We start from the raw sequence: 72089 nt of genomic DNA, 5'->3' as shown, positions 1-72089 counted from the left end.
CAGGAACCAATCCCAGGCAGGGTGCCAACCCACCGCAGGACACACACACCCACACACCAAGCACACACTAGGGCCCATTTAGAGTCGCCAGACCACCTAACCTGCATGTCTTTGGACTGTGGGAGGAACCGGAGCGCCCAGAGGAAACCCACTCAGACACGGGGAGAACATGCAAACTCCACGCAGGGAGGACCCGGGAAGCGAACCCAGGTCCCCAGATCTCCCAACTGCGAGGCAGCAGCGCTACCTACTGCGCCACCCTACTGAAGAAGCCCTATTTCAAAATCTTATGGGATCAAGACAGTTGCAGATGATAGCCGATCTGGTCCTTGATCACTCTGTTCCTTTCCAATACATGTTACAGCCAATAACTTTATCATAATTCTTTAATAGTACAGGTTTTTACAAATTAGGTGTCATCTAAAGCTAGTCAAAGAGAAAAATGAGGGATGGACAAGACACTACAGACCTATGGTACAGGTGATGACATTGATTATATGCTTACCTGTGGGCAGTGTGTTGTAATAATAATAAAATAATTCATTACATTTATATAGCGCTTTTTCTCAGTACTCAAAGCGCTATCCACACAGGGAGGAACTGGGAAGCGAACCCACAATCTTCTTAATGCAAAGCAGCAGCACTACCACTGTGCCACCTGTGAGGAATGTTGTGGTTCAGACTGTTAAGCAGGGACATGGTACTCATGGGCAAACAGTTAACATGATATGCTGGAAATTAATTAAGGGTTCCCCAGTGTAGATTTCTATCCCACTGACTGATTCATTTATAAAGTGCCTTGTGATAGTGCATTCTGTTTACTGCAATATAAATATCAGGCCAGCATGGTTGAAATGAGCAGCCTTAAAGGGCATGTTCTGAAGCAATGTTGGGACTTCTGTATAATGTTGAAACTTCACAGTACTGAATACTTATACTTCCTTAACTTTTCTCTAAAGGATACATAAAAAAATAAAATTTGTTTTTAATTGGCATTCCTTAAATATATTAGGAGTATTGCCATGTGTAATGAATACATTGAAATTCTGAATTGTATGTGCGAGTGTTTCAACAAAGAGGTGAGCACAGTGCAGTACAATACAGCACCTGACACTTGGGTTCAAATCCCAGCCAAGTCACTTCTTCTCCACATCCATGTGAATTTTCTCCTGATAGTTTAATTTCTCTCCATATCCAAAAACATGCAATGTTCAGTGAAATGGAAGTCTAAATTAGACCAATACAAGAGGGCACAGGAGTACACTCTATGATGTACTGTCTTCTGGTTTTTACTTTGAACCTCATGTGACCAGGATTGTCACCGACTACCTGCAACCCTGTACGTGTAATACAGGTTGAGAAAAATGATGAATGGGTGGTAATATTGGCCAGGTGATGGACTGACCTCCCTTTCATGGCTGATTCATGCCGTGTGTCCAATGCTTCAGACATAGGTTCCCCGCAACATGAAAAATGGTTAATAAATGGATGAATACTAAAGTACACAACATCTTGAGCATGAACCATACACTTTATATAGCACCTGTCTAAGTTTACATCACCTTTTTTTTAAATTTTATTGATTTTATTGAAATCACACAACATTCCATACAAATAGATCAATTTTTACAAAAATAGGATCGAAAACAAATCAACCCCCACCACTGAAAAAGAGAGCATGGCCAGCAGAGTAAAACTTAAAGCTAGTAAAAATAAGTAAATAGATGAATTAATAAGTGAATAAAGATAAATGTAGAAGAAAAAGAAAAGGGGAGAGAATCTGCTTCCTCAGTGCGTTAAAAGCTTATTCTAAAAATGTTATTGATTAGATCCTGCCAGGTTTTTTAAAATTCCTGCACAAATCCTCTAAATGAGAATTTGTTTTTTTCCAGTTTCAAATAGTTTATAACATCAGTTACCCATTGACTTAAAAGAGGAGAGTTAGGATTCTTCCAGTTGAGCAAGATAAGTCTGCGTGCCAGTAGTGCAGTAAAGGCAATTACAGTTTGTTTGCCCTTCTCCACATTAAGCCAATGCTTCAGACAAAGGCTCCCCGCAACATGAAAAATGGTTAATTAAATGGATGGATACTAAAGTGCAGAACATCTTGAGCATGAACCATACACTTTATATAGCACCTGTCTGAGTTTACATCACTTTATATTATCCAAAACAATAGGAAGTAATCCATGCCCATATTCCAAAGACATGCACGTTAGCTTAATCTATGACACATGTGAGTCTGGGTATGAGCATGTCCTGCCATACACTTCCTTTCAAAGTTGGTCCCTACCTTGTGCCTGATAGTGCTTGGATAGGCTCTGGTCCCCATCACTCTAAAAAGAACTAAGCAGGTTATATAATGGATGGACCCACTTTGGAGAACAACAACTTAATGTACCCAACAGATACAACATGTTTACATTTTATATAAGTGATGTCATGAACATAAGGAGTTTGATAAAGTTGATAGCTCTTTTCATTAGCTAATAGCCAGCTTGTCTCACATCTTGTCCAGATACATTTTAAAACTTGTTAAGGTTTCTGCTTAAAAGGGTAACAGTAAGGTTAATTAACCTATTTAGAATTACACAATGAAGTTAAATGGTGACGGATACTGCAGCCATACCACATGCACTTCAGAACAGGTCATCCACCTGAAGCTAAGCATGTTTGGGCCTGGCCAGTACTTGGATGGGAGACCATCTAGGAAAAGCCTAAGTTGCTCCTGGAGGAAGTACTGATGAGGCCAGCAGGGGGTGAGCATCCTGTGGTCTAAATGTGGATCCCAATTCCCCTGTGCAGTGATGGGGACACTGTGCTGTAAAAATGGTGCCGTCCTTCATATGGGATGTGAAACTGAGGTCATGATTCACCGTGGTCATAAAAGATCCCCTGGCATCCTTCATAAAGAGTAGGGTGTATCTTGATGTCCTGGCTAAACTGCCCACCACAGCTTAGTCATTCTGGACCCCAATCATTACCTGTCTCTAATTCTCTCTCTCTCATCACTTCACCACCTAATAGCTAATGTGTGGTAGGCGTTGGTGCAAAATGGCTGCTGTTGCATTATCCAGGTGGATGATACACATTAGTGGTGGTTGAAGTGGCTCTCTTCTCATTGAAACACTCTTGAGTAGTGAAAAAAGTGCCGCTATATAGATGTAAAGAATTATTGTCTTGTTATTTGTTATTATCTTATTATTATCTTGTGCCTAGTAAAGCATTTGTAAGGAAAACTGATATTGTACAGTTTAAGAACTGGAGACATTTGGAACCTTATCCAAAGTGCTCCATTTTTTTATTTCACAATACAGTATGGAACTTATTTGTTGAGTAAATACTAAAGAAGTACCCTTTGAGTACAGAAAAGGGGAAAGTAAAAAAGCACATTTTGTGCTGACCCTGTATTTGTGACTGACAGGAAACCTTGTACAGTAAACACATGGGAAGACAGAGTGACAGCACACTTCCTTTGACAAATTAGGGGAACTGAATTTGGTAACATTGTGAAGGCAAGTTGCATCATTATATTGTGTGACGGAGGTTTGTTCTTCAGACTTTCTTTCTAGATTCCACATTGTTTTTTGCAACACAGACACATTAATGTTTAAAGCCTAAATGTATTCCTTACTTTACCCAAGGAAGAATGCTAGTTTTACATGTCTACTTTTTTTTTTTTTTTTTGCACATGAAGAACTGGTGAACTGCAATTGGAATACAACAGAAGGTCCATAAAAAGAGGTTTAATAATTACTAGCAGTTAATTACACATACGTTTAAATAGTAATAGTAATGATGTAAATGAGAAAATCTGTAAGATCTGCAAAGTTTAAATGTTTATGATGTAAAAATATTCCATCTTCTCATTCTTGTTAGTATTAGGGTTGGGGGAGCTAAATTTAACCAATCAGGGATGGGGCATCATAGTCACTTAGGCTGGCAAGCATATTATTGTTACCTAAAAAAAACACACACAGAAAGTAGAACCTGCAGACTCCACGTAGACACTGTTTGATTCAAACTTGTTCCCCTGGAATTGTGGGGAAGAAGCACTAACTGTTACTAACTCTGCTACTATGCTGCCTTGCATGAAATTTACTTGAACAAATGAAGAGAATGTATTGTGAGGTAAAGCTATCATGCGATCTGTGCAATTTTTAGCGCATAAGAGCATAAGCAGTTTGACAGATAAGACAAGCTCATTCAGTCTATCGAAATGGTTTGATTATTAGTTAACAGCTGTGTTTTCGTAATATTTCATCCAAAGATTTTTTCAAAACTGTCAGTGTTTCTTCTTCAACTACATACTGTAAATTGGTGATTTGTTCCAGATTCCCACAGCACATAATGTAAATAACTGCTTCCTGGTTTTAGTGTTAAATGCACTCTCTCTTAATTTCCACAAGCATCCTCAAGTATGTGGTTCACAATTTAAATTGGATTGGATCACATATATCAATGCCTTTGAGAATATTGAAGACCTATTTACGTTCTCAGGCAGCCTTCTCTTTTCAGACTTAGGAGGTTTTATTTCCTTAACCTTAAGAACAGGACATGCCATTCAGTCCAGAGATGCACTTGGTTGCTGTCCTCTGCTATGTTTCTTTTGTTCAATTATTCTTCCGCTTAGGAGGTGGCTGTTGTAAGTCAAAAATGCAGTCATACTTAGCTGTCTCATTGTCTCAGTATTAGATTAATTGTAACAATTAGAATGCATAAATGCAGTGCTCAACAATATGTGTTTGTTGCATTTTTTTCACCAACATCAAATATTATTCATGTTTAAATAATTCTGATATAGATTTAAAATTAAAAGCGCAGCATGAATTATAAAATGAACTGCACTTACTGTATCATGAATGGTGTGTGCTGTAAACTGGGCACTACTTCTATTTATTTGTATGTGCTGTTGAGAAGTAAAGTTTTCAGGTTTTGTAACCATTACATTAGATGGAGCAGAGTAGGAGACAGCTGGTGACAGTGGATCACAGAACCTAGGGGTAAACAGACAGCACTGTTCGCAGTTGTTGATGTTGCTGATACTGTAGGTTCCAGGAAAAAAGAACAGGCATACTGGCCAGGATAAATGAAGGATTCATACCCAGTCAAGAGGCCACAATGGATTGACTGGGCGAACAGGCTTACCGGGAGCAGTTCATTCCCCCACATTACAGGTGGCAATGTTCTTCAAGGCTGGACCAGATTAAGACACCTGCAGGGTGACATGGGAATTGGAGTTGAGGTGTTTGGATTCTGCCAGAGTATGCTGCTGGGAGAGGACTGCCCTGGTTTCCACAGAAATACTCCAGATGACCTGGACAGGAGACTAGAAGCAGTTCCCGAGTTTAGTTTATAAAGAAAGCTCTTTGCCTAACTTTGAATCAGAGTTTGGAGGCAGTGGGCAACGCCCTTTTGGAAGAGGAATGAGGAATTGTGAATGTATCATTTTTCTTGTGATTGTAAGTGGATGGTGTTTTGTCTGTAATTGTGATGGATATTGGGATATTGCAGTGTCTGTGGTTTGGGGCTCAGTGACACCCCCTAGTGGTTACAACACAGATTCCCCATTTTCACGCTGCTCTATTATTTTTCACCTTCTCCAGTAACTCTATGGCCTTTTACTTTTCCCCACCTTGCTAGCCATTGTAAGTTGAGGGATACCTGTATCCTGGTCAGCAAAACTACAGATATGGTCTCATTAGTGCTTTATACAGTTCAAACATAACATCCCTTTGATTTATATTCTAAACGTTTTGTAATATAACCTAGATATTTATTTGCTTTAGTAATTGCTCTTGTACATAAACAGTCTTATGACCTGTAGACTCTAACTTGGGAATGCAAAGTCTAAAATTGCACAAACATAAAAAAACACTGCATTCTGAAACCTGCTTAATTCAAATAGATGGGTTTAAAAATACTATGTTACTGAACAAATAATATAAATCAATTATTCAAATAATACATTGTGCATTAAATTATTCAAAAAAGAATCAAGTCCTTTTTTGATCAGTGTGAAATATTTATGAATTGAATTCACAAATCAGTCTTCATCAAGTAGTATATTTAACTACAGTTCCTCAGAAAGAGAATAAAACATACAAAAGCCAAAAAACTGTAAGATAAACATGAAAATACTTCACACTACCACCAACTGCACCTGAATAAGATTCTTTAATACCAATTAAGAGTGAAATGGAGAAAAAAACATATGGGAACTACAGGTATTCATACAGTACTGTACATACCATTGTTGCTTACGTACCTTTATAAATATCACTTTTCAAGAGGAATCTATGCTTTTCAGTCCATTTATTTAGTTTAGACTTTGATCGAGGACTACATACAACTGATGAAAAACACAAAAAGAAATATAGGGAGAAGCTCGAATATTCTGTTGTAAGTCCCGCTAGGATGAAGCAATCTGAACCAAAAAACTATGCTATATACCTTTACGTATGTGTAATTGATTGCATTACATGCAATGCTGGAAGAGGTTTCTATTTTCTGTTTGGACACAGCACTCCTTGTTCCTGAATGTATTGGCAAGCATCTCGGGGAGGAATAGCAGCAATTTCACATTGGATGTTTTCCTTCAAATCTTGAAGGCTTGTTCCAATAGACTTTTCCTTTGAGCGTACCCCAAAGGAAGAAGTCTGGTGGTGTCAGATCTGGCGACCGTGGTGGCCAAAGCCCCTTTGAAATTACCCTGTTGCCGAAGAAGGACTCAATTTCTGCCATGCTCCTTACTGAAGTGTGACACATTTCTACATTTTGCTGGAAGTAACCTTCCATTAACTCACGATCATCCAGTTGATTCTGACATCGCTTAAACAAATTGGTGACCCAATAGGTTTGCACCATGAAGACACGCTGCTCAATACTGTACACCACCATCCTGATGAGAAGTCGAGTGGCTGAGTGAAGGGGTATGGACAGTATGGACCCAGAAGTTGCAAACGGAGGTTGTGAATTTCCCCTTAGGGATTAATAAAGTATCTATCTATCTATCTGTCTATCTATCTAAACGTCGTGACGGCTGCCTGGTACCTACCTCATTGCTCCGACGAAGGTGAAGCTCCATAAGTGATACCTTGAGATACAAGTTTAATTCCTTCCGTGACCGAGCTCGTAAGTCAAAATGCTTGTATCTCAAATCAATTTTCCCCATTGAAATGAATTGAAAAGAGATTAATTCGTGCCAGCCCCCAAAAAACCACCCCAATTTCTTGTTAAATGTTTTCAACATAAGAAAAATGTATTTATAATGAACAAATATTGTATACAAACAAAATAAAACCTAATACATAAAAGAGAATCTAAAGAAATAAACAGATGTTGGCGAAGCCGATTAGTGTATTGTAATGTTTTTTTCTTTCACTTTACTTTTAACTTAATTTTCTTCTTCACTAGTTTTTTTCTTTTTGCCACACTTTCATCACTTTCATTCTCATGGTGTTTCAATAGAAACCTATCCAAGGAGCTTTGTTTAGTCCTCCCCTTTAGAATGTTTCTGAAATGAGTTAGGCAAGTGTCATTAAATAGCACCACTGCACAATCAGTTGCAACTGGTGTTTCTTTTCAATAAAGTCAAGTGTTAGGCAAGTGTCGTTAAATAGCGCCGCTGCACGAACAGTTTTAACTTTTTCAGGGTTTCTTGTCAATAAAGTCAAGTGTTAGACAAGTGTTATTAAATAGCGCTGCTGCACAATCAGTTGCAACTGGTGTTTCTTTTCAATAAAGTCAAGTGTTAGACAAGTGTCATTAAATAGTGCTGCTGCACGATCAGTTGTAACTTTTTCAGGGTGTTTCTTTTCCTTAAAGTTCTAAACTTTTTCCCACATTGCAAACACTTCCTTTATCTCACTTTAAGAGACAACCTCCTCCACGATACCGATCTCCTGCAGAACCTCCGTTGTTGCCGCGTCTGTAGTTCTGTCAACTCCTCCATCGTCAATTCCTCGGAATGTGCGGCGACAAGCTCTTTGATGGCTTGTATTTCAAATTTTGGCTTGTAACTCAAGGCAAAAAATCGACCTAGTGACGGCTCGTATCTCAAAAAAGTCGTACGTTGGGGCACTCGTATCTCAAGGTACCATTGAACACATTGCACGTTGTTTCGTTCAGATTGATTTGTCCTAGCAAGAGTTATTACAGAATATTTGTGGCCTTTTTTGAGTGAATCTCCCTGTACTTTACTTGAATAAACAGCATAAACAAATGAAAATCGTAAACACTGAATAATGATAATTGGTAAAGCTGCACTGCTGCATTATAAAAAGTCTATTGCAAGATGCCGGTCAGCAGTGCAGGGCTAGTAGGAATGCTATATATGCAAATATTGGCATCCAGAAACTTGAAGGGGTGAAATCCTCCAGGTTAGACTGCACAAACAAGCCAGAGTTGCCAAGTCGGGGGGAAAAATCAGTGTTTCACAGGAGGGAATAATATGGTGGAATTCGTAAGGGAATTTTTTTTAATGTGAATTACTGTACTTTCCTATGGAAATAGGATTTCATACCTTCCATATTTTCTCCACACCGAAATGAGCAATGAATGTCAGCAGTAACCATCATACTGAACCTTGCAGCAGACACCTGTCATTGCTCCACCCACTGATCCTGAAACTCCTGTATAATTGGTTTGTAGTCAGAGTGGTTTGGGATATACAGCCATCTGACAGTGGCATTCTTATCCCATATTTGTTTTTTTTTTCTTCTCCTGTTAATTGTACTAACAAGGTTCAGGGTTCCAGCTTTTATTATAAGCAAATGAAGGGCCTGATATGAGCTTGGAGAGTTCTGTAAAGTTGTGCTCTTAGTTTTGCAGGTTTTGCTTAGTTTATAATCGAATCTTTTGATTATATTTAAATATAGCAATCACTATGTGTAATAACTTCCAAAGCATCAAGCTGCAGCCAGAAATTCAGCAGTAAATGGACTATAGAACAAGACTTTATAGGTAGTCTCTTTTATTTGAATGGTTACATTTGCTTTACTAAAAGTTTTTGGCCAGTAAATGAAACTGAAATTATTATTATATTATGGGATAAACACTATCTTGAGTTACTAATTTTCAAATGAAACTTTCTGTTCATAGCAGAGCACAGAATATTTAATATTTATTTTGCATATTTAAGAGTGCAATTTCTATCTATCAATCTTTCTAACTCACTTATCCAGGGGAGGGTCACAGGGCACCTGGAGCTTATTCCAGCAATCACTAGGCACAAAGCAGGAATAGTCCCTGAGCAGGGTGCCAGCACAGTGAACACAAACACACACACACTCACATCCACGTGTGCACACATACCTTGACAAATTTAACAATTCCACTCCACCTAACATGCAAATCTTTGGACTGCACCCTATGAGTAAGTCCCATGCAGAAAGTTCAACTTTAATATCTCTATATAATACATTCACAGAGTTTTTTCATTAGCATGATTGCTTATCAAGTGACATTCTTTGACTTGTTTTGGATAACAAAAGGCACCTATGATTTGTGAATGTTCTCCATGTAGACCAAAAACTTGGCACTTTGTTTTGCAAATCTCATGCAATAATGCACATGAACGTTGGAAATGATTTTTCGTAAGAGTAATTTTAAATTTTAGTTCAACTGTTGTCTGCACTAGTTATTATAATTTGCTTGTTCAAGTGTCAGTGTTTTTGAACTAGTCTCTATTTGACATGTAAAATACTAAACAATACTTGAGTTTTAGTTTTTCAGAATTGGAGGAATATACTCAAATTGAGAGGAAGTTGGCTGGCTGATGGGGGGAGGATTTTAACTGAAGTACCTAGTAACCCTGAAACAAGCAAGTGTCAGACTCCAAAATAGGATTGAGCAGTGTGGAACAGGCAATTAACTGGGAAGAAAGAAGCCGTGGAGAACTGACAGTAAGGGGGAAAACTGCTGAGCATTGGAAATCTTGGGTGGAACTTTCCAGGGGAACAGGCATGCTGCGAGGATGGAACATCGGAGCCGATTTGAGTGATTAACATTACTGTGCACTGGGAGTGGAACCACAGAGCAGTTTGCATAGACATTCGTGGCATGCTCTGGGGCCAGGGCAAAAGCGGGTTGCAGAGAAGCCTGTGTCATGCTCCAGGATAGGAACAGGTTCAATGCCTTAACCACTGTATGATACTTCCTGGCAATAACATTAGCCCTTGGTAACAAAAACAACACAACAACAAGGATTGCATAGAAATGCACTTAATAACAGAAGTTCTGAGACCCATTGTCTGGAAAAGCTGGGTAACACAGTTAGTGTATATGTGTACGCGCACACACACACACACATATATATATATATATATATGTCATATGAAAAAGTTTGGGAACCCCTCTTAATTCTTTAGATTTTTGTTTATCATTGGCTCAGCTTTCAAAGTAGCAATTTCCTTTTAATATATGACATGCCTTATGGAAACAGTAGTATTTCAGCAGTGACATTAAGTTTATTGGATTAACAGAAAATATGCAATATGCATCATAACAAAATTAGGTGCATAAATTTGGGCACCCCAACAGAGATATTACATCAATACTTAGTTGAGCCTCCTTTTGCAAATATAACAGCCTCTAGACACCTCCTATAGCCTTTGATGAGTGTCTGGATTCTGGATGGAGGTATTTTTGATCATTCTTCCATACAAAATTTCTCCAGTTCAGTTAAATTTGATGGCTGCCGAGCATGGACAGCCTGCTTCAAATCATCCAATAGATTTTCTTTGATATTCAAATCAGGGGACAGTAACGGCCATTCCAGAACATTGTACTCCCTCTGCATGAATGCCTTTGTAGATTTCGAACAGAGTCTTGGGTCATTGTCTTGTTGGAATATCCAACTCCTACGTAACTTCAACTTTGTGACTGATGCTTGAACATAATCCTGAAGAAATGTGTTATTACTGGGTTGAATTCATCCGACCCTCGACCTTAACAAGGGCCCCAGTCCCTGAACTAGCCACACAGACCCACAGCATGATGGAACCTCCACCAAATTTGACAGTAGGTAGCAGGTGTTTTTCTTGAAATGTGGTGTTCTTCTTCCGCCATGCAAAGCGCTTTTTGTTATGACCAAATAACGCCATTTTTGTCTCATCAGTCCAAAGCATTTTGTTCCAAAATGAATCTGGCTTGTCTCAATGAGCATTTGCATACAACAAGCGACTCTGTTTGTGGCGTGAGTGATGAAAGGGCTTCTTCCTCATCATCCTTCCATACAGATGTTCTTTGTGCAAATTGCGCTGAATTGTAGAACGATGTACAGATACACCATCTGCAGCAAGATGTTCTTGCAGGTCTTTGGAGGTGATCTGTGGGTTGTCTGTAACCATTCTCACAATCCTGTGCACATGCCGCTCCTGTATTTTGCTTGGCCTGCCAGACCTGCTGGGTTTAACAGTAACTGTGCCTGTGGCCTTCCATTTCCTGATTACATTCCTTACAGTTGAAACTGACAGTTTAAACCTCTGAGATAGCTTTTTGTAGCCTTCCCCTAAACCATGAGACTGAACAATGTTTGTTTTCAGATCTTTTGAGAGTTGCTTTGAGGATCCCATGCTGTCACTCTTCAGAGGGGAGTCAAAAAGAAGCACAACTTGCAATTGACCACCTTAAATACCTTTTCTTATGATTGGACACACCTGCCTATGAAGTTCAAGGCTTAACGAGCTAATCCAACCAATTTGGTGTTGCAAGTAATCAGTATTGAGCAGTTACATGCATTCAAATCAGCAAAATTACAAGGGGACCCAAATTTTTGCAGAGGCATTTTTTCACATTTGATTTAATTTCATACAACTAAATACTGTTTTACTAAAAATCTTTGTTCGGAAAACACCCCAGTACTCCGATGTTCCTAGGAAATGAAAGACATACCACTGTTATCTTTTTTGTTGAAAGTAGAGTAAATTATTATGCAGGGCCAGCTTTGAAATACACTGTATGTTTCCTGTTTTACTCCACAGTTCACAATCCTAAACTTTCACAATCAAGCTTTATTTTACAATATATAATGTGTTCATTAGTGTACAAATAACAGGTTTTTTGTTTTATTCATCACCCTAACATATACATAGTAAATAATTTGTATATAGTAAACAATTTGCTTCCTGGACTAAGGGTAAATTTAATTATAAACAGGAGTGACACTAATCATGTCCCTTCAAATTACAAATCATTTGCCTGCTTAATGCTTGCATAAAATACAAAATGTTTGAAAAGTGGCAATTTCAACTTCTCAAGTTTAAGAAACTTGTCATGAAATAATGAAATATGCCTTTAAAATACTGAGACAGATGTTCTCCAGGAGTAACATACAAATCTGCTTTGCCAATGGCCTTGTTCTCAAATCTAATAAATCCGTGCAATATAGACAAGCAAAGTCAGTGTAGTATTAGGCATAATATACTATAATAATATATAAATCATTGTAAATCAGACATATGTACCAGTAAGTTTACAAACTACAGAATCTTGTAGTCAAACACAAAAGTAATTGACTTTTATAAGGCACATTTTATAACAAGCCTCACAAAATTATTTCATAAGTATTGTGTAGTATAGTTCTTACCCATCTATCCTCCAAGACATTTATGTATTTATAAGCACATGCAGGTTAAGTGATTGTTGAAATGTGAGGTGGGGATTGGACCAAAAACCTTGTATTTACAGTTATGTTCTTAATTCATTTTATACAGGGGACTGAAATGATGCATAATTTGCCATTTTAGTACAAAAAAAGTTTCAGAAATATTTTGGTGAAAGAGCTGCATTTATCTTCACCACAAAACTGAACTTAACTGTCAGAAAACAGTATGCTTACTTTTTTTTTTTTTACTTTAATTTAAAACACAATAATGGTACTAACAATAATTCTGAGACATACAAAATGTAAACCTGTAACCAATAATGAGGCCTTCACTTTCCAGCACCATGATGTACGAGAATTTTAAATATTTGTTTAAAACTGTTGTTTGCAGTTCAGCTGTACCTATGAAATTCCAGACTTGCTCAACCACTGGGTCCTTCTATGAAATCAATTCTTAACCATTTTAAAGGCAACTGTACTATTTAAAGTTTTAAATAGCATCATGCACATTTAGGTACAGCATGGACAATTGAATTAATTTACTTGTTTTACTGTACTTTAATTTTAAAGAAGCATCTTAACATTTTCTTAATTATAGTCCACCTCCACATAATCAATTCTATTTAAGAATTTCTAGATGTCCACAATGAAATTTTAAAAGGGATACAGTACATAAAGTCTTCATTACTTTTTGGTAGTCCTGCAATAGGATTTTTTTTTCCATGGACAAAAATGGGTTAAAAAAGATATTCACAATATATGATCTTTTTGTAACCAATGGACAAACACCATTTGCTTCATTATGACTTTTTTAACATTATGTGCAACACTCAGTTCTTATAAATTAAATAGATTGTCTTCTCTATTTTTTTTTCCCATGCCAGTAACGTCCAGCCTTAATTTAACCCCGTTCACATATGACTTCAATGACGCTTTGTTCCATTGGGGAGGGATCCAGACAGCGGTGGGCACTACTCCCAACAATCTCATCCAACAGGAAGTGAACAAGATTCTCATCTGACACAAAACGCCACAAGTAGAGCTGCAGATAGTAACAGTCAACCTGTATTTGCTGCAAACCATAACGTCCAAAGGTGCGCAGCCGAACACATTCAAGGAAGGTCTTCAAACTGATCTTGATAATGCCAGTCAATACAGACACCTAAAGAAGTAACAGTGCAAAGAGTCTAAATCAGTATTTCTTAAACTGTTTTACATTCCCTTCTATCCTATAAGTGCTCATTTGCCAATGCTTTGTAAAAAAAATGACAGGGGCTTGAAAGCCAAATATGACTCTAAGAAGTCAAAAATATAAGCAAGGGAGGCAAATGGTTTTAACAGATTTTTGCATTTAAAAATCTGATGTTAAGCTACAGCTTCCCAAAAACAATTGCATGGTTTTATAGGCCAATTAAACCATTGTTACATACTGTACATACTATTAATAAGTGAAACCACCTTCAAGAATTATGATCTAAAGCTTTACATCTCCTTAGTACACCATCAGGGAGTCCAGAATCAATTATACAGTCAAAGAAATATATATAAGGTTGAGATACTACTACATGGCCCAAGTACAAAGTATAGGGGTTTGTAGCTTGGAAAATGCCTAGAAATATATTCCAAAGCTACACCCACTACTCAAATGAAACCATTTTTAAAAGGAACACTTGAACAATAAAGTAAAGATCACACCAGAAATCAGTAGGAACAGCAATATACTGGCCATAAAAATGTTTAACAAACCCTATCACATTATCCATTAATAAAAAGTAAAGTTATAGAATGTAATCTTAGAATTAAATAAATAAAATGAGTTGGAGTATTGGCTGTATTAGTTGTATTTTTATAACATACATTTTGTCTTTTTTATCCAGGCCATCTGCAAATTAATTGCGTATAGGTACTTTTAATTTTAAACAATAAAAGTCACATTTATTTTTTCATGCTGCCTTTTTGCCTAAAAAATATACAGTGCAAAATTTGGGGGTGATCACTGGAAATTTTAATGAAGTGCATGAAGTACACTATCGTTTGTAATCTCATCTCCCCAAATTTATACAGTTTTGAGTAGGCTAGTTCTAAGCTCACTCATCAAAATATTTTTTTTCTGTCATTCCTGTGTTGCAATTCACTGCAGTTAAGAGGCAATATCAAATGTTATCATTACTTCCTACCTCCTCACATGATGTTGCATTTATTTTTTTAATAACAAGTTTATCTGGATTTGCTTACATGTGATCTGAAAATCTTCTATATTTTCATAAAGACCTATAGTGTCTACTGTACAAGACAAAAAAAAAATCTAGGATTGTTTGTTTTTAAAGACTGGGGAGATTAAAACAGCATCTAATACAGAGTTTTAAAAATAAAAAAAATAAAAATATTTTGTTGTTTAAATCTTATAATCCCACATCCAGTCCTGTTCACATTGATTACTACATGTGCACTTACAAAGTGGGAAAGTTTATTTTTAGTAATCAAATTCCAAAGTAGCAAACCCCACCGCTGGACATGTTGTCAGGAACATATGATTGTTTACATTTAATTTTGCTACTTACATATAGAGGACATAAATGAACACAAATCTTTATTGTTATACCTTGTTTTGCCTATACAAATAAGCTTTCCAATAACTTCATGCATTACATTTTTAATCATATCAAACCAAAATGCTTCATTTCATACTCCACTGTATAGAGCTGGTCATGGTTATTTGCAAATTCACAGTTTATATTTATTTATGGCTCTTAAACTAGAACTCTGTGTTCCCAATTTAATGCTATTCTATAGAGCAGGATCCCCAAATTACAAAGGTGTGCAAGCAAAGTTAAATGGAAACTGTAAATTGACCTTATACGAGTGAGTAATGTGTATGTGTAACCGGCAGAGTGTCCTGAAATGGACTGGAGCCATGTCCAAGATTGTTTCTCACCTTGCACGGTGGTGCTACTGGGATAAGCAATGGCTCACTCCAACCCTGAACTGGATAAGCAGGTTTGAAAATTATTATACACTGTATATTAAAAATTGAAGCAAAGGTACAATAATAATAAAATAAAAAATATATAATAAAGATATAGAATTACCTTGTTGAACTCCACAGGACTAAAAATGTCAATCCTCTCTGAGAACAGCTTCTGGATGTTGCTTAACAGATTGGTGTCCATAGGAGCACTATACTCAAGAGAGGGGATACCGGTTAATCTACTATACTGACTAAAGTGCTTATATGAAGAATTAAGACTTATTTTGAAATTCCATATGCTGTACTTCTTTAAAAAAATAAGTTGTTTCTTTTTTTTGCTCATTTCCTAAATTTCAGTGTCTTTGGAGAGCTGGCAGAACTGAGCACAAGTTAGGAGCCAACACTGCAATTAAATTATAAAACACACACTTGGAATCACCAATACTGGACAAACATATGGATGCCAATTAATTTTAAACGGCTTGTCTTAGGAATGTGGAGGGTTAAATAGAGTACCAGGAGAAGATTCATATAGACACAGGGAAACACATAAATTCATATGAAGTGAATGGATGGAAAGTGAATTTCACTTTAAATGACATTATCTTTGTATGTAAAACATATCTTGTATTTATATTTAGATGACATTAAAAATGAGCAACACAGGCTTTTCTGCTGATGTACAGTAGTTAAACTAGTTTAGATTTTAAGTTGTGCCCTTTATATGGTATTTGCTGTTCATCTGTTTGTTTAGGCTTCCTCAAGTATCTCTTAAAAACAGCCCAATGCTATAGCTATAGTGTCAGCTCAACTAGAGTGTCTAAATTGTACCAGTGTGTATGGGTGCACTGAACCAAGGTATGGTATGATTAGTTTAGAGAATGGAAGAATGTCTGAATACAAAACATTATATTTAAATCTATAGCTAAAACTAAATGTATTATTAAGTGCCTAGAAAGATTAATAGGTTAAAAATGAAAGATTAATTAACCAGATTTTGTAGATTTTTCTCAAATTTCACTTAAATGGACAATGTCATTTTTAAGAAGTCTACTTCTTTAGGAAGGCAATAATATACAGATAATAAGTCTGGATAAGTAGACACTCTAAAAGGGACAAGGATTACCTTTATAGCACTTAGTTGTACACTGCTTCAGCCACAATATACCTACAATGTAAGCTACCTAGACAATAATCTTTTTATGATACTTATGCTATCCCAGCAAGTATAGAGCACAAAGCAGGAAGGAACCCTGGACAAGGCTCCAGTCCATTGCACTGTGAACACACACACACACACTCACACTCAACCCAAACACATACACTATGGCCAATTTAGCATGGCCAATTCACTTAACTTGTATGTCTTTGGACAGTTGGAGGAAACCCAAACAGACACTGGAAGAACCAGAGATTCCTTATTGCAAGGCAGCAACAGTACCACTGTACCACTCATGTGAATAGCAGGTAGGTTCAAGCTTTCCCATGTATTATAAAGAAAAGTTCAATGAGGTCCAAAAAATCACTTTATTAAAACACAAAAGAGGAAAGAAATGGAATGGGAAAATAACTACCTGATTCTTCTATTCAGCCTGCCATACAGGTCTCCATCCGTTGTCTACCACGTGGGGAGGTATGCACAATTGCACTATTACGTACCACTAAGCACTCCCATTTATCATCTTTCATGTCTCATTTATCCATTTCCATGATCTTGGCCTCTACTGTTCTACAGTGAGCATTTGCCAATCTCTCTTCCAGACTTTTTAGTTTTATTAAATATTATGTTAGGGACACAGTTGCCTAAACTCCAGAATCATTTCAGTGGGTCAGTGGTTACCATTTCTTCATTTAAAAGATTCCTCTTAATACCCCTTGTGTCTCTGAAGCTCTGAGTTCAATGCACCCCTTAAAAGGTCAGGTCTCTTAGGAAGCTTCTGGGTTGTCTGCTAACAGCCAAGAGGTATTACAGACTTCTTCAAATCCTGTATGGCTTATCCCTCTGTATGTACTGAGCATCTGTCTTGATGTGACATGTGTTTGCTATCATCCTGGGGAAACAGTATACACATTCTAAGTCTATAACCTGTCACTACTGCTCTGGTGTCCTTTACCTATTGCCCTTCAACTTAAAATAAAGGATGTAATTGTGGAAAAAAACAAAGAAACTTTAATTCATTTAAAAATGAACAGATGTGCAATTTATGTCTATGGATAAAAGTAAATAGCTGGTATTGCCCCTTTTGGCAGAAACAACCTCAAATAGATTTCCCACAACTCTCTACCAGACTGTGACATTTTCCCATTCTTCCGTTCAGAATACTTTGTGATGTTTAGGAGGTGTCTTGCATGTACAAACACCCCCCAGCATCTTGATGAGGTTCAAATTAGGGCTATGACTTGACCATTCCAAAACCCTCTATTTCCTTTTTTTAACCATTTCTTTGTGGATTAATGGGATGTACTTTATCCACAGTGCATCCGGAAAGTATTCACAGCGCATCACTTTTTCCACATTTTGTTATGTTACAGCCTTATTCCAAAATGGATTAAATTAATTTTTTTCCTCAGAATTCTACACGCAACACCCCATAATGACAACGTGAAAAAAGTTTACTTGAGGTTGTTGCAAATGTATTAAAAATAAAAAAACTGAGAAGTCACATATACATAAGTATTCACAGCCTTTGCTCAATACTTTGTCGATGCACCTTTGGCAGCAATTACAGCCTCAAGTCTTTTTGAATATGATGCCACAAGCTTGGCACACCTATCCTTGGCCAGCTTCGCCCATTCCTCTTTGCAGCACCTCTCAAGCTCCATCAGGTTGGATGGGAAGCATCGATGCACAGCCATTTTAAGATCTCTCCAGAGATGTTCAATCGGATTCAAGTCTGGGCTCTGGCTGGGCCACTCAAGGACATTCACAGAGTTGTCCTGAAGGCACTCCTTTGATATCTTGGCTGTGTGCTTAGGGTCGTTGTCCTGCTGAAAGATGAACGGTCGCCCCAGTCTGAGGTCAAGAGTGCTCTGGACAGGTTTTCATCCAGGATGTCTCTGTAAATTGCTGCAGTCATCTTTCCCTTTATCCTGACTAGTCTCCCAGTCCCTGCCGCTGATAAACATCCCCACAGCATGATGCTGCCACCACCATGCTTCACTGTAGGGATGGTATTGGACTGGTGATGAGTGGTGCCTGGTTTCCTCCAAACGTGACGCCTGGCATTCACACCAAAGAGTTCAATCTTTGTCTCATCTGACCAGAGAATTTTCTTTCTCATGGTCTGAGAGTCCTTCAGGTGCCTTTTGGCAAACTCCAAGCGGGCTGCCATGTGCCTTTTACTAAGGAGTGGCTTCCGTCTGGCCACTCTACCATACAGGCCTGATTGGTGGATTGCTTCTGAGACGGTTGTCCTTCTGGAAGGTTCTCCTCTCTCCACAGAGGACCTCTGGAGCTCTGACAGAGTGATCATTGGGTTCTTGGTCACCTCCCTGAATAAGGCCCTTCTCCCCCGATCGCTCAGTTTAGATGGCCTGCCAGCTCTAGGAAGAGTCCTGATGGTTTCGAACTTCTTCCACTTACGGATGATGGAGGCCACTTAGATCATTGGGACCTTCAAAGCAGCAGAAATTTTTCTGTAACCTTCCCCAGATTTGTGCCTTAAGACAATCTTGTCTCAGAGGTCTACAGACAATTCCTTTGACTTCATGCTTGGTTTGTGCTCTGACATGAACTGTCAACTGGGGGACCTTATATATACAGGTGTGTGCCTTTCCAAATCATGTCCAATCAACTAAATTTACCACAGGTGAACTCCAATTAAGTTGCAGAAACATCTCAAGGATGATCAGGGGAAACAGGATGCACCTGAGCTCAATTTTGAGCTTCATGGCAAAGGCTGTGAATACTTATGTACATGTGCTTTCTCAATTTTTTTATTTTTAATAAATTTGCAAAAATCTCAAGTAAACTTTTTTCATGTTGTCATTATGGGGTGTTGCTTGTAGAATTCTGAGGAAAAAAATGAATTTAATCCATTTTGGAATAAGGCTGTAACATAACAAAATGTGGAAAAAGTGATGCGCTGTGAATACTTTCCAGATGCACTGTTTGTACATATATATATATATATATATATATATATATATATATATATACACACACACACACACACACACACACACACACACATACAATATATTATACACTACAGGAAAAACTGCAGGGAACTACAAAATTCTGGAATGATAAAAATATCTCACTATGAGCAAAGCACTGGGCTGACAGCTTACCTTGGTGTATAGCTGGGTGCATATCGAGCCTGCTGACGAGAGCTACTATAAACAGAAAAAGTCCTCTTGCTGGAATCACTGCTGTGGGCTTTTCGCACACCTTCCTCAAACAGCAGTCCTACCTGAATCAGAAGAAAAATCAGCTCAGAGTTACACACTATTCAAAATGTTATGATTCCCCTTACATTTGTCTTCTTGTCCTTGTGATTTGCAGCCGAGGTTGTGTGTGCTAGCTACAGAAATATACTAGGAGCAGAATTGTCATATTCAGACATGAAAAAGGGATACTTATTCTGCCACAGATCCCTAAAATTATAATCTGACACACAAAAAGACCAAAATCTAATTATCTAAGATATAACAATCTAGATACAAATAACCTGTGTCACTGTTTCTGGATTACTTATCTAGTAGAAAACAATATTATGACATGCAGTGATTTCTTAAAATACATATGGTCGCCTACTTAAAGAACATGTCTTGTTTGTCACCTAAGTTTAGGTTTACCTAATGTATTCATTCAGGAGGACTCAGTGATTGTTAGTTTTATCCTCAAATGTCAAACCATAAAATTGAGAGTGCGTTTACTTTCTCAAATGGCTTTCTGAATATGACCCAGTTATCCCAGTCTCCATTTATCTGATGGTTTCAGAAGCTTAGCAATCTGGGTAAAACATGTACTGTGTTTAATGTGCATTTAGAACAAAAGAAGGCAACTGATATCTCTAAATTATTTTGGGGGGTGTGTATGTGTGTGTCTTTGATTTTGCTTGTGACATCTCATTGCAGGTCTACCAGGTTACAACCATGAAGGAGACCTTGGAGGAACAGAGAGATTATATCTGGTCTGAGAGTTCTCTAGGAGATGTTAAAGGCAGCTGCTGGAGAAAGGAAAATCTGAGCCTACCTTATATACACAACTGATTGCCAACAAGATCCTCACAATGGCAAGTATTTTATAAAAAGAATAGATAAACTTTATTCAAAATGGCATTTCATTTTTAAAGAACATGGTGAGATTCAGTGCTATCTTTAACTTACTGCTATTTGTGGAGAAAAGATGCAAACACTAGTAGTTACTTGTAAAAAGCTGAAGTACAAGTTCCACAGCATTTGTCTTTATTACAACACTAGACAAAGAGCCCGTTTCGACAACGTAAGATGAAACGGGCACGAGTTTGTGTCAGCAGTGTATGAAGAACAAATGATAAGTAACGAAGAAGTTGTTTTGTAATGATTGTAGTCCGCTTTACTCATTACTGTACAGGCTTGTATCGTTAGTTGATGAATTTTCCAGGCCTATAGTATAATATTGAATGATGAATGTTCCAGTACAATATGGAATAGTAATAAGTATAAGCACCACAAACCTGATATAGGTGTATTGAATGAATGCGTAATAGAATCAGAATGCATAATTAGTCCTCAAGCTGTAGTTGAAATCGCCTTTCAGGCCTCTAGAGCTTTAATCGAAGTCGCCTTTCTCTTTGAATTTTTGCGGCCGTAAATCTGCCACCTGCCGCGATGTTGGGGTTGGATGTCAGTCTCGTAAGGTTTTTCGGGCAGCTGCGCAGAAGGCAACTGCGCATTCGTCTTTGGACGTGTGCAGAAGGCGACTGCGCATTCGGCTTTGGACGGATGTGAGTGAGTGAGTGAGTGAGAAGGCAGGCGAATTATGTATTAAGATGCGTGACTGCAGAAATAAATCCCTTGATATCAATATAAAAATATTGAATCACCCACAAAATAGAAACATATGGTATATGGAATGGAATTATACAGTATTATTTATTCTGTAGTTATTTGTCATTATAAACACATTATACTTTACTTCTAGCATATTGCATTCCCAAATGTTATTTGCTACCCTAAAAAAGGAAAGGTCTGACAGATTTACATGTCTGGAAAGTAAATTAGATTGGTATGGTCTGCATTAGTATACATATTTTTCTTCTGAAACTTAAAACACCCAGCACCAAGCTTATAATATAAAGATAGGTCTACAGACATAAGGAAAGAGTGTTATAGGTTTATACTTAATATATTTTTTTTGCATCAAAACTAAAGCGATAATTTTTCATATCAACTCATTGTTCTTTTTTCCCCCCACTTTCATATCCTAGCATACAGTATGCTGTATAATAAATATAAAACTCCTTTAAAAACTAGCTTGCTATACCCTCTGTCTGTCTTTTGCAAGGAAATGAATGACTGCAGGGCACAGTTATCACAAAGTTTCTACTTAAGCAGTTGGAAAATAGACTATAAACTTATAAAAATCATACAAATGCAAAACCATGTGTGTACTACTAGTAGCATGGATTCCAAAAACTGGACAATCCAAGGTTGGGAATGTAGAAGAAATGTGGATCTTTTACACATAAAATTACATTAATTGTGTTTAGTACTAAAAGAATAATATTTGAGTAATTCTCACCTGCACATCAATGGAGGTTGTATCCTCTACAACCCTCTTCATAACAGCACGCACATTTCGTGGCTCTATGGTGTTGATCCAATCACGTGTCTCAACACTTTTGCGCAGCATCTGGGAGATTATGAGGCCTTGGACTTTCACATAGTGATTCAACAGTTTTTGGGCAGCCTCACGAGCCTCAGAACACAAGGCAGTAACAGGTGTTACTGGGGTTTGATCCTAGGTGGGTAGTTAATGAAGCAGAAGCCATTATCAATAAAGGCAATTTATAGTTATAACTGAACAAACTAACCAACATTTCTAACTTAAATGAAGTAACAATAAAAACTTTGATAAACTTAATGTTACTTTAAAATTGATTTTTTTAAAAAATATAATAGTAAAACAAGTGTGCATATATAGCAAGTCACATTCTCAGAAAAAAAACGACAGAACAATAAAGTTTAAACACACAGAACATTAGCGCACAATGTACTTATAATTTTGAAGAGGTTTTCTTAAATCTCAACATTTTGGTAAATTAATAGTATTAATAAATATATTAACCGAGATAGATTTAAATTACTTCACAAATAAATTTCTTTGTGGATAAAAAACTTTAAAGGCGATGTTTGCTTCAGCTTTACCCTATAACACAAAAGTATCACAGAATTAGTATGTGCAAACTGTCCAGCTACTAACAACAAGGAGACCACTGCCATTTGTATAGATAACAAAATGTTTATTCCAAAATCTTTAGGCTGAATCTGCATGGTTTTTCTCCAGGTATTTTGATTTTCCTCCAGCACCCTAAAGATGTGCATGTTAGACTGAGCTGTGATGCTAAACTGGCCTGCTATGAGTAAGTTTAGGTGTATGCATACGTGTGACCTGCAAACCCTCAACCAGGGCTAATTCCTACCATGTGGCCAGTACTGCCAGGATAGACACTGGCACCTCAAAACTCTAAACCGAATAAGTGTGTTTGAAGATGAGATCTCAAGTATCAGCCTCTTAGAATTAACACAGGTTGAACATCCCTAAACCAAAATGCCTGTGACCAAATGTATTTTGGATTTTGGAATATCTGCATCTTCCTAAATGTCCATCCTCAGTTCCTTCAGTCTCTGCACTTTAAACTTCCTGGGTTTCAGGGCGAGAACGAAAGTGACTTGATGCTGCTACAAAATAAAAAGTTAAAATAGGTGTTTCCCATTCAGGATCACAGTAGCACAAGGTAAGTGAAGCTTAATGATTAATTTGTACAAGGTAACAGAACAGACAAACACACACACACTAAAAGACCATTACAGCTACTTGGCTGCATGTGTTTGAGAAGTGCTTCTGTCTGCTGTGATCTCTCTGCCATTTTGAATATCGCATCACTACATGACATACAGTGCATCCGGAAAGTATTCACAGCGCATCACTTTTTCCACATTTTGTTATGTTACAGCCTTATTCCAAAATGGATTAAATTCATTTTTTTCCTCAGAATTCTACACACAACACCTCATAATGACAACGTGAAAAAAATTTACTTGAGATTTTTGCAAATTTATTAAAAATAAAAAAACTGAGAAATCACATGTACATAAGCATTCACAGCGTTTGCCATGAAGCTCAAAATTGAGCTCAGGTGCATCCTGTTTCCCCTGATCATCCTTGAGATGTTTCTGCAGCTTAACTGGAGTCCACTTTGTGGTAAATTCAGTTGATTGGACATGATTTGGAAAGGCACACACCTGTCTATATAAGGTCCCATAGTTGACAGCTCATGTCAGAGCACAAACCAAGCATGAAGTCAAAGGAATTGTCTATAGACCTCTGAGACAGGATTGTCTCGAGGCACAAAACTGGGGAAGGTTACAGAAAAATTTCTGCTGCTTTAAAGGTCCCAATGAGCACAGTGGCCTCCATCATCTGTAAGTGGAAGAAGTTTGAAACCACCAGGACTCTTCCTAGAGCTGGCAGGCCATCTAAACTGAGCGATCGGGGGAGAAGGGCCTTATTCAGGGAGGTGACCAAGAACCCAATGATCACTCTGTCAGAGCTCCAGAGGTCCTCTGGAAGGTTCTCCTCTCTCCACAGAAGGACAACCATCTCTGCAGCAATCCACAAATCAGGCCTGTATGGTAGAGTGGCCAGACGGAAGCCACTCCTTAGTAAAAGGCACATGGCAGCCCGCCTGGAGTTTGCGAAAAGACACCTGAAGGACTCTCAAACCATGAGAAAGAAAATTCTCTGGTCTGATGAGACAAAGATTGAACTCTTTGGTGTGAATGCCAGGCGTCACATTTGGAGGAAACCTGGCACCATCCCTACAGTGAAGCATGGTGGTGGCAGCATCATGCTGTGGGGATGTTTTTCAGCGGCAGGAACTGGGAGACTAGTCAGGATAAAGGGAAAGATGACTGCAGCAATTTACAGAGACATCCTGGATGAAAACCTGCTCCAGAGCGCTCTTGACCTCAGACTGTCTTTCAGCAGGACAACGACCCTAAGCACACAGCCAAGATATCAAAGGAGTGGCTTCAGGACAACTCTGTGAATGTCCTTGAGTGGCCCAGCCAGAGCCCAGACTTGAATCTGATTGAACATCTCTGGAGAGATCTTAAAATGGCTGTGCACCGACGCTTCCCATCCAACCTGATGGAGCTTGAGAGGTGCTGCAAAGAGGAATGGGCGAAACTGGCCAAGGATAGGTGTGCCAAGCTTGTGGCATCATATTCAAAAAGACTTGAGGCTGTAATTGCTGCCAAAGGTGCATCGACAAAGTATTGAGCAAAGGCTGTGAATACTTATGTACATGTGATTTCTCAGTTTTTTTATTTTTAATAAATTTGCAAAACCCTCAAGTAAACTTTTTTCATGTTGTCATTATGGGGTGTTGTGTGTAGAATTCTGAGGAAAAAAATGAATTTAATCCATTTTGGAATAAGGCTGTAACATAACAAAATGTGGAAAAAGTGATGCGCTGTGAATACTTTCCGGATGCACTGTACCAACAACAAAGAGAAAAGCATTGTAGTCTATGTATATACTGTGTGTTAAAGTGCTGCAGCTATATTCTGGCATAGCATGTTTGCATTTCTGATTAGATAGTAATATTAAATTACTTTAGTTATTCATTTAAATGTGCCAACAGAATGTGGATGCTGTACATCCTTGGCCAAGATGGAGTGGTGTTGTTAGGCACATTTACCGATTCGAGTGTTTTGAGTAATGCTACCTGCATCTCCTGTGGCTCTTTGTTATCAATTCTCCTAATGGCAGTCCTTTTCATCTCCTTTTGACTGGGTGTGACACATCATTTACTTTGAATGCATATTTAACAATTCATATTTTTACTAACATAGCTGCCAATTCTTTTAGCCTAACATTGACTCCTACATTATTGTTGTACCTGAACAACAGTGGTTTCAGTTTCATATTTTGGAGCATTTCAGATGTTTGAATTTGAGATTGGGGATGCTCAAACTGTATGCACTTTTAAAGAGATTTTTCTAAAAAAATCATTCTTAAAAGTTAAATATTTCAGAATATTATAGCAAACTAATGAAAATGAAAATCATTCTCCTAAAACAGCTTTTTCAACGTTTGGTTGTATCTACAATATCTTTATTTCACTTGCAGAGGTAATGCAAACAAGCAATACTATATACAATGAAATTACTTACCTGTCCCAAAAACTGTTCATCTGTTAGTGTAAGGATGTAGCTGATAGTAGATGTCTCATAGTCCAGACACAATCTGGACAACAAGAGAAGTAGAGCAGGAGGAGTGGACCCTCCCTTATCACCTGATGATTCACAAAACTGCCGTGACGACTGACAGATGTATTTAATGAAGCCAACAATGAGTCCTTCTCGAACACCTTGACTACAAAACTCACCCTGGCAAATCAAAACATAAGTCACAGTTAACTAAGCAGTATGTTTCATTATAGCATTTAGGAAATACTCTTTAAAGGGCACACATAATTTTAATAAATAAAACTAAATTCATAAAATGAACAGGATATAGATGCTAGAAACTGGTGGTGACAATGCATATAGATAGATATTGCTTTCAAGATCATGCAATGCATAATTTGCATTTCTACTTGAACTTTCTTATTATAGATTTTAAGAATTAAAAAAAAAACTCCATGGTACTTTTAAAACCTGCATTTACAAGGAGGATTTTATGTTTCCTTAAAGTTGTCCCTTTTATTAACAAAGAAGTAAAACTACAGTAACATACCTTAAAGTAAGGCTTGTTGGAAAAATTTATATCTTTAGCTGTGAAAAGATGGACATAAGCCAAAACTGACTTGATCTGGTTGAGAATAGATGCAGACAGCGTGCTCAGCAGTTCTGCTAGGTTGGCACTATCTTTTCCTGAAAGACGTTGAGCTGCGAGGGACTGGCGAACATCTGTTAAGCTGTCCATATAAAAGCTCTGAAGTGCTGCTAGGTACTGACGGATACGTTCACGTGCTGCACGAACTACAATCTCTGTCCCTTTAGAGGGAACGTTGGATCCAGGCAGAAGCTTTGACAGGGCCTGTAGTCTTCGGTGGAAGCGGTCAAGGGCTCTGACTAATAATGAATTGTCACCAACACCTTTCTCTGCCTGAATCCTACATTCTACAAGAGAGAAGTAACGGTCTACAAGGTTATTGACAAAAGCCAGCAATTTCGCATTTGCCATCTGGGGAATGTTTTTGGATGCTAAGGCTCCATCTTGAAGCCGGTTAACAAATAAGTCCTGGTAAGAGGCAATTAATAAGCACAAATTTCCAACAAAGTCATTGCAGCCTCGGTCAATGAATTCTAGAATGTCTGAACTAGTACCAAGAGCAACATTTGAAACTCCTAAATCAGCCTCTAGCCCTGCTAGGTCCTCTTCTAAACGAGACTTTGCATGACTTAGAAACTTGTCACAAAGTTCTTCTGCTGGTTCATCTAATTTCAGTAGTAGTTCAACACACTCTGACAAGTCTTTTGCGCTTGAACCTCCATCTCTGAAAAAACACAAATTATGAGACAAAAGTAAATATGATTGTAATTATATAAATTTGACTATAACATACATATATTCTCCACATACTTCCAAGTGCAACTAACATCTGTTAAACATCTTAAACATCTGTTTAGGAAGAAACTTTTTTCCTAATGATATCTCCTCTCCTCCTAAATAATGTAAAATTTGGGATACACCAAACTATTTTTAAATCTTTCACACTTTTAATTAATCAGACTATTAGCAAAAGGATTCCCTAACTATCTCAGGTCCTGAGGTTGCTTCTGGTATTCTGGTGTATCATTGCTGTCCCTTTTCCAGCAATGGCAATGACAAAAAAACAGGCTTCATTTTCATTGTTTTGTCTTAACAGCCCTGGAGCCAGCAATGAAAATTTTTGGCATGGTTGTTATTACTTCATATGTATTGGGTTTTTAAAATCACTACTTAGGCTATAAGCCTTTGCTGGCAGCTTTACTTCTCTCTAAAAATTTTCCTTTGTTTACTATCACTTTCCTGTCCAATGGGAATGGTGTCAAGGGCTATTGAAATTACACAAGCAGCTTGGGCCTTGGTTTTTTTTTATAAATAAAATGTAATTTCACTATCTTAAGTGCTGTCTAATAGTGATCATATTAATAAAATAATAATACAAAAATTGCCAACAAATGTCTTGCATACTTGTACAAGAAGTGCTTAGGAAACTGCAATATTAATTCTTGTCAGTCTAGTTTCCAGAGTCATGGCTGGCAGGTATTAGAGGCACATATTTTCAACACTAGTGTTGATCAGCGAATTTCGCCAAAGTGTTATTCACAGCAAATTTGCTGCATTTGCATTTATTCGTTGAATTATCTACTGATAATTCGGCCGGTTTATTATTCATTTATTTTTTTAATACCAGTGCCCCACAATGCTTTGAGAGGCCAGTGCAATGTCCTCCAGAGCTGTAACAGCCAGCATTGATGGGACCGTCCCCCAGGTATATAATGCTGATCATTTGCATTACAGAATCTGTGGGACAAGTCATCTGTGCTTGTAGCCAAGTGTGCAGGTCGATCTTCAGTTCCACGTCAACATAAGAGAAGGAGGCGTGTGCCTTATTGTGAATAAAGGTACAAAATATATAAATGTATATTGTTTTATCTTAGTCATAAAATCAGTAAGATTTCAAATTAACTTCAACATATTAAATTTGAGAACTTATCAAATATTTAGAAAAAAAATAGCCTCTTCTGAGACATACATAATCTGTGAAAGAAATGGGATAAATCAAAGTCAAAAACTTTATCAACACCAAATTCTCTTTCAATAACATAGTAAACTGTTAATTATATTGTTCTAGTTGATATTGTGTTTTTAGTTTTCACATTTAACTGTAACTGCATGAAGCTCATGCAAATAAACCACTGCATGGCACAAAGTTAGTGAATAATACTGGGGGTTACTGAAACATTATATACGAATACTGCAGTAGGGTTAACTAAAATTTAGAGATTAGCAATTCTTAGAAAATTGGGTTTATTGCAATAAATATGATAAGTCTTTAGGATAATGTATAAAACATCAGTTTTAAGAAATAAATTGTATGTAGCCTTGTGTTTCTTCATTTTCAACAACATATATTACAATGACCCAATTCTAATTAATACAGAGTTAAATGGCCAAATGTTTTTTTTCCACCTGGAATACAGTTTAACATAGAGGAATTATTATAAATTTAAATAATAGTTCTGTTTATTAAATACTTACTGAAATTTCTCTCTTAGTCTCTGTGCAAGCTGAGCCATGATGCTTTGGCAGTCATTTTGGATACCTTGAAAGGAGGGCATATGCTGATACTGGTGCAGTACTGACCGTGCCTTGCCATAGTAGGATACTGCCTGCACATAGGCCTCTAATTCTATACATTTATTGAGACGTGCTGGCAACTCAAAGAGAAACTGCAGCTTCCGCAAAAGCATGTGTACCCCTGTGAGAAAAAAAAAAAAAAAAAAAAAAAAAGGATCATAAATTAAATGGCTAGTTGATAATGGTTTTATCAAATGTTAAATCAACTACAGTGGTGTGAAAAACTATTTGCCCCCTTCCTGATTTCTTATTCTTTTGCATGTTTGTCACACAAAATGTTTCTGATCATCAAACACATTTAACCATTAGTCAAATATAACACAAGTAAACACAAAATGCAGTTTTTAAATGATGGTTTTTATTATTTAGGGAGAAAAAAAATCCAAACCTACATGGCCCTGTGTGAAAAAGTAATTGCCCCCTTGTTAAAAAATAACCTAACTGTGGTGTATCACACCTGAGTTCAATTTCCGTAGCCACTCCCTAGGGAGAAAAAAAATCCAAACCTACATGGCCCTGTGTGAAAAAGTAATTGCCCCCTTGTTAAAAAATAACCTAACTGTGGTGTATCACACCTGAGTTCAATTTCCGTAGCCACCCCCAGGCCTGATTACTGCCACACCTGTTTCAATCAAGAAATCACTTAAATAGGAGCTGCCTGACACAGAGAAGTAGACCAAAAGCACCTCAAAAGCTAGACATCATGCCAAGATCCAAAGAAATTCAGGAACAAATGAGAACAGAAGTAATTGAGATCTATCAGTCTGGTAAAGGTTATAAAGCCATTTCTAAAGCTTTGGGACTCCAGCGAACCACAGTGAGAGCCATTATCCACAAATGGCAAAAACATGGAAAAGTGGTGAACCTTCCCAGGAGTGGCCGGCCGACCAAAATTACCCTAAGAGCGCAGAGATGACTCATCCAAGAGGTCACAAAAGACCCCAGGACAACGTCTAAAGAACTGCAGGTCTCACTTGCCTCAATTAAGGTCAGTGTTCACGACTCCACCATAAGAAAGAGACTGGGCAAAAACGGCCTGCATGGCAGATTTCCAAGACGCAAACCACTGTTAAGCAAAAAGAACATTAGGGCTCGTCTCAATTTTGCTAAGAAACATCTCAATGATTGCCAAGACTTTTGGGAAAATACCTTGTGGACTGATGAGACAAAAGTTGAACTTTTTGGAAGGCAAATGTCCCGTTACATCTGGCGTAAATGGAACACAGCATTTCAGAAAAAGAACATCATACCAACAGTAAAATATGGTGGTGGTAGTGTGATGGTCTGGGGTTGTTTTGCTGCTTCAGGACCTGGAAGGCTTGCTGTGATAGATGGAACCATGAATTCTACTGTCTACCAAAAAATCCTGAAGGAGAATGTCCGGCCATCTGTTCGTCAACTCAAGCTGAAGCGATCTTGGGTGCTGCAACAGGACAATGACCCAAAACACACCAGCAAATCCACCTCTGAATGGCTGAAGAAAAACAAACTGAAGACTTTGGAGTGGCCTAGTCAAAGTCCTGACCTGAATCCAATTGAGATGCTATGGCATGACCTTAAAAAGGCGGTTCATGCTAGAAAACCCTCAAATAAAGCTGAATTACAACAATTTTGCAAAGATGAGTGGGCCAAAATTCCTCCAGAGCGCTGTAAAAGACTCATTGCAAGTTATCGCAAACGCTTGATTGCAGTTATTGCTGCTAAGGGTGGCCCAACCAGTTATTAGGTTCAGGGGGCAATTACTTTTTCACACAGGGCCATGTAGGTTTGGATTTTTTTTTCTCCCTAAATAATAAAAACCACCATTTATAAACTGCATTTTGTGTTTACTTGTGTTATATTTGACTAATGGTTAAATGTGTTTGATGATCAGAAACATTTTGTGTGACAAACATGCAAAAGAATAAGAAATCAGGAAGGGGGCAAATAGTTTTTCACACCACTGTATATTATTAGAACTAGGGTGTTGTACCGTGTTAGCCATTATGGATGTAGTGAGAAGTCAAGCAAAATAACATATTTTATTGGCTAACTAATAAGATTGCAATATGGAAGCTTTCAAGGCAACTCAGGCCCCTTCTTCATTACATCTTGCCTGAAGAAGGGGCCTGGGTTGCCTCGAAAGCTTGCATATGGAAATCTTTTTAGTTAGCCAATAAAAAGTGTCATTTTGCTTAACTTCTCACTACATCAACTATATTACAAAGAGTACAGATTAAAAAGTTGATGTGTTCAGTATAGAGAATCCGTATATAAGAAAATACAATTACATGTATAGTGAATATACACAATTTATAATTATAAATTACTGCATAATTAGAGTAGAACATTGCATTATGTTTGGTTAAATTCAGGTCCACACAAAATTCCTTTTATTCACCCCCACTGGCCCAGTTAAGCCACTGGGTATAATTTCCAGTGCTCTTAACGGTCTTTCATCTGTCCTAAATTTAACTTTTGCCAATTTTAATCTAAAGTATACCCAGTAACATAATGATAAGATGTACATTGTTGACCTATATCAGAGCCCAAAAGGATCACAGAATGAATAGTAGGACCCTCCAAACCGATAGAAAATAGCTTGGTTAGCATGAAAGAAGAAAACTTGTTCCTTTAGTTTTTTCAATAGACACAGTGGATATGAAGGGCAGCATATTTTTTTAAGGTTTCGATCTGTACGTCTCATAGATATCTGTGACGGACCTAATGGAAAAAATGAGTACTTTTAATAATTCTCATTAAATATATTAATAACAAAAAATTAAGATAGATAAAAATAACATTAATTTTAAAGTAGTTCTCATACATTAGCAAATGTATTTGGTTGTTGTTTCATTTGGCCATTTTTGAACCCATGACTAAATTTTAGAAATGCCAGTACCTTGTAACATAAGTGAACAGAATAAAAGGTTTCAGTGGTGCTAATGCAATTAGAGAGGTTTTTCTGATAACCAGTTAACATTATGATTAACATATGACTAATTAAGGATAAGCTAAATGAGCTGACCATTGGGACACTGAAGAAATTGCTGCTGAAAATGGGGCTTTGCAGTCATATGTGAATAATATGTTAAAAAGCAGCGATTTCAAGCAGTAATAGCAATTATAAACACTGGTAATGCCCAGACTATATTTTTAAAATCAATTTAATTGTATCTTGATAAAAAAAGGTATACTTTTCTGTCAAAACATGAAAATTTCTGGGTGGATGACCCCAAACTAGCAATATATAAAAACTCATAAATCTATAATTAAACTACAAGATATAGGGATTTAGTGTGTACAGTGCAGTAGTGTTCAGAACTAATTTCAACACAGAAAAAATTTGGTTATGGCATAAGAATATTTTTCCTGAATTAGCAGATGTAAGTTGTGAACCTGTCCACAGGAATTAATTATACAAAATTATTAACAAATAATTTACATATACTGTATATGTAAAGAAGTTAAATTTATTTGGACATTAAGCCTAATTATCTGTAGAGATGTATCTGACAAGAACTCAGTTTTAGAATAGCGTGGCAAATTAACTTTGTTTAGGTATGTTTAAATATATCAAAGAAAAATATTAGATATACATGCACAGTGGACAATTTGGTGCTAGCAATCACACATTTTGAAAAAGACTTGGGAGTTGTAGAGAACTCTGCACTATCTATAATCACACAACATACTAGGGTTGCACAGTAGAACAGTACTAGAAAATTATCAAAAAAAAAAAACAAAATTTAAAACAGTATAGTGCCAACATTTTGGGATTTTTTTTCAACTTAAAGCTTAGACATGTTGGAGACTTCATGAAACATGTTTCAACACGACTGAGACTTCACCAGGGACCTAAATCAAAAAACCCACCTGAAGCACCTCACACTGTTTCAGCGCGATCAAGACTTCTTCACAGGGGACAAACCCCCATTGCTTCAACACACACTTTATGCTATCAAGTGGGAAGTAGTGTGTAGTGCAGTGACATGGTGCAGCACACCAGGGAGACGAATAATTGTGGGGTGACCAGCAAGGCTGGAGCAACACAGGGATGGGTTTGTAGTTAGTAGCTTCAGACCAGTTTTGGTACCAGTACTGAGGTCTGAAACCTGGTGTTGATACCAAAGTAATCCTGTAAAGCTACTAAACCAATTCCAAGATTATATGACTAAAATAATAAAAGCTGAAAGCCTTGTATCTTTTCATTCCAAGCAAACAAGGATTAATTGAAAAATGCACAGTACTTCAGATTGTGAAATAATCTTGATACCATTTAGCATGTTCTATTTTAAAATTAGTTCCTAAGAGACTGTGAAAGCACTAGCAGAAGCTGGTTAAATGGACAATGAAAGAGAACAGTGTAAATAGTTCAACTATTCATAATTATTTAATTAAAATAGTAGAAAAATGCATATGAATCTATATTTTTATATAACAATCTTCCTAACAATTCATGCAAAAATGTATATACATGCTTTCGTATTAGTATTAAGGCAGTGATTTTTAATTATTCCTTTTACATTTTGACTTTTTTTTTTTTTTAAATTAATTTCAGGGCTACAGACTTATGTCCAAAGTTCTTATGCGTTGAAAAAAAGTATTGAGCGAATGGACTGCACTTTGACCAACTGTAGTTTTACAATTATTATTATTTTTTTGCAAATAAAAATGTAGTATATACTACAATAAAAATGTATGAGTCCTCTGACTAGAACATTAAAAAGAAGAAATAAAAAAACTACAGTAAACGGTAACTGTATTAAAGACTACTCTATCACTTTGACGATACCATGTTTTTACCTACAGAGAAAGTTTATAAACATAATTGAAATTCCAAATGCAAAACGTTTTTGTTTTATTCTACATTTATGACACATGGAATGATTAAAAAATACACATAGAAAATACCAGAGAGTTTGGTTATTTGCTGATGCTGATCTTGCAGAGTACTACTAATTCGAGCACTAAACTCTGTGATGGCAGTCATGTTTGCTGCTAAGCAATCCATCTCATCTTCCATCTTCTTAAAGTCATTCTTCATCTTACGGATTGTATCTGAAATAAGAACAGAACAAAGCAAAAGTGAAATCATTTTGTCTATCAGAGACCATTACTCTTTCTGCATATACTGTACAAAAAAACAACCATCAAAAAAAGAAAACAGCTACTTTAAATTTAGAAAAAAACTCTCAAATATATTACTGTACAGCCATAAGCCAATAAACAGCAAAAATGTACATTTCGTAAATTAAATAAATGATTTCACAAAGTTACAAATCTGAGATTGAGAAATCTAAAAGCTGTCCTGTCCTGGGATGTTTCCTGTTTTATGCCAAACCCTTTTGGGATCGATGCTGGCACTCTAACTCAGAACTAAATGTGGATTTGAGAATATATTTACAAAATAATGTTATCCAAAAAATATTCAGATATTGAAGGCAAAGTTTTTGTTTTCACTGTGCAGGGCAAGCAAAACCTAGAATGTCTAGTGGAAAGAAACAAATAGATTTCTGCACAAGTACTTCACTCTCCCTGCCATATTCTGAAATGTGTGTTTTAGGATATCCAACGACTATAGTGGTGGGATTTGCATGAGTGGGCACTGGGCGCTTTCCTACTTTATGCACAATGCTGCTAGGATAATCTTTAGCTCCCTGTGAGCTGACTGTGTAATGTCAAAAATGTTATTTCATTTAATATGTGGACAATGCAGAAAAATTTACACAAGGTATCTTACAAGATCAGGAAAAATCACATTGGAGATACAATTTTTCAAATGGAGCAGAGGCAGATAAACCTTCTTAACACTATGTTATCCCCTAAAAAACTGATTTAAAAAGAAGGTTGAATTTTTTTCAACAGAAAACCAGCATATTAATTCTGTTAGACCTCAGTGCAGCATTTGACACTGTCAGACATGACATCCTACTGTCCAGAATGGAGAACATGCTGGGTATCTCTGGCACTGCCCTCCAGTGGTTCAAGTCCTATCTGACTGATAGGCAAGAGTTTGTTAGTCTTGGCAACAGCAGATCCAGCACAGCGCCAGTCACACAAGGAGTCCCTCAAGGCTCTGTCCTCGATCCTCTGCTTTTCTGTATTTACATGCTTCCCCTTGGCCATATTATCCGTAGCTATGGACTGGGTTATCATTTTTATGCAGATGATACTCAGCTCTACTTCAATGTTAAAAGTGGAACTTCATCAGAGCTTTCTCAGCTCACAACCTGCCTTAGTGAAATAAAAACCTGGATGGAGCAGAACTCTTTAAAATTAAATTGCAATAAAACTGAACTCCTGCAAATTGGGACTAAAATGCAACTTAATAAAATGAGCTCCTTCCCAGTCTATCTTGGCGGTGATCTCATCAGACCTGCCTCTACTGTAAAAAATGTTGGTGTCATTTTTGATTCCTCCCTTTCTTATTCCGCCCACATAAATCACATTAAGAAACTTTCTTACTTTCACCTCCGTAACATATCCCGTGTTCGCTCCTTCCTCTCCTTTTCTAACGCTGAAAAAACTTATCCATGTTTTTATCACATCCCGCATTGATTATTGTAATTCCCTACTGGCAGGTGCCCCTTCTAATATTATATCACAGCTCCAGCGTATTCAAAACTCAGTTGCAAGAGTCCTTACTCGAACCAGCAGCAGCGAGCACATCACACCCATCCTGCTCCGTCTTCACTGGCTCCCTGTGTCTTACAGAATCGAATATAAAATCCTACTAATAACTTACAAAGCCTTAAATAACCTCGCGCCAAACTACATCAGTGACCTACTCCATCACTATGTGCCTGCCCGCCCACTAAGGTCCTCTGATTCTGGCAATCTTGTTGTACCCCACACTAATCTACACTCCATGGGTGACAGGGCCTTCAGCTGTATAGCGCCCAGACCCTGGAATGACCTACCAAAATTAATCAGGTCAGTTGACTCCATGAATTCTTTTAAAAAAACAACTCAAAACTCATCTGTTCAGGAAGGCTTTTAGCTCTACTTGACTTTATTACCCTTCTTTCAGTTTACTTCTCTGTCAAGATGCTAATGTAACTTGTGTGTGTGTGCTAGACCATCAATTATGTTGTCTGTTTCTTTTTTTTTTTTCAGAATTCACTGTCTTAATCTTCTTTATTTATTTATCTGGTTTGTACAATGCTATATACTGTATACGCTGTCGTTCTTTATTATATTCTGTAAGTGCCTTGAGCATGGGAAAGGCACTATATAAATAAAATGTATTATTATTATTATTAATGTAGATTTTGTACACATCCTTCGTGTGATATTTTTCAAACAGTCCCATACATGCAGCCCAACAATGCAAGTGTTTGTCTTTGCACACTTTTCATCTATTTTTTATGTTCCTTGCACATGAGAAGCTAGAATAACAGAGTCAGATCAGTGTGATCAACATGCCCCTTGTTTTATTGTAGGCTACCACAATGCAAGACTTAGTGACTTCCACATTTCCTCTAACACGAGCAACAGTTGCTGCATTGTGAATAGAGCTTAGGAGGTTAAGGTCTTTCTTGTCTTTCTACTTGATCACAGTCATTTTGCCTTGCATCTACTTGCACTTCGCTGAACTTTCACCAGGAATATCATGGAAGTTTGGTCGTACAATGCCATACACTATCTGTATCAACATCTGATGACCAAATCACATTATAATCACAGTTGCTTAAGTCAACTAATTGTTTCATTTCCATTAGTTCTAAAACTGGCTTTACATCTTCTCATTTGCATGCTATTGTGTTCTCGTTAAAGGCTCCTACTCATCAATATTGATGAATTATCTTAGAATGGCAAAACACATAGAAATATTCGTTTTTGAATCGTAATGTTATTTTATCCACTAGATGGCAGCAGATATCCTGAGAGTTATTCAGACTTTACACTATAAAGTGGATCATTAAACGTCACAGTGAGCCTGACTTGGCCTTAACTGTAACTATATAGAATTCCGAGATCAAATCATGCTCACGGCTGACACTAAAGAGGTTAAGAGACTTGCCTATGGTCACCCATCAAATCAATAATGGTGATTGAACTGGCAACCACTACACCACATTGCCTGTACACGCCATTATGATCAAACTTGAAAAGATGACTGAGAAAGTGCAAAATGTACACTTTTTTGTTTCTTAGTATTACTGTGCATAAATTCTAAAAATTTAAAATAAGAGGATTTGTTCCCTTACTCTATTTCAGGTTATTACAACATGAGTCAATGAACATTTAAAGCAAAGAAATATAAAAAGAATGACCTTATCAAGCATGCAATTCATTCACTATAACACATCTTTGATGTCCTCTTTGGAAACAGCTTGCAAAATCTCTGTTGCATTCATTTCATCTTCTATTTTTTCAAGTAATGAAATGATAGCTTGTCTGAATTTAAATCTGGAGACTGGTCAAATCAGTTTAAGAATTTATACTTTAACACCTGAGACCTCCTTTGTTTCAGTTGCTGTATGTTTTAGATTACTGTCTTTCTAAATGATGAAGTGCCAACCATTGAGTTGTGGGGCTCCCCCTTGTACTTGTAGCAGCAAACTCAATTAGGTATGTCCATCTTCAGTGAAGCAAGTTAGCCAGTTTTAGTGGCGATCATACCCAAACCATATCTCTTCCTTCATCATGTTACACAGATAAAGTGGAATGCTTTGGATCACCTGTAGTATTCTTCATTCTCCACAATTTCAAATTCCTATTGTTGTGGTAAATGAACTTTTCGATTTATCTGTCTAACACATTGTTCCATTAACACTTTTTTTTTTTAAACACATGCTAATCTTTGTTTTTGATTTTTGGTGTTGATGACAAGTTCAAATTTCATAATGCTGACTTTATAATTTTGCTGCCAGTCTTTGTAGGACAGTAAATTGAGACACCTTCACCCTGTGGAGACCATTGATGATTTCAGCAAAAGCTTTCTTGTAAATTTTCTTCACAGCTTTCTGATAATGTTTCTGATATTAAACCCAACCACATTATGAACTTTGCATACCTTTTTAAAGGTGACATACAGCACCTCACATTAATATTTTCATGTCAAATCTAAATTGTTTGTTTATACCACAGAAATAACTTGGACTGTACTGTGCCAATTCTGACTCTCAAGCACCAGCTATTAGATCCTGAGGCTAACACTGAAAGAAAACAGGTACTAAATGGAGTGATTATTCTTCCACATCTGTATACTGACTGGGAGACAAATATTGTTTAGATAGTGTCTAATTTCCCACAAACCTAAAGTGGAATAGGCAGGTTTGGATAATGAATGGATGTAAGGAGGTGCCAATATTTTCGCTAAGTTTATTTGTTTGACCAGCAGCCATACCACATACACTTCAGAACAGGCAATCCACCTGAAGGTTAGGCAGGTTGTCCAGTACTTGGATGGGAGACCATCTAGGAAAAGCTTAGGTTGCTACTGGAAGAGGTGCTGGAGAGGCCAACAGAGGGCACTTACCCTGTGGTCTGTGTGTGGATCCCAATGCCCCAGTGCAGTGATGGTGGCACTGTCCTTCACACAAGATGTAAAACAGAGGTCTTGACTCTGTGTGCTCATTAAAGATTCCAGTGCATCCCTCATAAACGGCAGGGTGTACAGTATCCTGATGTCCCGGCTAAATTGCCCTCCATGGCCTAGTCATTCTGGTCTCCTAATCATCCCCTGTCTCTAATTAGCCCCCTCGCTCTCCCCTTAACCATCTAATAGCTAATGTGTGGCGAGTGTATTGGTGCAAAATGGCTGCCGTCACGTTATCCAGGTAGGTGCTGCACATTGCTGGTGGCTGAGTTTGCTCCCCACTCTATGTAAAATGCTTTGAGTAGTGAGAAAAGAACATAAATATAAAGAATTATTCTGTTGTCACTATACCTTACAGGAAAATGGAGAATATGTGTTGCTAGTGTTAGAAGTAGCAGCAGTGGCATTGCCTTGTGTAAAAAAAAAAAAGATGGGTTCAATTATTTCCTCTTCATATTGTTTCCTTTTTCTATGTTTCCAATTAATTCAAAGTTACTGTATGTATTTTAAAACTTTTTGTTTATCATGGCGCCAGAAAAAGGTGATGCACCAGAGAGTAGTGATGTGTTGCATGTTTGTCACACATGCAAGTAAGAATTTCACTGCACTTCATACATGATAATTCTGCTGCTACCGACAAATAGGAATGAGGCGTACATCACAAAGTATTTTGAGTAGTCTTGTGTAAGAAACCACAGATATACAGCGACAGAACAAAATACTGTGACCAGAAAACACAAATGATTAAAGACAGCAACAGCATTACGCAAACATACTAAATTAAAAATTAAAAATCAGATAGAAACATGCACCATGCATCAGACAATGCAAGTAACTGAGCAATCATCCATTAGCTACAGAGTGTCCTGTACACAAAGTTTTTCTTTCATTCATTTCCAAAAGCAGAAACTTAAATAATCAAACCACAGTCCCTCTCACCTGTAGCAGAGATAAATTTGTTGTAGTTTTCATACACAAGCGTCTGCATGTCACTGTCCAAAGAGCGGATATGTTTGACCATGTTAGTTTCCTGATCCATCAGCTCTGCGAGAGTACACTCCTTACGCAGCTTAAAAAAAATCCAGATTTAAGAAACAGTGCATTATACTTTATTCTTTTACAGTTTGAGTGAATACATTAACTGATGAAAATGCAAAGCTACTTTTCTGTTATCGTGATGCAAATCTGTGTTCGATTTGCGTCACGATAATAGGAAAGTACCAATGCAAGGTACACATAATTTACTTAAAACTGTTTTCAATTATGAGAATAAGCCAAATACTGAAAGGGTTGGCACCAGAAATGTACTGTATGTAGACAATGTGTTACGTGTAGATTTTTTTATTAACACTTTTGCAGGTATCCAGGTGATTATTTAAGCCATTTTTTATTAATAATCAAGCTAACAAGTCTTACACTGAAACAGCCGCTGCTTTTCAAGCATTCACTGTCATCTGCAGCGGTATCAATTCCATCCATCCATCCATTTTCTAACCCGCTGAATCCGAACACAGGGTCACGGGGGTCTGCTGGAGCCAATCCCAGCCAACACAGGGCACAAGGCAGGAAGCAATCCCGGGCAGGGTGCCAACCCACTGCAGGACACACACAAACACATACCAGGGCCAATTTAGAATCGCCAATCCACCTAACCTGCATGTGTTTGGACTGTGGGAGGAAACCGGAGCGCCCGGAGGAAACCCATGCAGACACGGGGAGAACATGCAATCTCCACCCAGGTCCCCAGGTCTCCCAACTTCGAGGCAGCAGCGCTACCCACTGTGCCACCGTGCTGCCCGGTATCAATTCCATCTGTCATTAATTGTCATTACTAGGATTCAATTAAGGGAAGAGACTCCATATAAAACATGTCTAAACAGAAAACATTAAACGAGATAAGAACTTAAAAAAAACTATAATAACAATATAAACATTTCCAAGGTTCTTATGAATGCAAATCACACAGTACCGCTCTTTTGTAAATGCAAAATAAGAGAAGAAAAATGTCAGCTAATAAAACAATGAGATCAATTAAAGGTATGATCACTGAGTGTGAAACTGCATGGAACCAAAACGTGCAATCACAGAAGTCTCCGAGAACTGAGACTGGAAACCACTGCTATAAGACCACGGGTTCAAACAACCCAGACTACACATCAGAGTCTTCAGAAGCTGAAGACAGACAATGTACATGGAGATTGCTTCTTCAGTCAAACACTGCAGAGATGAAACCTAAATTCAGAAATAAGTGTGGTGACAGTAAGATACTATCGGGGATTCGCTACACACACGAGACTGGAAGGAAGTAGGTGCCTGCCAATTCTGTTGTTAAAGAGACGTTAAACATTCTATCGTAATAAAAGAGTAATCGGTGTGTGACAGTCATGTTTTTTAATAGTTTTAACAAAAAGCAGTCGACTGCAAATACAAGAGCTCTGTTGATAAACTGTGCCGTATCCAATCATTAATTCTTATCTACCTGCTTTTAAGCTCACGTAAGAAGAAAAAATCAAAAGAAAATACTTTATTCAGATAAACTTCAGGCTCGAAATGGGCCCCGTCGATGTCACACGGATCCAATGGATCGCCTTTCTCCTCGGGCTTTCCTTCTTCATTCAAGCCGTAGTACAATTTCAACATTCCATGCACTCGACGCTTCGGTATTGGGTCTGCCCCCACTGCATCTGTACTACCAAGTGTCGCCATTCTCTTCCAATTGACTCCTTGTTACAAGTCGACCAACCCTGTATAATAAAGTTTTATTGAAAAGACGTCGATACGGATGAGAGGTTAGATTGGCCGAGTTAGAGATCTTGGTAATGAACGCCATCTTGCATGGGTGATAAGGAATGTCACTATGATGTTTATTAATACGGGCATTTGTTGAATACAGAGGGCCGTTTGGGTCACATGTATGAAAGTATCCATCCCGTAACGATTCGCTTTACTGCCTTATCCGAAAGAAAGTTACATTATGTCGATAAGCAGTTTTAAATTGCTGTGTGATTAAATATAAATGTGATTGTATAAGGTCACAGTTGGTGTCTCTTTGAAGCCAGTCTTTCCTGTAATAGTATTTCTCCCCATTGCCCTTATAGGACACCTTGTAAACTTAAAGGGCTTAGCACCCCCAATAGGTGATCTTCCACCCCCACCACCACGATTGTATGCACCATTACTGCCACTGACCAGTGCTTTGTCTTTCATTTAGGACTTTTCTGATTGGCAACTCCTTACCCACTGCTCAGTCGATCACACTAGATGCTAACAGTTGCACTATAGCCCTATACTTGCAAACCAGTGTCCACTTTCACAGTGTAGGTATAAAAAATAAAGGTTGTCTTGTTCTGTGTTTTTATATACAAGTACACTATAATGTGTGACACGCTAACCAACTGATTAGTACTCAAATTCCTTGCTAGGGTTTCCTCATCTTCCCCTTTCTCCGTGGCCCTATATTTGTCAAGTTGTTTTTAGTTATGCATGCCTTAAAACAATTCACATGGATTTGTCTGATGCAGACCCAAATCTACTCTTTCCCTTTCACTACTCAATGTCTGAAGCAGTCTTGTGGTTTCCCCAACAGCTGTCATTATGCTATAACAATGAGTAGGTGATATTTTGCTTATAGCAAAAAAATTATGGGATTTCAAACAGTGCGTGAAGTAATTTGTGGTAAGCAGTGGATCCCATTACTGCTCAGTGTTGGCTGAATACTGAAATCATATTCTGGTATTAAGGAATCTATATATATATGAAAGTCCATGTATGTATGTTCCGAACGGCTGGAGCGATTTTCATGAAACTTGGTACACGTTTCTCATTGGTCGACTAAAAATACTGTAGGGTGAAATCAACCCTAACCCACCCCGTTCTGGGTAGGGCGGGGTGATTTGGGTGTTGTATGCATGTTATCATCCAGTTGACACTCGGAACGACCACCAGATGGCGAACTGGAGGTGACTGCCAGCTTTCTGTATGTTTGAGCACCACTTGCTTTTGAAATTAAATAGAGTTGGCTATGTTGGCATCCCAACTATTTTTGGGACTCATTCTGTCTTTGTGACTTGAACAGCTATATATATATATATATATATATATATATATATATATATATATATATATATATATATTGTCACAAATTTGACTCCGAAACATAGAAAGTTTTGGGGCAGCCACCTGTATAATTGGTATCCCGGCTGCAAAGTTGTAAAATTATATGCAGGACTGATGTGCACAATACCGAGTCCAAAACAGAAATGAGGGAATAGGGAAAAGGTGCAGGCTTTTAAAGGGGAAGACGGGAAGTGAGATCAAAGGGGTCGGGCTCATGAAAGTCTTCAGCCATTGGTTCAAGCCCGAACGTGACATCACAGGGGCTGGAGCCAGCAAGATCTCCTTCTATAGGCTCGGTCCCGGAAGTGATGTTAAGCGAGCCAGGTGGAATCTCCCGTGAATGGTCTACAGGAAAGGGAGAAAAAGAGTCAGTGCACTCTGCCACATTCCGTTATGCCTCGGAACTGCCCTTACTCAAGCACTTTAGCTGCCTCCCATGCGCATGTGTGTGACTATATATACATATTATATATATATATATATATATATATATATATAAAGCAGACTAACAATCTTGTGGTCTTGTATGTCTGTTATCATCCAGTTGACGCTTGGAAAGTTTCTGATGTGCTCCGTAGAAGCAACCAACAGCTTTTATCATGAAAAATCTGTAGTATTATTTGTTTGTTGTTTAATGTTTGTTTTTGTTAATTATATTTTCATCTTGCATTATTCTTATTGTAACACTGTTGATGTAATAAAATTAAATCAACCTAATAATAATATTAATTTTATTGACTTTTTTACGATGTCAAAAATTCTGCTTGTAAAACCTTATTACTACACCACAAAACAAAAATGAATCTGTCAAAAAACCCAAAAAAAGGCTTTGCTTTTCCCATCGTTTGTTACACTACTTTGAACGTATTCCGCGATTATATTTTGATTAAAATAGGCTATCTTTTATATATTAGATAAGTAAGCAATTTTATTTTTATCTACCATAAATATCCTATATTTCTTTTGTTGATTCAGCGTCTCTTTTTGCGATTTTTGTTTATTCATTAATGAACTAAATGTCATTTGTTTTGCAACATCGTAGCTAATTGTTGGTGTTACAATTTTTTCGTAAAAAAGAAATAGATTTTTTTTTTTAATAAGTTAATTAAATTAGTTTTTTGATTATGAACGTATCAAAATTGAAGGTAAAGTATAAAACAAATATAGCTATGATATTTAACTTAAATATTTTACCAATATAAATAAATATTATAACGTTTAATTGATTGTAAAACAATTTAAACTGGAAGAAACTAATTGGAGATTCGGTCTTGTATGTCTGTTATCATCCACTTGACGCTTATAACGTTTGGACAATCATTGAAAATTGCTGGAATCAATTTGGACACAGCCTGTGTCTCACATGGACAACTTTATGTGGCATGTTCAAGGGTAGGAAGTACTAAGAACCTTTATACAGTATATTGGCTAAAGATGTAAAAAGTAAAAACATTGTGTATAACAAGGCACTCCAGCAAACAATACAAGCACATTACTGAGTCTTCATTGTTTGTTAATTTATTTTTATTTTTAAAGATGCGTTTTTTTTAGTTATATTTTTCTCAAACAATAAAAAAAAAACACTTTATTTTCTTCCCAGGCAACGGCAGGTATTTCAGCTAGTATACAATAAATCAGCAATGGAGAATTCCATCAGGTAAAATATTCATGTCTGAAGTAGCTCAATCAGTTCATACGTAGACACACACACTGCCAACAAAGGCCACTCAACCTTCTGACCATCACACAGAGCACATGCACTCTTTAATGTTATGTTTGAAAGACCACTGCAACTCTACTCTCATGTTTTCCTCCTGCTGAATGCTGACCTCCTCCTGTTGGTTCCTGTGCACTCCATCTGACTGCTGGGAATTGAAGTCTTCTTTGTAATTCTGCCGCAGATCCAATGAAATAACAAACGTGTCCTCAGATACTGCAGATGTAACATCTTCACATAAACTTTTCCACTTTCCCAAGGTCACTTAATTGCTGCTTTTATAAGAATACTGTACTTGGTTTACCTTCTCCCAACTATTTAATGTTTCGGCAAGCTTTCACATTTAAATTTTATTTAAGGACATTCTCCTCACTCCCTGACCTTAATATTTTTGCTGCAGATTGGCTAATGAAAAGTGCATTAAGTCAATTTATATCAGAAGATGCAAAAACTACAAGCAACATCGACAAATATCCTAGTATTGCTTCTGACTGCTTCAGTAATGTATACATTTGTATTTTATTTTTTATATAAAAAAAAATAGTAATATTTGAAATATACATTGTTAAATATAATCCAAAACAATCAAAATGTATTTATTTGCTCATTCATTTTTTGACTGGTAAAACCAGGTGGGATGACACCTTAGCATCCATAGTGGATGAAACACCACTGGTCTGAAGCTTCATATGTGTTTCCAGAATGCAACTTCACTTTAAAATTTTTTAAATTTCTGGAAAAATTTGACCTAAGAGGTGATCAGTTCATTATTCAAGTCATAAACAAATAAAAAGAACCCAATAAAACAACATAAAAGGTTATACTTTTGCATTCTTTTATTGATCCAACATTAAAGAGATGATATGACAATTAGGACCCCCAAAAATAAAAACATGGAGGTACAGATGGGAAGATATTTAAGGATTAATTTTGATCAAAATTTAGAAAGCCCATCTTCACACAGAAAAGCATAGATATATGGAGTAAATGAGTAAGTTGAGTGGTAGATAGTAATACTTTAGTTTCCAGAATTGCCTACCCTTAGAGCGAATATACTTTGATTCCTCTCTTCATTCAGACTTGAAAGGTAGTTGGGGAGATTTGTTTTTTTGTGATCTAGTCCAAAGGGTAAGCAGTTTCTTCATCACTCCGATATGCACCATCTCCCACCTGATACACTGAGGGTGAAGACAGTGCACTTTTACTGAAATCTTTTAGGTAAACGGAGAGGTACAAACTTACATCAGGTTTCTAATCTATCTATCTAATGAATGCAAGGATGCTACCAGATATTTCAATGTACCCAGCACTATACAGATGATGTCTCATACCTTAGTATCACTCTTTGAGGTGATGGCAAGACTGCTCTCTAATTCCAACAGAATGGAATGAGATACATTTAACATACACATTATAGTCCCATTTGTACATGGCTTGAGGACTGAAGATCTCACCTTCCTTACATATCCTGTTATCACTCTCATCACTGTGACAATAACGGTACAACTCTATGTCATACTGAGGCCCTACCTGCTCTACAAGTTGTTTAATAACAGTGCCACTGTCTGTTCCCTCCACAGCATGTAGCCACTCTTTAAACCTGGGGAGGATAGTGGTGTCCACCAGAGGATTTGACATGACTTATGAAATATGAAAGTTAGAGAATAGTATATCTGTTTCTTAGAAGCAGGGCTTGGTATAAGGAGTGGATGAAAGTAACAGCAAATCACACACCTCTTAAATTTTCTGACCAGTGCCTAAATATGTTGAAAGTAATTTAACTTCCCAGAGAGACGTGAGCATGCATTAGCATGGCAAGTGGACATAACCCATCAAAGAGGTCTACTGTCATTGTATCCTCCTTAATAAAATGATAAGCACCTCTGTGTCTGTCTGGCTGCTATGTCTCTGTCATTCCAAAAGATGGCGCATCATAAACATTTTTAGCAAAAATTTGTTTTTACAAATGTTTGTGATGCACCATCTGTTGGAATGACTAATGCCATGCATTTTATTACTACATGCATTGCAAAATACATTCCAATGGATGGTGCACAGCAAGTATTAACACTCTGGTCTACCTCGATTACTTAAATTTCAACCCATCTTAGACAAATAGCACTGCTAATTTAAGATAATTACACAATTGGAGATGTGAAACTAAAAAGAATAACTTACAAGTAAATCTTTAGTAGACTTGTTATTGTCCACTAACACAAAGGATAGTAAGGCCTAGTGCAGGCTTAGAACAGATGCAAAAGCATTCATCCTTACATAGGAGACACCATTTTAGCACCATTCCGCATTCTGGAGTCTACCCAAAACTAAGGTGAGTGGAATTGTGTCAGTGAGTTAAAAGAGTGGATAAACAAAGCATTTATAAATTGTTGGGATAATGGCAAACAGCAACAAGGTACTATTGTTATTTAACTCGGTAGGTCTAAAAATTTGTGTTACTGAATTACCAGATAACTTTTGCATTACCGTTTTCACCTGTTTTATCTTTTGAAACACATAATACTATCTAATCCTGTTTTTTCCAGCTTAATAGGAAAGTTAAGACTTTTTAAAATATGGAATATACAGAGTAGTTAAAGCATAACATGGGAAGTGTATTGTGCATTTATTTACTTCTAGTGGAATTGAGCACTCTACGGTGGGTTGGCGCCCTGCCCGGGGTTTGCTTCCTGCCTTGCGCCCTGTGTTAGCTGGGATTGGCTCCAGCAGACCCCCGTGACCCTGTAGTTAGAATATAGCGGGTTGGATAATGGATGGATGGAATTGAGCACTGCAGTGTGTTATTCACAGGCTATTCAAAGCTTTCGTTTTGCAGCCTTCAACAAATTAAAAAAGGTATTTCAAAAATTCTTACTATAGGTAGGAAGTACAACTAAGTAAGTCCTATTCTTCGGTTTTTACATTGACTTACTTAAGTATAGGGGGAGTTTCAAATCCCTTCTCTTTATACAGTATACTGTGTATATATAAAACTTTAAATGCCCTAGGTGCAACCTTATTATATGAACTTATCCATATGTACAAACTTGAGTGTGCATTAAGATCCCAAGACAAACACCGGTGTAGTGAAGATCTTGAGGTGGGGATGGTGAGGGTGAAGCCTTTAGCTACAAAGTCCCAAACCTATAGAATGACCTGCCTGCTTGCATTAGAAATGCTCCATCGGTTTCAGAGCTAACGTTTTTCAATGCAGGCTAGAAACTCATTACTTTAGTGTACCATATATATTGATTACAGCTACTGATTTGCTGCTATTATTATTTGTCACTTGGAAAAAAATATAAGAATTACAATAAATGTGAACTGTTACCAAATTTATGTCCTGCTATGTCACTTGGTGCCTCTGCTATACTGCCAAGCTGCTACTCCTCCCCTTTGGAAAAACACCAGAGGAACTGGGAGCCCTGGAATAAAGATGAAAGGATTAAATCATCTTATTAGACTGCCCACAACAAACATATACAGTGGTGTGAAAAACTATTTGCCCCCTTCCTGATTTCTTATTCTTTTCCATGTTTGTCACACAAAATGTTTCGATCATCAAACACATTTAACCATTAGTCAAATATAACACAAGTAAACACAAAATGCAGTTTGTAAATGGTGGTTTTTATTATTTAGGGAGAAAAAAAAATCCAAACCTACATGGCCCTGTGTGAAAAAGTAATTGCCCCCTGAACCTAATAATTGGTTGGGCCACCCTTAGCAGCAATAACTGCAATCAAGCGTTTGCGATAACTTGCAATGAGTCTTTGACAGCGCTCTGGAGGAATTTTGGCCCACTCATCTTTGCAAAATTGTTGTAATTCAGCTTTATTTGAGGGTTTTCTAGCATGAACCGCCTTTTTAAGGTCATGCCATAGCATCTCAATTGGATTCAGGTCATGACTTTGACTAGGCCACTCCAAAGTCTTCATTTTGTTTTTCTTCAGCCATTCAGAGGTGGATTTGCTGGTGTGTTTTGGGTCATTGTCCTGTTGCAGCACCCAAGATCGCTTCAGCTTGAGTTGACGAACAGATGGCCGGACATTCTCCTTCAGGATTTTTTGGTAGACAGTAGAATTCATGGTTCCATCTATCACAGCAAGCCTTCCAGGTCCTGAAGCAGCAAAACAACCCCAGACCATCACACTACCACCACCATATTTTACTGTTGGTATGATGTTCATTTTCTGAAATGCTGTGTTCCTTTTACACCAGATGTAACGGGACATTTGCCTTCCAAAAAGTTCAACTTTTGACTCATCAGTCCACAAGGTATTTTCCCAAAAGTCTTGGCAATCATTGAGATGTTTCTTAGCAAAATTGAGACGAGCCCTAATGTTCTTTTTACTTAACAGTGGTTTGCGTCTTGGAAATCTGCCATGCAGGCCGTTTTTGCCCAGTCTCTTTCTTATGGTGGAGTCGTGAACACTGACCTTAATTGAGGCAAGTGAGGCCTGCAGTTCTTTAGACGTTGTCCTGGGGTCTTTTGTGACCTCTCGGATGAGTCGTCTCTGCGCTCTTGGGGTAATTTTGGTCTGCCGGCCACTCCTGGGAAGGTTCACTACTGTTCCATGTTTTTGCCATTTGTGGATAATGGCTCTCACTGTGGTTCGCTGGAGTCCCAAAGCTTTAGAAATGGCTTTATAACCTTTACCAGACTGATAGATCTCAATTACTTCTGTTCTCATTTGTTCCTGAATTTCTTTGGATCTTGGCATGACGTCTAGCTTTTGAGGTGCTTTTGGTCTACTTCTCTGTGTCAGGCAGCTCCTATTTAAGTGATTTCTTGATTGAAACAGGTGTGGCAGTAATCAGGCCTGGGGGTGGCTACGGAAATTGAACTCAGGTGTGATACACCACAGTTAGGTTATTTTTTAACAAGGGGGCAATTACTTTTTCACACAGGGCCATGTAGGTTTGGATTTTTCTTCTCCCTAAATAATAAACACCATCATTTAAAAACTGCATTTTGTGTTTACTTGTGTTATATTTGACTAATGGTTAAATGTGTTTGATGATCAGAAACATTTTGTGTGACAAACATGCAAAAGAATAAGAAATCAGGAAGGGGGCAAATAGTTTTTCACACCACTGTATAATCTTGCAGGATGTCCCGGATGGTGTGTTGACCTAGGTCACTAGAAATGTGACTGTGGGTGACTTTGTCTGTTATGAGTGACTGTGAGACACCCCAGAGATTTATATTCTCAACAAATTCTTCTGGCTGGAGTTTTGTTTTTGTTTCCTCTCCACCACTATCAACTGGTCACAACTCAATTATAATATTAATGGACTTACTTTGTTATAACTTATTTTAATGAGTTTGAAATGGTTTTGTTTTACAATATAAGTTTAGTATAATTGTTTTTAATGTTATTTATGTTCATCATAGCTGTGGGTTTGCTACAACATTCTAATCATGTACTCAATAAAGAGTGCTATACAAAGATAAGCAAGCCTAACAGCATTTTCTTGCAAAACGGTTCAATGTAAGGATGTATAATATTGTCTTGAGAATAAAGAAATGTGGACTTTTGCTAATGATAAAGAAATACAAAAACAATAATAAACTGCAAAAATCCCTTTATACATCAAAATTTCACCTTTATCTCTTTTAGTACAATGTTTCATTGAGTAAATTAATACAAAGCTGAAACATACAATTATCATTATTGTTATTTAAAAATCTAATGGTATATTGCCCATACCAAATTACAACCACGCGAGTTAAACCGTCAAAATTAAAATAAAAAAAAAAGCCTCCCAGTTCCATTTGTTAGAAACTAGAATCCATACATACACAAAAATGACAAGCTATCAAGTGCAAAATAATAAAAGTCAGCAAATGTCAGCTCAGAAGAGAAACTGCACAATATTCTATGCACTCTTTAATTAAATGATTACATAAATAAGAAATACTCCTGAGTATCACGTAATGAGGATATCAGATGCATTTAGGCCATAAATGCTTCCTAAAGCAGAGCATTTTTTTTTCTTTTTGTGAATTTTCACTTTCATCCTCTGATGCAGTAGCAAGAATAATGCAGCTTTTCAATTTCAATATGCAGATAGATATTTGGTGTGCATTTCAGTTCTAAACTAGTAATGCTTGAATAAGAGGTACAGTAAGCTAGTGAAAAATTGTATTAAATAAAAAAACAAACTGATTTCCTGCCCCAAAGTGATTTTTGCTATTTCTTACATAAAACCTTTTCTATTGAAAGGATAAATATCTAGCTTTAAATATATTAAAATGGACAAAACAGTTAAAATGCACAATAAACATACCTCCAAACAGTTATATGGCATTGGCATTCTTTCACATTTAAACGTTTCACTTTCTGCCTGTTGCTATCTTTATCCAATATATTAGAAAGATAAGGAAATGGTAAATAAGTGGCCTGAAGAAATATATTTGGTCAAATTAGACAATTCTAAATAATCTAAAAAAATAAGCATAAGAACACATTTTATTGGATAAGATTTAATTAAAGTGCTGACCACTTTCTACCATTGGAGACTAAGGTGCTACTGGAGTTAGTAGGTACAGATATTCCTTTTAACAGTAGTTTAGGAGAGATCTTATTTGTTTCCTTGTTTATTCTTTTGAACTATAGAAACAGACCATCTGGCTGTAGATATAGCAAAAAACATGAAAAGCTAAATATCTATCATTTCCTCTAAAAATACATCTTTTATATTTAGATTTAATAGTGCATCCTTTATATTTTGCAAACCATTTAACACTGATCCTTTTGAAAGCAGGATTTACAAAAAAGAATTGTCTATAAAAATCAGTTTTTAAAATTAGGGTATTATTATAGAGATCCCCCGTTTATCGGCAATCTAGAGAGGAGTAAAAATTTATAAACACATTAGAGTTATATAAAATAAATAGTGGCCAGATGATATAGCTCTTTCCAAAAGATTGAAAACGCACCTAAAGCACAGTGCTGCAAAACCAAGTTAATAAAGAATTAAGAATGCCTATGTTGTGAAATTAATGCATGACATAATTTTGAATCTGGAAATGGTCTTTAATCTCAAAGTCAGACTTTGGGAAAGAAGGCAAAAATAACAGAATGACAATTACATACAGAAAGGATAGGCAATTTTAATATAATGTATTATTATGTTTCTTTAAGCTTGTATATTTTATAGAATTATTCTTCTTAAACTGGAAAAAAATTAAAACAAAATTATTACAATATAATTCACCCAAAAAGAATATTTACATTTTCCTGTACAGAAAATACACACAAGGTAACTGAAAGACAATTTGAACACTTAAAAAAATAACCTTATCATGCTAATAAACATTTTAATTAAAGATTTTTAGTGTTTAACCTGTTAGTCTAACACACAATAGCTGAGAAAAGGCATGATGATTTATAAGAAAAACAGTGATTTAAAAAAAAAAAAAAAAAAAGGGATGATTTATGAATTAAAAAAATGTGATGTTTCAACTGAATGGTTTCCACTTCTGCCCCTCAAATATTTTTAGGTCTAGAAGCCAAAACTACTTGGTATTTACTGCCACACTTACAAAATTAAGCAAAATGTTTCAAAATTTTGCTGACACCAGAAACAAATGCCCTCTTTAAGATGTCTCCTACATAGGCATAGTAGTTGAGTGAAAGAGGAGCTAAAATCAACTGAAGGAGAGAGCAGCTATCTCCTGACTACACACACACGAGCTCTAGAACTTTCAGAAGATATCATCATCATCATCATCATCAGCCAAATCAGCCACCGCTTAAAAGATGTCACATTCAGTGTGTAACAATGTATTATCACAGTGGTATGCTTTCTTTCAGTGTCTCTCTCCCAGATGCTTTAACTGTCAGTCTTCCAAGAGAAGAAGTGCATATTTGGTTCAGCAATGTTTTTTTTCCTCCTTTTAAAGATGTATTAGAAAAACCATGTAGATGATAATAGTTGGTCACTCCTGCCCTACTCGAATATTGGGGTTCAGAAGTGGGTCCAAATTTGGGTCATTTTCAGTTGATGCTCTTCCAAGTTTTGACATGATGAGAATAAGAGTGAAGAAACCTATGATCCCAATTATCAATACCATCAGCACACGTTGTTTCATGGATCGGGGTCTCTTCCTAGAGCTGGAACGGTTCCTGTAATTACAAAAGAACATGCCTAAAATAAAATTCATCTTTAAGCAGTACTTTTCCAAAAGTGTTGCAGTGCACATAGATAGAATGATTTTCACTGTATAATTTACGGCTTGATTTTTCTTATTAATTATTACTAACTAGGGATCTGAAAGAAAGCATGGCTGTATATTGATTAAAGGACTGCTGGGGACTGTTTGGTAATTTCATTCCTATGAACCCTTGATTCTATACAACGGCTTTGATCCATGTTGCCTCACTCTTGTCAGGTTTCAAACTAGCTTCTTTTTTTAGTCTCATGCATATAATCACTAACAAAGCGAAATGCTCATTTATTAAAATGGGCACAATAGTATAATGGTAAGCCTGGTTTTGTTAATCATGTCGTGCATTTATGAAACCCTGTTAACCAGATATGCTAGCCATACATCCCTCTTTCTTGTGTGTCGTTTCCTTTACTCATCAGACATTCTAGCCCTTACATTCCTCTTTCGTTGTTCTTCTTTTTGCCTTTATCAGATATTGCAGCCCTTTTGTGGACAACATTATGCTCAGGCATGGATGGATGCTGGAGGTTTTGTAATTCTATATATAGTGAGATAAAAATGTTCATTGTGCAAGCCTTTGTAATTTCAGGGGACTGCACATTCCTAGTAAACAAAAATAGTGCTAGCTACTCGTACTAAATAAGCTGTCTGCAGAGAAGAATTGTGAATAAAAGGGGTTAGGTTTGGTCCTGGGAAAGGAATAACTCACAGCTGGTTACTCCATATTTACTAGTTTAAAAAAGATGCAATATCCTGTGGCCAGGATGCTGAACCTACAAAGCAGGTCATGGATTTTGCTAAGTATTGAATACCCCATGTCATCCTACACGGAGTTCCTACTTTATTAGGTACCCATAGCTAACAGTGGGTGGACTTCCTTGTTCTTGTTCCATCTCATCCCACAAATGAGATCTGCTGACTAAGAGGGCCTTAGCATTAAGCTGTTATGTTGTATCTGCTACTCTGTTAAGTTGTAACACCTCCACCAACCTCTTCTGTGAAAGGTCTTTTTATATCCATGGGACGTCTACTTACCCAAGAGAAATCTGTGACATCATTATGTGTGAAACATTACACGTTATACATTTACCAGTAACCCCGCGATTTTCGAAAGAATCGCAAATCCAAGAGTGCCAATCACTTTCTGCTCCCTCCGATATTTGGAGGGATGAAAAATCATGGAGGGTGGTTGTGTCCTGAGAAATTTTCCATTCAATTAAATAAACATATTTGTACTGAAGCGGTTTCTTTCTGGAGCTGTGACGCATCTGGTTCTGGTGTTTCAGAAGCACGTTGTAGGCGTCTTTGTTTATTGTTTTTATCCATGCAGTCTTGTTTTTGTTTTTCTATGGCTGTGTCGTCAGCTAGAAGTCGTTTGCTGACGGCGCCGGATTCACATGCTGAAGTGACGATGGCGGCGGACCCAGGCTTGGAGGGGCACAGTACTAAACGAAGGTGGTATATGTGGTGGTGTGGGCGGTCACGTACGGGAAGCGGTGGTAGTGTGTACGGCTTGCCTGTTGCCTCTGGCATCTGTGCATATATACTGTACAACCTGGCGTGCATGCTTTACCTCAGGTTTATTGTACAGGTCGTATCCATACGGGCTCATTTTTGTATTTCTAATCGTTGAGCTGTTTCTTTTTGGAGCCGTGACTTCTTTGCTTCTGGTGTCTCTGAAGCGCGTTGTAGGAGCCTTTGTTTATTGTTCTTATCCACGTGGTCTCGTTTTTGTTTTTCTGTGGCTGTGTCGTTAGGTAGAAGTCATTTACTGTTAGGAATCATAATTCAACTTACTTTTAATACTAAATTACCATTATGTGATTCAAATACGCCACACTGACTGCTGGCACAGTGGATTAGAGCAAGTTTAGTTTACAGGTTGTGTTGTTTGGGTGCCACCTACCAACGCGCTCTGGCGCATGCGCCTCGGTGCATCCTGCGTCCGCCGTCCTTGCATATATTAAACTGTGGTTTAGTAATATAGATTGTATACTGGCCTTGATAGGTTGTTGTACACAGAGAAAATCAACTACCTCTGTATGAACAGTTAATTTTTTTCAACCCACTTACGTTTTCCCTATTTCACACATTTCTGCTATCTTTTAAGTAGTGAATGTTTGTGTAAACTTTTTGTTCTGTGGTTTTCTCAAAAGATTTTTCCAGAGCATAAAACAAAATATATATATAATATATATATAAAACAGTATATGCAAATGTTTTAATACGAATGGCATATCAAGATCTCCTTTGGTGTCTAATGTTATCCGCAGAAGATGTACTACACATTACCTTTCTTGCCGCCTGTTAAAATTCTACACAATTTTAAATACAACTAATCTTGTCCTATTGCACAGCCCATCACTCAGACATAAATTATGCAATAACATTATGATACATTCTTCTTTCAACAGTAATTCGGCCGATGGGAAACCCAGACGGTGTTAATGGTTATAGATATTCTTCGGGATATTGTAAGTTGATGTTTTCATCTTCTGCACCATCACCACCAACTGTTTCAGCATAGTCTATTGATATGTATTTAACCAATCTGCCATGTGACAGATCGACAATTTTCGCATTAATTCGTCTGACTTCATCATTTCTCAGTGCTAGGATTGCCCGTGTACTCATTTCTTCTGTTGATAATCCTTCGGGATGAAATTCTTCAATATGATTTGGACATAATAATTCTTCTTTTATTGGGAACTTAAAGTGAGGAAAATGTAAAAATTTATAAGAGCTGAGAGCGCAGGAACTGTGTTTAACAAAAGCATTCACACGAATGAGAGATGAGAGGACTGTGGGTGTGGGCCATTAACCAGAAATGGTTGAGAGGAGGGTAGGACTTGAAAAAATCTCTTGGCAATAGTCTTGTCTCAAGATTTCCTTTTATAATAGAGAGATATGCAGTACAGCAAGAAATTACTGCCAATGTGTTTAAAATAAGATTCTATGACAACTGAACAAACAACTTACATTTCCTAATAAATCACATGAACGAGATGCACTTGCAAAAATGACTGCTGCACACAAAACATGGGGATAGCAACACTGGAAACCAATAAGCAATTTCATGAGAGGTTACCTCTACTATTATATTTTGCTTCAAGTAAGTACATTTTGTCTTCATCTTCTAAACATCTCCTTTAAATCCTGCAAGTGTAAGCTTGTTCTTGCATGATATCAGTATTGTAAGAACTTGCAGAGCAACATATGATATGCCATGAAAGTCCAAACATCTCTTAGCCTCACATTGTTGTAGAAGGCTGTTAAGGTCAATAACCTAATTTCGAGCATGTGTGGGGGTACTTTATTGGAGTCTGATAGTCTTGTTTTGACTGACCTAACTATTTACCAGAGAAGAGGGCAGCGAAAAAGATGTTAATGGCTTTACATTTCAGTCTGAAAAAGCAAACTGAATTTACAGTGGGCAAGTGACAATCAGTTGTTTGTTTGAAGCAGTGCACACCACCATCTTTAGTATAAGAAAAAAAAATTATCAGTTTTGGCAATGACTACCACTTGTTTGCATTTAATGCAAAATATCACTATAGTGCTGATTAAAAAATAAATGGAAGAACAATAAACTGTGAAACAATGCACATGCAGAAAGTGTACCAGCATTCTCATGGACTGCAAATAAATAAACATTGGAGAAGCCTTAATAAGCCCCAATTTCATAGATAGATATAGAATACATACCGCAAATTATTCCTGCATTAATACTGCAGTCTTTATAAAAAGAAACTCTTTTGAGGAAGATCTGTATAATGTACTTATGCTTTGCAATTACTTACACAGATAATTAGACTAGAACAATATATAATTAATAGTTTGTAATAATATAAAATTTCTATACAGATATTAATGCTTAATAAACCGAGGTTTCTAGTTTATTCTGACTATTTGTACTGAATGGAGTAATCCAGGTTTGTGTATTCAGAGAAGTAGCAAATGGTACCTATGCAGTCTTTCAGATCAGTCAAGGATGACCGATAATTAGATTTAAAAAACTTTCACATGAGAAAAATCTGATGCATCCAGGGTGATCCAAAATATGGTTTCAAGAAGGTGTCAAATTTTTTACATGGGGGTAGTAAACAGAATTTTTTTTGATTATACATTTTGTTAAAGTCCAATAAATATAAATGAAGTGTTGTCAAATTAGACTTTATTGTCCTAGATGTACAGTAATGTACAACCTAAGTAAAACGTATGCCTGCACAGCTGGAATTTATCTGATCGCACATGTCATAAGAACACAAGAAAATCAAGCACTTCTCTTCAGGTGCATGAGCCTAATTCACATATCAAATAGGAAGACCTAATAACAAAAAATAGGCTAAAACCGCTAGTCTCAATGCTGATGACCAAAAGACTATATATTATTATATGAATGAATCACTAGACGAGGAAGCTTATTTTTTTTGGCATTTACAAAAGGGTTCCATTAAAGCTTAAAGATAAAGGCATGTGGCATATCCCTTACATATATATGAACCAGATAAGCTATGTCCACGGAGCCTTACAACTCTGAGGTATCTCTAAGCAAATGGACACCTTCAAACATGCACCACAAAGCATGAAAAGTTGGGTGGCAGGGGAAGCACACACTGGAGAAGATCAATGGTCTCTTGCAGAAGAAAGTACTGTATTTTGGGTAGGCAGCAAAGCTATTCTTTCCATACTAATTTGGCTGCAAGGCATTTTTATTTTTTGGTAAAGGAAAGAATAATAATGTCAGTGAATCTATATTAATCCTGGCTAAGATGTACACATCAAATATGAATGAAAAATCTGATGCTTAAAGTATTTGCACGATTTCTCAGTATGAGCACTCATAAAACTATAACTAGACGTGAATAGGTCTTAGGTTACTGCAACTATAACATCTTAAAAGACAATGGCAATTGCACAGCTTATTGTTGTTCACAGTCTAACCCATAGAGATTCTTATACCCAAATTCAAGAGTATATTCTATCTTATCAGTTTTTAAAAGCGGCAGATTTGGTTTACAATATAAAAGAAATCCTGTTCTAAATCATCCCTGTATACTCAACACTAACTATTGTCAATGTTCCGGTAATCCCATGGTTCAACATTTATAAAACATAGGATTTCTATATTGGACACGTCTCAAGGGAAGAGAAGCTATTATCCGCTATCTTCTGTCACTATATGTGACAATCATTTATTTTAGCCTTCTTTAACTTGCAGTATGCAGTATACAATCTATGAAAGATGCTCGGGATTTCAACATTTCGAGACCTCTATATTGATATATATTTGCATTCTTTGAAAAAATAAGCTCCAAATTTAATCTTTCAACTGTAAGCCTTTTCTTTGATATACAAGTGAGAAATGTTCTTAAAAGCAACCTACCCAATTTCCCTCACCTTTCATTAATTGCTATTCCAGGGCAATACTAGCTAGTGTGGATGAAGATTCAGTCAGCATCTCCAGAAAATATGACACAATTATCAATTAAATTACCCTTAAAATCTCAAAAAGGAATGGAATTCCGCCATTCATAAATATATTCCCATACAATATGCACTAAGTATGCCATAATTCAATGAAAGGTTTTCATTGATCACTTAAACCAATTTGGCCATTTTTTAAATCAATTCTAATACTTTAACAGCAGCATCTGGAGCAATACGAAATGGGTTAAAAGTGTGTGTTAAAAAAAAAAAAAACAAAAAAAAAAAAAAAACCACAACAGCAACAGTTGTAATATCTGATACCATACAACTCACATGAGCTGGAATTTATATAACACAGTGGGAAACCAATGTCCTAAATTATCTTAAATTTGAAATATCTAATTCCTTCAAAGAGGATCTATTCGAATTTTTTCAGTCTTCATTAATAGAATTCAAAAGTAAACATGCTGGGCCTGTGCTTATTTTTTTTTATTTTAATTGTCTGTTTTATCCTATACAAAGGACAAGTCTATATGCAGGTCTCTGTCTGCATTGCTCTCTTTGTTGGGAGTATATTCAGTCCTGAATTCTTTTTGGATGGTTTTCAAACATGATACTTTCAGTTGTCTGGCTGAGTTGTATTCTGTCGTGAAGTTTTACTACCAAATTAAAAAAATAATAATGGTCTCTGTAAATAATAATCTCCATCTTCTGAAGATAAGAACAAACTGTAAATTGGGTGCTAGTAGATATGAGTGCTACCTGAAAAAATATTATAAAATATATTTTTATGAATTTTATAATCCACAACAGTGAATATAAAATTCAAGTATCCATAACTTTAAGCAAGTAAAATACAATCTATTTTTCCACTTACTTTAATATTTGAGCAAACCAATTTAGTGCAGATCGTCTCCTGTACTTGTCATCATCAAAATCAATTTGAGTCACTGAAGAATTCTCAGTGTCACGAGTGTCATACATCTTTCGAGGAGACGATGCTAGACAGGAGAGATTCAAAAAAGGTAACTAAACATAAAGAACACTGCTAAACTACAATATGAAATAATGAAAAAATGGAAATATAGGTTTGGTAATTTTTTTAAACTCTCATTATCTTCTATCTGAGAATTCCAGATACTCATGAAAAAGTGCAACAAGAAAACAAACAATGGTTCATGATATATTCTGCATTTTGAACTGTTCAAAAAGCATAAATCACTTTTAAGTTTAATTTGTAACAAGTACAATAGAATTTATATTTGTTCATCATAAGTTGAGAAAGGGAGTATACATAGTACAATGTAGACAAAAAATGCACCACATAAAATTTATTATAGAAAAACAGTTCAACACAAAAACAACAATTTGCCAAAATTATGAAAATCAACAGCCACTGGGTATGTATTTTAATACCATTGTATCTAAAATGTATTGTGTTTCTTTGAATGTGTTTATAGGAAAGTTACTCATTAGTGCAAAAACCAAAGCAGTGAAAATTTATACTATGCTCTTCTTCAAAAAAAAGAACTAACTGCAGCTTGTTTAAAGTTGGCTGGTAGTAATAAATTAATACAATACATAACATGAATCAGCACTCTTTGCCTGTTAGCAACCTACCAAAAAATCCCTTTTCTCCAGTTTCTGTTGAGCCTTATATGGTACGGTTCTAAGAAATGTCAATAGAGAATGTAAAGTACAGAAAAAGGCTAATGTGAGGTTGTGCTAAAAAGTAAAAATCCATAGAAATTTAGAACAAACCAATTTCTGCTCAATTCTTTAATTGAAAGATGCAGAGTTATGTGCAATTATATAATTAATTTCAAGTGTAGGGAAAAAGTTGAGGTAGCACGTCAAGAGAACAGAAATTAGATACATCAATGGACTAAAAAAAAAGTGTACCATACTTTCCAAACCAGACAGGACAAGGAAATTCGGTCTTCAAAATCTGATTACATTGTGGGCACTGTCATAACTGTTTTAGCTAAAAAGTGAAATATATTCTTTGGAGGGGACTGAATTCAATATAAAAATTAAAGTCTTCAGAGTGCAGGAGGAGTTTGGAACAAATTCCAGTTAATATAACTGAACAGGATATCTTGCCCCATTTTAAGTGGCACAGATGGACAACTGAACTACTAGCTTATAAAAATGACTACTTGGAATGAATGGTTTTCATTTGTTTGTAAAACTGTTATAATCTCATTAATATTAAAAAAAAAAGATCTACCACATATAAAAAGCAGTTGGTACATTTCTCAGTTTATAATCTCATTAATATTAAAAAAAAAAAGATCTACCACATATACAATGCAGTTGATACATTTCTCAGAGCATAATCGACTCTCTTGCTAAGCATTGTATGGAATTTATCAAAATGCTTTGCTTTATTTTGCAATGCAATGACAATCAGAAAAACCTACAAGAACATACCTGCATGAATAGTTATTGATTCATTTGCTGCAGTGCCACTCATGTTTATGACAGCATGACTCTCCCTGACACCTCCATTGTTTAGGCTCATTGTATAGTCAGAATGTGATGGTGCATTTGATCTTGAACTGTAGGTTAATGCTGTCGACTGGGAGGATTCTGTTATTGTTTCTGAGGAATGAACTGCCGAAGCTGTGGGGAGCAAAAAAATGTTTGCTTAATACCTTAAAACATTATAGCCAGATCTAATTATATATTGACACTTGCCTCTGTTATCTTCCAGAATAATCTAAAGCATCTATAGATTTTTTGTTAAGAAAAAAAATTAGTTAAAGTATGGTTTATAATATTCTCCCAGCCAAAAATGACAAATCATTTTAAAAGTTACAACAATCTTTACTGTATAGGCAAGTCATCTGATTGCTCCAGTGTAATATTTATAAATCATAGTTCATCAGTCTACTGAAAAATTCATTGAGCTCTATGTAGATATGCTAACTGCTGCTATTAAAATATTACATTGTGTGAAGTATGGACTCATGCAAAACTGTTTGTTATATTTTGGAAATGGCTTACATTAACTGGAGATTTTTGGTCATATGATCCAAAAATCGTTCACATTGAAAAGGTGTAATAAATACAAATAGTGGCAGTTCAGTTCTAATGGTCTGATGGTGTTGCAAAGACAGTAATGTGGCTGTTGCTCCACTGTTGTCAGCAGCAAGCTTACCAAGTATACACATAACTCAGGTGTTCTACATGGATCATGGGCATATTACTATAAAAATACTATCCTGAGAAGCTTTTTAAAATGTTTAGCCACTGTACTGTATACATTCAAAAGTGTACAGTTTCTTCTATAAAATATTTAAGTTAGCACTACACCAGAGTGTAAGCACACAAAACATATAATGAAGAAGCAATGCTTAAGCTTACAGTTGAATGTTGACCAATCAGTATAGTCTGTGACATCATGCGATTCTGTGTAATGAACTGCCTCATTTTCTTCAATCTGCATTAAAAGACAGCCACTTGTTAATGTTTTCAACACAAATATACAGATGACTTTTCCTGCTGTATATTTCAGTTTGTTTTACAATATTTTAACTCAATTCTTGTTCTTACCAAGGACAGACCCAATCCAGCACGGGCCCAGTTGACAGTAGATAGTTTTTCGCGCAACACTTCAGCCACTGGGCTTACAAGGTTTGAAGGTGGAAAGATTGGTCCCTGACAGGATGGACATTGGTAACCTGCAGGTGCAGTATTCACTGGGAGTTGACCAGCAAGACTATTTAGACATGACCAATGGAAAACATCTGAAATACCAAGGAATACAATGACATCAGAACTGTAAAACATTTGTCAATTAAAAATAATAATCTTGATTTTGCTCATATATCCATGAAAACATTCATCCAATTTCTCAATTATTCTTATACAGACAGGGTCAGACACTCAGACGCCTTTCTACGAAGAATTTAATGCAAGGCAAGACTAAATACTGGGTGGGAAAGCAGTCTATCAGAACACTACACTCGTACAGGGCCAATTTACAGACGCTCTAATCTGGCCTGCATCTTATTTGCGCATGTGATACACTTCAGCATATCTGGAAAATACTCACAGTAATGTGAGCAGAATATGCAAATAGAGTCATTGTTGCATCTTATTTCTTTTCATGTCTTCTATCAATTTGTATTAATTCCTCTGTAATCTGTACATCCTAACTCAGACAAGATATTAAGATGTTGAGGTTTTAAGCTTAGCAGAAAATATATCCATCAGTATGTTAACATGCACTTTAATAACCCAAGTTATTCATAAAAACCTGGTTTATAAAATGTCATGTAAACTCTTATTCCCATTACAGGAACTGTGTTATTGGTCTCTGAGAATCCTGGGTAACACATTTCTCCGGTTATTTGACTATGTAAACCTTTAACCAGGTAACAGTTAAGGATTTTGTAGTCTGATTGTGTCCGCTACATTCTGTTCACCTGCTTAGCTTTGCACACACTTTTAGTAGCCACAAGCAGAAGCGTCCAAAAGATGAAATTCCTCAGGCAAATGCTTGGATGATCACATTATTCATTCACCTGGTTGAAATAATCAGTCTCAATATTTCAGAAATTGCTTAATTTACGTTGATGAACTAAACATACAGTGCTAAGCTTAGCAGCACAATCTCAGAAAGTGTTGGGGTAACACGTTAAAAGTAATGTAAGCTGTATAGTCTGATTAGCTTTTAAAGTAATGAGTATCCTAACGCAATGCTCATTTTATTGAAGGAAAAACTCCTGCATTATTATTATTGCAGCAGCACTGGGTGTAAGGCAGGAAGCAAACAGACCAGTGCACTGCTCCTTTGTAGAGCTCAATCACACAGCCAAGCAGAAAACAGAATGTTGCAATCAGATAACAGAAAAATATTAATGAAGTGCCAGTGTAGTTTTAATCCAGGTATTTGCTACAGATATTTTGAAACAGTGTAACTGATGTGATGCAGTGGCCAGTGTTCATACATTGAATCTATAGGGGCTCAGGTCAAGGATGTATAAATTAGAGGAATATTAACTTACTTCAAAGCACATGAAGGACTAAACATATTTCTAAAACACAAGGAAATTATCACAGTCTTCATGCTTGTTTTTGGATTCCCAGTGGCTGATGAGGACATTTAACTCTTTTTTGGGCAGTTTAATGACATTTATGAAGCTTACTTGAGCATGTAAATGTGTGTGCATGTAAACTCACTCCAGGTGTTAAAGTATAAAGTCGTTTTTTTATATTTTACATTATATGTCTTTCATTTTCTCCATGCCACTTCTAATTCCTCATTAGACAATTTGAAGATTCAGTTCATTTATGTTATATGTGTTAACAAATGGAGACAAATCTTATTTGCAAGTGAAAGTAAAGCGACCACAGTGTTTGGTGCACTGAAGTGGACATTGCCCTTTCACTTCACCACCATAGTCCAGCGCACAAAACATTTGCTATTATCCAGACACAAAAATGAACATGTCTTAAATTTAAAGCCACAACTGTGGTTTAAAGCCATCATTCTCGGGTCATCTTCTGTTTGTATTTAAAGTTAAGCACATTACATTAATTTTTATCTTGTACTATATTCTTGCTTTTGGGTCTTTTAATTGCTTTGTGATGGTGTTTAGTATAAACAGTGCTATATAAAAATCAATTAATCTTAACATTTATACCATCTGATGCCATCAGCTATTTCTAGAATACAAATAAATATAAATATGTATAATATGGCAAGGATATTTAGGATAATTTATGTAAGCAACTGCTTTGCATTCAACAGAATGAATTCAGCTGTGAACCTATTGTAGCACTCTAGAAGAGAAATTCTGCTGACATAGTTTAATATGCTCAGTAGCCAAACAATTTCCTGACACTTGATTATTAATAAGTGGGTCACAGGCATGCATAAGCCTTTTGCAGTTATTTCAGTACACAAATAGTAAAAAATTTGTTCTGCACATATATACTGGCATGGAATGAAACAGGTTAGATTGACTGGTTCCACGATCTTTAACATTATTGTGGACAAGAAAAAGCATGTAGAATCATAAAAAGAAGCCTACCATAACATACTAGGCGAGTTGTCTCCTTCTCTGACAGGGGAGTAAGGCATAACCGACAATTGGGATTGTAGTCACTATCCTGAAGCCACTGAAGATATGACTGGACTATGCACTGTAAAACCAAGATGAACGTGTTTCCAAACAAACAAACAAAAAAAAACAATCAGGCAGAAGTTGAAATAAAGCCAACAGCAGGATATAGGTACATTTATAATATAATCCCAAAAGGTTATATGCCCGTTTATAACCCAAATATACTGTATGTAGTACAACACCAATTATGTGCATTTAAGTACTTCCATTAATTTTATATTTTTGATCACTTTGTACAACCTATTCATAAATGTTTTATCGTAACTATTTTTCTCGTGAAAAAAAAAGAATTAATTATGCATTGCTAAAATGTTATGAAAGGTGCACGTGAATACATCTGTGTCAAATCACTTAATCAAATTCATGGTTGCATACCTGGCTGCACTGAGTAAGTGTATAATTACTTACGCTGGGCCAATTTACAGTTGCCAATCAAACCAGCAAGTAAACTTTGGAATGTGGGAGAAAAACAGGGTTACTTGAAGAAAAACCTACACAGACATGGGAAGATGTGCAAACTATACACAGACAATAACTGGACAAAGGATTCAAGCCCAGAATGTTAGATCTATGAGGCAGTAGCACTTAGCACTGTGCCACCATGCTGTCTCTGAACTCACCTATTTTATTAGATTATATCTTAGATATTACAAATTTAAAGAAAGTAAGGTTCTATATAAGAAAAAAACTAACATAAAAAGTGGAAATAAATACTAAAAGTAAGTGGTTATTTCGTGACAAAAGTTTTACTGGATTAGGTAATGTTAAAAATGTGATGATCCCTTGTGGATCCGTGCTGTAAGGGTACTTTTTCATTTATATAAATGATCTAGATAAAAATAAAATAAATGCTTTAAGTTTATATATTATGCAAAATTAGATGTACTGGAGCATGTTCTAGGCTCCTCGGAATCATAACAGATGGACCTGGACAGAATTCCGACATGGGAGATATATGGCAGATGAATCTTAATGTAGAGCAGCACGGTGGCACAGTGGTAGCACTGCTGCCTCGTAAGGAGACCTGGGTTCGCTTCCTGGGTCCTCCCTGCATGGAGTTTACATGTTCTCCCCGTGTCTGCATGGGTTTTCTTCGGGTGCTCCAGTTTCCTCCCACAGTCCAAAGACATGCAGGTTAGGTGCATTGGCGATCCTCAATTGTCCCTAGTCTGTGCATGCCCTGCCCGGGATTTGTTCCTGCCTTGCGCCCTGTGCTGGCTGGGATTGGCTCCAGCAGGCCCCCATGACCCTGTGTTAGGATATAACGGGCTGGACAATGACTGACTGAATGTTAATGTAAATGAATGTAGAGTGTTAGGCATAGGCAGTAAAAACATTTTATCTAATACCACAACTTCTTGACAGGAACATGAAAGTTTAATCTACAAGTCTTGAATTTAAGCAGAAATAATACCCAAGTTTGAAAACCCTACATGGTTTAACAGCAAAAATTATTTTGTTGTTGACATTATTAGCCCATTATGGAATTAGTTCATAAATAAAAATACATGATTTGTACATGCTTTCATTATGTGATCATATAACCAGTAAGATGTGAGTTGTCACGTATTAAAGTTGTTCTGCCATGTATTTAAATTAATTTGCATTCATCCTGTGAATGTAACTGACATGGCTATTGTTGTCAATTTTAGTATTGGTTTAAAGCAGTGTTTTATTTTTCTGCTTTTGAAGAAATATCAGTGAATAAATTTAGTACATCCACATGGGAAATAAGCCAGGTAGTGCATGATGAACACTTAAATAAAAGGATGGTCAGATCTATGCAGAGTGGAAGAAAATAACTGTTAAACAGATATGAAAATTGTCCATGATGATCACAGCATTCTTTGTATATTCTACACTAAGATCCCCCATAAGCCAAAATATCCTCTTCATTTATTGTTACACTGGAGACAATTCCCCCTGCACCACAAATAAAATTCAGGTCTTAAACCAGTAACAAAGGCATAAGAGTTGTTCTGGATTAAGCACGATCTACATCCATACAATGGACAGAAATTATTAATATGGTTAATATGATGTTAGGGGGTGTAGAGTACAAGTCAAGAAATGTTATCTTTGACTTGTACAATCTTCTTGTGTGACATCATCTCTGAGTAGTACACAGTTTTAGTTTTCAGACACAACAATACTGCAAAACTAAATCCAAAACTTTTAGATTGATTTAAAAATTGTGACACGTGTACTTTGAGGAAAAAAACAAAGATTCATCTATCCAGTCATACAGCAAGTGGAGATTAAAAGGTTATGGTTATAAGACTGAATTGTTCAAAATTATGAAAGGAAATAATAATGTCAGTTGTCAGTTTTTGTCAAGAAAAGCATGGAGGCACAGGTGGAACCTAGATAAATGTAAATTTCACTTTATTGTTAAAAAATACTTCTAACCAGCCTTTAAAAGGCAAACTGAGGCACACATCCACACTTATTCATACTGGACCAGCTTTATGCTAAAACTGGAATATCCAGAGGAAAACTAACATAGTCACAGCCAGTTCAGACATCCAGATGGATGTAGTCATTGCTGGAATTCAAACTCAGGGTTATATAACTGTGAGGCAGCAGTGCTAAACTTTCTACAAACATGTTGCACATAATAAGAAAACAAACTGTGATTAAGATAAATAAAAATGTTAGAGACAACATATTTCATATAAAAATCCTATAGTACTTGCACTGGGAGATGTGATTAACAACTTTTTCCTACTGTATATGTAAAAATGATCAAATTAACCGATAACAATCAAATGGATTGGAGTATGTTTGATACATCTATCGTTTGAAACAGAACCATGTAACATATTTATACACATTTTATAGAATGACAGTATGAAGTATGAATGTATTCGTATTATGTATTAATATTAAATGTATTAGAAAGAAGTCTAAAAAATAATTTCAAATAAAGAAACCAAAAGTAGACATGATGATATTAATGGAAGAATCTGAATGTAATCTAGCATTACTCATGCTTACCTTGGAATGATTGGAAACAAGACAATGCTCACAAACGTTCACACGATGCTCGAAACAGAAAAGGTTTGTCACTTTTCTTTTGGGACATTTGCATAGACCCATGGTCAACCAAATCAGCTAAAATTAAAGAGATCAGAGATTTCCAAATTAATTAAGTATTCATGCACGTATTCATCTTATGGGTGCTAAACCTAAGAAGAACCACTTTCATCCTGTCAGCATCTGCCACAAGACATCTCTTGTAAAACAGAATTCCTCCACAGCAGCTCTGACAAAAATAACTTGACAACTTGTCTGTTTTGAGAAACCAGCTCAACATGTAAACTTTAAAAAATGAATTTCATCCCTGATTGCACAAGAACCAATAAATGATCTTGAATAAAATCTACAGTTAATTAAATCTATTAAGTGTTTTTTTTTTAATATTTTCTAATTTTAACAAATGTATTTTGTTCATCTATATATGGAGGACAATTTTCCAACAATGTTCATCTTATGATGCAATTCCATGCTTACCTCTGACTCACTTAAACAGTTAATGAGACTAATATGTTTTTGTAAAATAATTATGTATAAAATGAATGTGCTTACTCATCAGGAAGTGAATAAAAACATAAAAAGTCTGAATTAGCATAAGATGCCCTAATTTGGGCTATTCATAAGAAATGTAATACTTTACTATGTAGTTGTGATACATATTTGAAATATACTTCAATTTAAATGTTGAAAGTCAAAACATTCTCAATTGTAGTACAAATGTGTTACTTTCACCCTCTGGCAGAGGTCTACAGAAAGCTAGATCCCTAATTTTGAATTTGAATTTGAATTTCCCATTGGGATTAATAAAGTATCTATCTATCTATCTATCTATCTATCTATCTATCTAATCAAAGATCAAAAATCAGAAGTAACATCATATTCAAAAATCTCTTACCTTGAAATAATCTAAAATGATACCCCACATGCTTATGTTTGAGATTTATCATTTTTAACCTTCTGGGAGTGCCTCTTAGAAGGTCAGGGCCACAGGTAAAGAATCAAATATCAGAAATGTTATCATATTCGTGATTAGCAACCTTGAGACATCATAAAATGATGCTCCACATTCCTATTTTTTTAGAAGCTCTGTGAACTTTGAAACCTCATCCCATTAGGGAGTGAACCCCTTGGGTCAGCTGATGTAGCTTGCTGATCATTTTTGCTGATGACATCTATTAGTTTACTCTTTTTTTTATAATGGTGTAATTTCATGCACAAAATATGGGCCAAAAATATGGTTTAAAAATGAAGTTTCAGGGTGTACATGGTCAAAAACAGAAGGAAATAACGCATAACTAGACATCAAGACATATGTTAGGATTTTGTCATACCGATGAGTCAGGAGGCACCTGACAAAATAAAAAACTGAAGTGATTTCAAACCATTCAAAAGTAATTCTTATGAACACAAAACAACTCATGACCAACAAAATTTCCATCTAAACATACTGTTAAAATGAAACGGTAATGGCCTGTTGAAGCAGTAGTTACTGGTTAGTCCTTCTACCCCACTTCTTCAGGAGACAGGGTCTGTGATCTGGCCTGGTTGCTCCGAGTGACCTTTGAACATTCTCCCCTGTGTCTGCTTACACTATGTATTCCACATTTCCTCACACATATTCCCAAATCCATTGATTTTGACTGCTGGCGACAGTAAGTTAGCTCCTCCTGTGTCTGTGGGTAAAGGAGTGTGTCTCTCCTTGTGTCAAGTATATTTACTAAAGCGGACTCCAATTCTTAACTGGAGTAAGCAGGCTCAGAAACTGGATGGAATCTGTATTACTGACTCAGTCACTTGATTAAATTTTATTAAGTGAGGAAATAAAAGTGAATGCAGTGATAAGAGTCTCACTTTCAACCGCTCCCCCGAGACACATTTCCTAATAAAAGCAAACACTAAAAACTGACAGGACAACAACACTGGAAACTTAAGACTTGTTAAAATGAAATGCGTACACAAAATACCAACACATATATTTACTGATAACAAAATTATTATTTTTTCCAACAAAACAGTATGTCAGTTGAAAAGAATGTGAATATAAAGTTTTTCGTAATCCTTAAGTTGACACAAGCAAGAGCATACACGAGCATGAAACAAGGCGACACTGTTCCCGTTAATAAATATCTTCATGGTTTAATCGGACTGTTTTTAAATTGAGAAGCACTTACTATACGGGCACACTGACATCAGGGAAGACACGCCCATGGCCACTACAAAGTCGTTGTTTCTAAATGAGCTCCACTTCAAAATAATTATGTCAAGAGACGTGCTCTACTCTACTAAAGTCATAGCTCGTACGATCGTATTACGATACGTTTACTTGAATATTTCGAGTTTGTGGTGTAAACAGAAGAAGTTAATTCTATATGTAGTTAACCACCCCCTACAAAACAAAAAGGAAAGCTGTCACAATGTGCACAATTTCTGAAACCTACCCAAACGTCTTGTCAATGAGATGTCCCGGAGTTTACAGTACAACATGAAGCCCAAGGCATTTAATTTCCGACTCTCTTTGTGCTGCCACGTCTCTTCCGGAGTGGCGCATTTTGATGACGTCTCAATTTTGGACGCAGTCGGCCACTTTCTGGCGTGGCGGGTTTGTCATCATTTTATTTTATTGCATATTTGTGACTCACAGGTTGTACATTCCTCAGTTCAATATAAACATCATTGCAATTGCCATTTTTAGTAGAATCAATGGCTATAATTTTGGCGTTAGTTTGTGTAGAAGAAATAAGACCTTACAAAGTGGTAATTTATTCAGATTTAATGGCTCATTTAATCCAAAATGAGGAAAGTAAACTAAGACCAGATATGATTATGGAAATTCTGCATATGTTACGGGCTTTATACAACGAGGGTATTACAGTAGGATTTTTGTGGTTTCCAGCACATATAGGTATAGCGGAAAATGAAGTGGTTGATTGACTCTAGGAAAGCGTCAAGTAAAACAGATACAGAGATCACAGTGTCATGAAGTGTATCTGAAATAAATAGGAAATTATGACAAGAGAGATGGGAACTGGGAAATACAGCGAGGCATCTATTCCAGATTCAGATTTTAGGGAAACTAGCATTTAGCTTGACTTTTAATGCAGTTTTAACTTCAACTTTAAATTTTAACCAATAGTTATAAAGACAGAACATCTATATCATGAAACAAAACTCTGGGTTAAAAGGAATGCATACAGGTTTCTTACCTGTGGCTGTGTTCTTGATTGTCCATCTGTGTCTAGGTGGATTGATTTGCAGAAAACGTCCAAAATAGAGTGTCTTGTTGGTGTTCAAAACAGCACTAAACCATTGTGATAGGTGCGCAGTCTGTGAGTGAGTATGTGAGTAGCAGGAAACTCTCTTATCTTGTTCAAGTGTCATGTACAAAAGTTACTCCAATAAAGAAAAAGTCTGAACTAGCGTAAGCCGTCCTAATTCTTGGAGTTCATAAGAAATGTAATGATTTATTTATTTCAAGAGGGAGAAGTACATAATAAAAAGAATAGTTGCATCAAGCATTGGAGATGTTAAAACGTGTGCTTCAATTTAAATGTTTAAAGACTAGATATTCTGAATTGTAATAGAAATTTGCTAGTTTTCACTCTCTGATGGAAGCCTATAGAGGGATACATTCCCACTAAAGGATTAAAAACAAAAAATAATATATTCATGATGACACTGACCTTGAAATATTCTAAAATGATACCCCACGTGATTTTGATTGAAATGTGTAGTTTTTCACCTCCTAGAAGTCACTCTTAGAGGGCTAAGATTACTGGTAAAAATCAAATATCAAAAATAAAAATATGACTATAATTTTTCTTAGTTTGACTTTATTGTATGGAATGTTACTTGCTTTTAATAAATTCCTTAAAAAAAGTATTTTTTTTCTCTACATTTTCCACCAGTGCCACAGGTGAATTGTATGTACTGTATATTAATTTTTGAACATCTCTTTGGACTGATGAAGAGATCTACTAAATGAATAAATAAACAAGAACAACAACAATAATGATGTTCAGTTTAAAAAATATGAATAACTAGAATGATTTTTATAGGAACCCCTACAAATGGCACTGAAGCACATCATTTAAATAATGGAATACCAGCTCATACTGCTGCTGACTCACCACTAATGTCTTCCTTGGCTGATACACAAGTCAGCACAATTACAATATTGCCCTTCTATCCATTATGAGTCCAGTACAGGGTCTGAAAAGCCAGAGTGCATTACTGACAACACTGGGTGTAAGGCAGTAACCAGCCCTGCCAATGACACCAGTCTGTTTGCATCTCACTTTCTCAGTTACATCTAGAGTCACTCACAAGGACCAATTTATACTTGAAAATTAATACATATATCCTTTGGAATGAAATAAAAACTGGAGTACTGGAGAATAACACATGAAGACATGAGGAGAATGTGCAAACTACACCCTGGCAGTGACCATTTTAGGATGTCAGTCCATAATTTTGTATTTATAATACAATTGCTCTATCCATTCCAGCAATGGGCTGCCCTGTTTGCTGTGAGGTAGCAGCACTAATCACTGTGCCACCATACTCTCTTGTGACCACTTCCCACATTACACCCCCCATGACACTGAATTGACGGGATTAAGTCGGTTTAAAACTATTATAACACATAACATTCTCAACCCCTTGGTAATCCAATCCAATTCACGGCCTCACAACTCACAAAGCAGGAAACCGCTCCGGATATCTTGCCAGTCCTGTATTGGGGCTAAGCATGCACATATCCACTTGGACTCAATTTAGAGTCGACAATTAACCTACAATACACATTTTAAG

The 72089-nt window shown here is 36.5% G+C and overlaps 2 protein-coding genes across 2 annotated transcripts; both read right to left on the bottom strand.

Annotated features, from left to right (window-relative positions):
* Window positions 1-11994: 11994 nt before the first annotated feature.
* Window positions 11995-41421, bottom strand: vps51 (VPS51 subunit of GARP complex). Its single transcript, XM_028804248.2, has 10 exons — window positions 41192-41421; window positions 39608-39737; window positions 34036-34182; window positions 29044-29263; window positions 26530-27292; window positions 25965-26180; window positions 22306-22524; window positions 19869-19990; window positions 15697-15784; window positions 11995-13769 (listed from the first exon to the last, which is right to left on the bottom strand). Exons 1-10 carry the CDS (start codon window positions 41372-41374, stop codon window positions 13509-13511), a joined length of 2349 nt encoding a protein of 782 aa, XP_028660081.1. The 5' UTR covers window positions 41375-41421; the 3' UTR covers window positions 11995-13508.
* An 8649-nt stretch (window positions 41422-50070) lies between these two features.
* zfpl1 (zinc finger protein-like 1) lies at window positions 50071-69849 on the bottom strand. The gene is made up of 8 exons (XM_028804237.2): window positions 69719-69849; window positions 67242-67358; window positions 64152-64263; window positions 61666-61859; window positions 61477-61552; window positions 60541-60732; window positions 58985-59108; window positions 50071-52633 (listed from the first exon to the last, which is right to left on the bottom strand). The coding sequence occupies exons 2-8, from the start codon at window positions 67341-67343 to the stop codon at window positions 52447-52449; spliced, it is 987 nt and encodes a 328-aa protein (XP_028660070.1). The 5' UTR covers window positions 67344-67358; window positions 69719-69849; the 3' UTR covers window positions 50071-52446.
* Between the last annotated feature and the right edge of the window lie 2240 nt (window positions 69850-72089).

The sequence above is a fragment of the Erpetoichthys calabaricus genome, chromosome 1, assembly GCF_900747795.2.
Source record: "Erpetoichthys calabaricus chromosome 1, fErpCal1.3, whole genome shotgun sequence".
Classification (NCBI taxonomy): Eukaryota; Metazoa; Chordata; class Cladistia; order Polypteriformes; family Polypteridae; genus Erpetoichthys; species Erpetoichthys calabaricus.
The sequence above is the reverse complement of the archived record's forward strand: the minus strand, read 5'-3'. Positions and strand labels throughout refer to the sequence as shown.

Bases quoted from the DNA above. Each gene is read 5' to 3' on its own strand.
- vps51 (XM_028804248.2), bottom strand. From the start codon at position 41,374: ATGGCGACACTTGGTAGTACAGATGCAGTGGGGGCAGACCCAATACCG. The intron at 39,738-41,191 runs GTATTTTCTTTT...ATTTTTTTTAAG, and splicing joins CTGAAGTTTATCTGAATAAA to CTGCGTAAGGAGTGTACTCT. The intron at 27,293-29,043 runs GTAAGTATTTAA...GTGTTTTTTCAG, and splicing joins AGACTAAGAGAGAAATTTCA to AGATGGAGGTTCAAGCGCAA.
- zfpl1 (XM_028804237.2), bottom strand. From the start codon at position 67,343: ATGGGTCTATGCAAATGTCCCAAAAGAAAAGTGACAAACCTTTTCTGT. The intron at 64,264-67,241 runs GTAAGCATGAGT...TTGGTTTTACAG, and splicing joins TTGTTTCCAATCATTCCAAG to TGCATAGTCCAGTCATATCT. The intron at 61,553-61,665 runs GTAAGAACAAGA...CTTTTAATGCAG, and splicing joins CTGGATTGGGTCTGTCCTTG to ATTGAAGAAAATGAGGCAGT.